Source organism: Pieris rapae, chromosome 3, assembly GCF_905147795.1.
Source record: "Pieris rapae chromosome 3, ilPieRapa1.1, whole genome shotgun sequence".
NCBI classification, from domain to species: Eukaryota; Metazoa; Arthropoda; class Insecta; order Lepidoptera; family Pieridae; genus Pieris; species Pieris rapae.
This window is the reverse complement of record NC_059511.1, coordinates 11,304,739-11,376,827: the sequence shown is the minus strand read 5'-3', so window position 1 is coordinate 11,376,827 and position 72,089 is coordinate 11,304,739. Positions and strand designations below refer to the sequence as shown.

General features: G+C 32.0%; 1 protein-coding gene and 1 non-coding gene across 2 annotated transcripts; one reads left to right on the top strand and one right to left on the bottom strand.

The window, feature by feature from the left end:
* Window positions 1-12,594: 12,594 nt before the first annotated feature.
* On the bottom strand, window positions 12,595-41,009 carry LOC111002107. The gene is made up of 8 exons (XM_022272216.2): window positions 40,903-41,009; window positions 17,313-18,197; window positions 16,794-16,897; window positions 16,526-16,712; window positions 16,334-16,393; window positions 14,308-14,497; window positions 13,584-13,764; window positions 12,595-13,292 (listed from the first exon to the last, which is right to left on the bottom strand). The coding sequence occupies exons 2-8, from the start codon at window positions 18,136-18,138 to the stop codon at window positions 13,251-13,253; spliced, it is 1,590 nt and encodes a 529-aa protein (XP_022127908.1). The 5' UTR covers window positions 18,139-18,197; window positions 40,903-41,009; the 3' UTR covers window positions 12,595-13,250.
* Window positions 41,010-67,925: 26,916 nt separating this feature from the next.
* Trnat-ugu lies at window positions 67,926-67,998 on the top strand. The gene has a single exon. It is a non-coding gene; the product is annotated as a tRNA-Thr (tRNA).
* The last annotated feature ends 4,091 nt before the right edge of the window (window positions 67,999-72,089 follow it).

The window sequence follows — 72,089 nt, the reverse complement described above, 5'->3', positions numbered from 1 at the left end:
TCTTAACAATTCACATATTTCACAAAAACATTGTAGACTTGCACTAGAAGATTTGACAGGTTATTTTGTTATTTTCAGCAGAGGTTAGTAATTAAAACTTAGTAATATTTTTCTGAAACAAGATTAATTTGTGTTATTTTCATTCATGAGACACGGAAAGCTTTCGTTTTTCATGTAATTACATCAAATCGACTGTGGAGCGTTTTTGTCCTATATAGTAAATGGGTTTTTCACGTCATTCGAGTGTCTGAATTTAATTTACTGACCTTTGAGTGAGGTAAGGTTAAGATTTATTCCATTGGATTTATTTTTAAGTTCATTGTTATTTCATGAATTTAATTCAATATAGGAAGTTTGCTCACAATGTTTTTCTTCACCGTACGAGTGCACAACAAACACCTATATTCATATATAATTTGAATTTTCTTACGAAAAGTATGACTGCATACATTGATATTTTACCAAACCAAGATCAAAAATCAAAATATATTTATTCATATAGGTAAACAAGTACACTTATGAACGTTAAAAAGATTAAATTAAGTGTAAATTTACATTTACATTACATAAATCAAGGGCGTAGAACGGAAGAGAAGAACTGGCAATAAACTCTCCGCCACTCTTTTTAATCGCCAAGTTTTTATTTGAGTAAGATCCGTGATCTAACCTAACTATAAATTGATTTGGAAAAAGTATACATCGTTACGGGCTGTATATAACAAAGGCTATGTTGCCATGACAACGGCTCTGAAAACTTCCATTTGCGATGAAACTTCGTTCCACTCATTTAAGAGACTTATCGTTGCGTTCAAATACATTTTCTAGACGTTATAATATTTTTTTTTAAAGATATATTTTAAAGATATGACTGTAACTACTGTATTATGACTAGGACGTTATTTCTTAATTTTTGTTATTTTCCTTATACGTTGTTCAATTAAACAAGATTTATATATTAATTATTAATATAATTGTAATATATTTAGGCTCATATGTACAATAACGATATCATCAATTCAATAATTGTATATGAAAAGGATTCTTGAAATAAATATTTTTAATTCAATTACAATATTGTTCAAAACTTACATGCAACAGGTATGAACGTATTTTCTAATAGAAATAAGATTGCAGAGAAACATCGCATATTACTGGTCAATAGACAAGACGTTTAGAATAATAATGACATAAATTTAATAAGTACCTATACTGAGTGGAATAGTATAACATAATGGGACTGGTGGAGTTAAATCTTATTTAAAGGATTTCATTTGAATTAGATTTGCCTTTTAATTAAAAAAAATTACAAAACTACAATTAACTATACTATTGATATCGTTAACTTTTAATTATAATCGTGGTTAGTACCATTATTGGTGGGAATGCTTATTTTTTTAATTTTAGTGGCTTCGAATTTTAAATATCTTACAACAAGTTAACGTATATACGTTTCTTTTAAAATTAAATTAAAAGATAAACAAGAAAGATGATAATTAGAAGATAGTCTAAACGTGAGGTATAAAACTAACGTTAAAAAAATATGTAGGCTATAAATAAACAAAGGAAAATAACTATTCTTGATCCCGTATGTTTTCATAATAAGGCTCTAAGGCGGCCTCTGCGCCCTTACTTAAGTATGGAGGATGACACGCGGCCCAATCAACATTTAAAATTAACTTCCAAATCTCATTCCCAACATTTGGGTAATTGTGTAACTTGGCTTTCATGTGACTCCCTGGCAATTTACACTGATTTACATAAAGGTGCGGACATATAGGACAGATTGAGAATTATTTAAAATAAATTGAAGAATACATGAATACTGTATAGAAGAACAGCTTTATATTACACGGGATTATAATTGTATTGTGATATATTATAAACATTTTTGAACTAATTTGATTCAGAGAGAGTGAGAATGGGCGCACGAAGTTTGAATCAAATTTATTTAATCAAACATTTTTGCGGTGTAGAGATGCACATTAAAATCATATCGCAAGCAAAGGTAAAGTCGACTCACCCGAATTTACAGTTTTCAAAATTTCTCTCGTTTAGTAGCAATTGTATTTTAGGGAAAGGTAAAAGTAAGGAACCAAATTCGATCCGATACAGGCTCTTTTCTAAATTTAGTAGTACTGTAATTAGGTTTTTATGTATATGTATATAGAAATTCGTTTGAAGATGACGTTGTACACGACGTGTGACAAGTAGTGTCTTTTCCGGTGCGAATTTAGAAATTCACAATTAAAAAAATAAAATAATAAACCTAAATTGAGTGTCCATGGGCAGACATTTTGTATCCGCTTCATGAACTATATTTTAAACAATATGCTAATCTGATCAACTAGCATTCCAATTCCAATTAATTCATGAGACATCTGACCTGAAAATCTCTAGGTTATACATGAAACGGGTAAACCACTAAACCAGCGAAGATAACAATTCATACTTTCGTAATGTTGAATCTAGAAATAAAGTACATACTAAAATTTAATAATTGGCATAATTATGAAGATTTGAATTATATAATCAATAGGTTGTAAAACTACTGAACTAAGTCAACCTATTTCTGAGTTGAATGTACGAAGGCATGAACGCAATCAGTTCATGCTAACTTCCGCCACACTCACTTCCCTTCTACCTATTTCCCTCGACGATAACGTAAATCGTATTGTTAGTGTGAAATTGACAAAGTTTCATATTTTATACTTCTCAAATACTTATACTTAAAATGATATACATTTATTTATTATGAAGCTACTCTAACATAAGCTTACGTGAAAAAATAAATGAATTAAACACGATATAAATTAAAACAGTGTGGTTCTGTGTTAGAATTGCCTAAATGCTGGCAGAATGTCGAGGAAAGCACCAACCCTGTGATCAGCTCTATGATAATTAGTATTGTCTTTTATTTACATAACTTTTACACATTTAAAGAAAAACACTTTTTTAACGGATTATAGATATGTATTATTATATTTAAACTTATAATTATTTGTACATAATTTTAAATTTGCACGCGAAACGTCGGTTTAAATTTAAAATTATGTACAAATAATTATAAGTTTAAATATAATAATACATATCTATAATCCGTTAAAAAAGTGTTTTTCTATGATAATTTTTTTTTGTGTCCCATAGTCCTTTTATCGATCTACAAAGTGAACCTAATCATAGTTGACGGAAAGTCTGATAAGATGTTTTAATAATATTATTGCATATTTATGAAAAACATAATAAAAAACATTAAAGTACCGGTCTCGATATGGCTATCTCAATAACTCTGAGATATCGAGGTACAAATCCCAGAAGTCTACGTCATATTCGGAGTTACAGAGTACTGACTAAATGTAGATGTCTGATATTTAAAGTACGACATCATAGACTCGTTTCAGGTAATTTAAATTTTTAGTAATCGGCTTAAACAAAGGCTAAAAGTATTTTCTCACTTTAAATATAAACACACACACTACTTCGTAAACGTTGTCAGAGGCTATATATAGCATAGGCTAAGTTGTCATGACAACGGCTCTGAAAACTTCCATTTGCGTTGCAATGCAAATTCACCTGTGAAACCAAAAAAAATTGGACATATTATTATATTTAAAAAAAAAATAAGTTGTTATATTATACTCATACCATACCTAATCCTTGAACTTTGCGATAGGGTAATTCCAAATCCACCTTCACTTAGTATACAAATAACATTTAATTAAGCATTACCTTCCTCTGCTTAATATGGTTGGCTAAAAAGAGTGCTCTGATTTCGTTATAACGTGTAATAAAATTAACATCAAAAAGCCGTTATACAGAGAAATGGTGAAAAACAAATACTGACCTGTTACCCACGGCCTCACTTTTTTGTATATTTGCTGAATTTTTATATTCTACTTAATATAAGCTGTGGCATTATGTTTCTAAAAATCATAATTTATAACTTTAACGTGTATTATATTGTTACAGTATTTATAACTTTTAAAGCGAAAATTTCACTTAAGGTAAGAAGTAATTTTAAAACATTTACGCACCACAATTTTCTGTTCTCTATATATCTTTACATTCATATTAGGGAGACCAAAAATATAGCATATTGTTACGAGCTAGGGGATCTGATTGAAAACGCCATCGATTTCTTCAAGGGTTTATTTACAATTAAATTAAATCTACGAGGAATTTATTTATACTAAAAACCGGAAATTACACACAAAAACGCACTAAATCAACTAAAACACACAATAAAACACTGTCACTAATCACTTCAATTACACAGTACTTTATCACTGGTCTTCACTTAATCGCACTTTTTCTCTTCGGTTTTTTACTTAATATCGCATTCGATACTGCACTGATCGGTCGCGTTTTGGGTCGCTTATATTATATCCCTGGGAATAGTCTCGAACGATGTTTCTACGAGAACTTTCTAGGTGCGAGCGCTACTGAGTAGCGATCGCACAATTCTAGAATGCGCGTACTCGCTATCTCTTTCGCACACTGCTACGAGCTTGTCGTACGGCGTTCTAGAGTTCTCGGTCTAGCTTCGAGAAGGTTCTTATCTTCCCTCTCTCTTGCGTATCATACAGAAAGTTCTCTAATAGTGGAAAAACATTACAGTCGACCCGTCTTCGTAACAATATTCTTAAATAAATACATATAACACACTGTATCTTTTTGTTTTTGTTCCACTTAATAACTAAAGGGTGTATACAGTGTCAAAAGAAGAATAGATGGAAAATATATTAGACCTTAGTGTCATAAGGAGTTATAGAGGAGTTGTTCGGATTAATACCTGCAGCTGAGTTTCATCATCGGGCGTCGAGGCAGAATACGAAATTCCACCCGTATCACCTCGACGTCCGCCGTTCCACAACTGCGCGTTTTTCTAGGCAGTTTTTGCCGCGCACCACCACTCTGTGGAACCAGCTGCCAACTGAAGTATTTCCGAACCAATTCGACTTAGGGTCCTTCAAGAAAAGAGCGTACCAATTCTTAAAAGGCCGGCAACGCACTCGCGAGCCCTCTGGCATTGAGGGTGTCCATGGGCGGCGGTATCACTTAACATCAGGTGAGCCTCCTGCCCGTTTGCCCCCTGTTCTATAAAAAATAAAAAAATAAAATTATTTAAACAAAATATATCAAACTAATAAAGAGCAAAGTCTTTATCATCTTTGTTCTTTCCTGCTTCAGCTATGCGAAACATGGACACTCTCTAACCAGCATAGGGATATGCACACACTGCCAAAGAGCTCTGAAGCATGCTAAGAATACCAAAAAGACAATTATTAACTTTTGGCGTTCTTAATTTACGTTCTATCGAAAAATTCTACTTTGTAACCAAATCGTAGCTTTAAAATTAAACTGTAAAATACATTTATGCCACAGCCCGTTTTATTTATCTACTGTAAAAAGAAAATGTTTCAATCGAATTTGATTGATGCGTGATATATGAAATGATTTTCGTTACATATTATAAAATATACGTTTAAATCCACCAGTATGAGGACAAAATGGATAGATGCCTCCACAAACATCCATAAATCTTAAGGTGTCGTCCTAATATACTGTGCCTATTCATCATTATAGGGAACTAATCTCTCAAAGGGTTGGCAGATCATCAATCAGAGGTTAAGGAATATTGCTCGTTTCAAGCCATTTTAAGTTTACTTAATCGGAGTGTCTTTAAAATGATAAAAGTCAAAAACACATGCTCTGTGTCTGAGTCGGTTTTTAATATTATATAAATGTATATATGAAACAAACATTGATTATTTCAATTGTTAAATGCATTTCTTAGATAAAGGATAATTTATTTGATACTAATACATAAATGGCGCTACACTTTTTAGGCCTGGGCCTCAGATATCTGTAACTCTTTCGTGATCATTTGTTTTTCAGTCTGCTTTGTCTGACATAACGTCCACTTTTTAGGACTAAAGGTTTTCCACGAGGTTTTCCTTCGTAATACGAATGAGTGTTAAATGCGCATATAAAAAGTGTTGATGAACAGCCGGGGATCGAGCCCACGACCCAGGGTTGAAAGTCGCACGTTAAAACCACTAGGCTAACATTGCTCTTATTTTATATCAGTATTCATTTTATAAACATTTGGTTGTATAAATCTTTTTGGCAATATTTATATTATTTGAAGATGTAGGCTCATAAAATGCACACATATTTACTTCTCACAGAAGGATACAAGCCTCAATATCTTAATTCTCACAAGTAAGAAGAATTAAGGGCCATTTGCGGAAAGCTGACGGTGCTTTATTGACGTTTCAATGCGGTCCCTCACAAGAACTCTTGTAATTCGGATCCCTACTTCCCCAACACTCGATCCCTACTCCATCAGTGCTTTGCCTTTAAAAATATATAACTTTTACTTTATATACTGCAATGTACAAGAAATGGGTAGTTACATTTCTTACTTCAACATACCTTTAATGAAATAGATAGTCTATTTCATTAAAGGTACCCACCACCGCATCGTTAAGAAAAAGTTTTATCAACATCAATGTAATAAATTATTAACTCGAAATTACTATTTAAATAAAATAAATTGCTTTTAAAGTTCGGCTTACTATTTATAAAGTCTGTGCGGAAAGAGAAATTTCGTAGCATTTCCGGACGTAAATTACCTATTTGCTATTGACAACGCTGTTGGGTAATTAAAATTCGAAAAATCATTGAAAAACCATTTGGATTGTTAACTTGTTAATTAAGAATAAGTTCGTATAACCGGTACGCCGCTTTTCTTTCCGCACAGATTAGTATTAGGTAATTAATTCAATTATTATGTCTAATAACGTCAAACGTGTTAAACGTGTTGAATGTTTAATTTTGGCGAATAATTTATTGTGTACAAACTTTTAAATTAAGACCACAGAGTGTACAGTGTGTACACTGTTCTCTGGTGAAAAAATGTAGAGAAAAAATTGTTTATTAAAACAAAGTTATAATTTGATTCTCGACTGAGCTTTATAAAGCTATGTCTCGTGGATATTACATAAAAGTAATGTGTTTCTATTAAGAAAATTCTAATCTTTTAAAAATGAAAAAAGGGACTTTAGTCTGAGGTTTGACGTAACTTGGTACGTTTTTTTCTGTAAAAGACATTTTACCCTTAATGTTTTCGCATACAAACACTTTCTTACTATACCCTTTTATATATTGTAATGTAATCCCTTTATAATGGAGATTTGTTGTACAATATCGAGTTTTATCTAGACCACCCTTTCATTGAAGAGTAATTTTGGATAGCCGTATTTGATGATGGGTTTTTCGCGGTAAAAAGTTTCGTGCTTAAAAAAACATTAGGGCATTACTGCTTGTAATTAAGACGATGTTTTTTTATGTATTTAGATTACTTAGCAGACAAGCATCATTGATAAGTCAAAAATTGTCGCCTATATTAATGATACAAGGTTATGGAAATGAATCAGAACCATACTAATTTAAAAATAAAAAACAAAAGTGCCATCAGAAGCACCGGAAATGAGATTACGCTAAGTAAGTTTCTACGGATATAAGCTGCTTCTATAGTCTTTAGAATGAACATATACTTATTAAAAGCAGAGTTATAATCAATTATATTGTCTTCAATATGTAACAGTCGTTACAATTTAATATAAAGAGCAATTAATTTAACTTGTTTCATTGATTATATATACAAAAGTATTTCCGTATTATCTTAAGGAGATTAACTAATTTTAACTTATAGAAGAACTTAACAATTAGAAGAAGTTATAGATTACTGCCGTGTATTGTTTTTAAGGGGAAGGTGATGGAGGGTATTAAACCATAAGTTTTGACAACAATTATAATTAACTGTTCTCATCATGATAATTCATATGATATTTGCGTGCCTTTTTTATATGGCTGAATGTGCGGTGTTTTTTTACAATTAATTAATAAATCTAAAGTTTAAAAAAACTTCAATATAAAACGTGAATTTACATTTCTTTTCAATTACAACTCCTGTTAAATACTGTTAAATACAGATCAAGCAAAAATATAATCATTTATTTTAGCACGTAGGAAGGTCCGTAGAAGGTTTAATTTTTTATAGTAAAACAAATGTCAAACTATAATTATAATGTATAGACTATTTGCATACTACCTAGAACTCACAAATTATATGAGGTAAACGAAGCCTGTTATAAAAATGGCAATGTATTTTATATATCACCTTATTTCCGTGAAGCACGACTTAGCCCGGGACAAGTCCACAAGTTAGGCCACAGGAAGCCTTGATGGATGGCGGCCATTTTACAACAGCCTTTAGGGCAAGATAAAAAGGTTTCTCAGAAAAGAAAAATTACTTTAATATCATTGCGAGTGGACAGATTTACATTGAATGCATCTAAAATGAAAATAAAATATACTATATTAATTGAATACATTCAATTGTCATTTGTTTTTGTGAATTGGCGGCAAATCTAAACCTCACACGTTAAAATTAACCTAACCTAGAAAGGAAAAAGTCAAGAAAAAATTCTTTCATCATTCTTTGGCGGGAAGGGTTCCGACAATTTCCGACAGTTGTGCTTACTACAATAAAAGTATTGAAACTTCTAGATTAAGCCGTTTTTCATTTTCTAAATATTTGTCAGTGTTAAGGTATTTCTTATTTATAAACAAATAAGTGATCAGTGTTTGAATCTATATAATCTGAATAAAATAAAAACTAATCAGACTGACCGACTGTCTAAAAAACTGATCGGGTAATGTGATTTAAAACGTTTAGATATATAATAAATGAATGAAATATCGTTGATCATTAATTAACTACTCTAAATAAAATTTAAAGTGTATTGTGACCTTAATGACCAGTAATCTTATTTTATTATTCATACAGAGTTATAGCACTCGTCCTAATTATGCACATGTTATGACACATATTGTAAGTTCTAGTTTGTCAACCGTTATCGATTATTTGACACCAAAAACATCAATAAACGTCCATACTTCGGTTTTCTAATTGTCACATCACGAAGGTCATATGAAACGTAGGTGTATCAAATGCTATATATAATAAATTATTCAACTCTTAATTATTCTGTATAATGTGCGTTCGTTGACTGTGAATTATTGTTGTGTAATGTATCAAGTAATACTACTGGGTGCGTTGAGTATGTCCCCGGCTGCGAGCAAAATGCCTCCATCCGCAAACAATACTTGCCAAATAAAAGTGATGAAACTTGAAAAATATAGTCTGAGGCTGATCCTTATAATGTTCTACTATATTATTACTATTTAATTATATATTATTATCTGATTACCCGAGATATTGTTACAATTTTATTTTTAACATAAAATGAACCTTTATGTTCAAAGCAGTATTACTACTTGTACATATTTTATTTTCTTAAATAACATATGAAACCTTTTCTTCTCAATGCGATAAAGATACTGAAACACGTACATATGCCCCGAAGGCATCGTTTGCAGATAAAACTTTGATATCCGACACAGCGTGAACCTCAATATCTGACGAGGAAAAATACTACTTATTGACTAGATTTTGACATTCACGAGATATAAGTTGAGATGATCGAAAAAAAGACAAAGTGTATTGATCTTGATCTTTTTACTTCAAAGTCGAGCGCACAAAGAACTCGTTACTTATCTGAAATACATTTACATTACATACATGTATGAACTTTGATAGTATGGATCTGAGAATTTGTAAAGTTTATAAGTTTTATATTTTGACTGTTTTATATTCTGATCGGACTGATCATTCTAGAACAATGCAAGATAAGGACGGAGCTATGTGCGATAGAGATAAAACATTTTTTTTCTTATTTACTATTATTAGAGTAACTTAATACTAATAACTAATTATTGAAAACTATCAACGTCAAAATTAAACTAACCACGCTATAAACAAAACTAGTAAAAACTAATTTTACGAGTTTTGACTTTTACCTCATATAAATGTACCTATCTCGTAAATTTATTCCTAATAGAGAAATCATTAGAGAATATTTTTTTTTTCTTGAAATGCTAAAATCGTAGAGTTTTAAGAGGCTCCTAACAAGAAGCTCCTTATATTTTAAAAAACCATAGGCCATACGCAAAATGAACCCTAAATTCCTATAGGCAAGCTTTTCTACAAATTTATTTAAGATAATTCGCGAATAGCAAACTTTTTGCCGCTTCTACTACTCCTACATTTGCTGTGTCATGCCAGACCAGCTAAACATCAGCTACTCAGTACCACTTCGGCCAGATAGTTCTCGAACATCGTTCAAGATTATTCGATATATAAGCGAGACGAAACGCGTCCAGTTAATTTAGTTTCTTGTGCGATCCTAAGAGATTAACATGATAGAGATAAAGTTTATTTTTACATTACAGGAGGCAGACTGATCTTATATTGTTAATTACTTGACTGATATAAAAATACAAAATCTCAGTTGGTTCTATAAATCGTTGCAGTACAAAAAGCGCATGGACCTAGGAATACCAAGTAAATAAAACAAATCGAAGATGCATTATTATTTTAATTAAATCCGTCTAATTGACAGACGATTTACATATATGTTGCATAAATATTATATTCTACGACATAGTACAATATTGACCTATAAAAATACTACCAAGTGCTACGTTTTTTATGTTCCCGAATCAAGTTCGTTTATTTTATACCAATACAATTCTACGAATCTATAGATTTTATACAAAATATATAAATTGGTAATACTTTTTGTAAAAGATATTTGACACTACAAATCGATTCTACTAATTTTATAATTATTTGATATGACTACCGTCGTATGTCTACGCCTCGTAGATGTCTAATATATATGTCTACTTGTACGTGGGTTACGAAGGATACAATGTATTTAATTATACATACATGTGCTTCAATTTTATTCTCATCATTTCAAGCATCATCGCTTCGAATGATCATAGTTTGTAATAAATCATTTTATCAATGACTTATAGTATATTTCTAAGAAAATCTAAGATATATCAAGTATAGAACCTTTGATATTAAATTATATTTAATAAATATTTAAGATTACGCATGCATGTTATGCACATTATGTTTTTTCTATTTTACACGAACTCACAAAGGAATCTATTAGTCGCATGTAGAAAAAAGCATTCATATTACATTACACTTATCCTAACTAATAGTTAATACAATAATGAGGGTTTATTATATTTCATAGGCTCCTCTCATACGCAGAATATAAGGAAGAAAAATTACAAAAGCACTAATGCGCATAAGATTTTATCACATGTAATATTCATGTAACCAATTTTATATTATATAAACTATTTATTAATAGACTTATTATATCTATGCTTCAATTCTAACCGCATTGCATTACTATACAAATGTTATATTAAAAAAATAAAGCACCGTACAAAATAAATTCATTGATTAATTTGGTACTGGGTTTCTTAAGCAATAAGCATTTTCGGTAAATTGGTCTGTGTAGGACGATTTGAAGGACGTATAAAGCTTTTGAACTAAAGTGGTTTAAGGTAATTATTTTTTGCAAAGAAATTCGATATCTATACACATAAGTAGCGTTGGTCGGTGATTGGCTTAGACAGTCAATACCTGTATTTTGCTGCCTCAATAAAGTCAGACGGAACAAAATTTAAGATTCGTATCTGAGTATTTAATGTGGCTCTATAGTTGTGATATAGTGTAAGAATTTAAAAAGGAATTATATATTATTGGAATATATAAATGTGCAATTAGGAACGTCTTAAAATTTTGTAAAATATATCAGGATAAATTAGCAATAACTGTTAGTCATGTCTAAATAGGTAAATGATCAGAAAGTTATCTTTAATTGTAAGTGCTTATACGTATATAGCAAAATGTTATAACAAATAGTTCGGACACTTGAACAAACATCGCTCCAGTTAACCGATATTGTTTTTTACAATGTCGCTTTTCGATCGATTTTCTATCAGGAAAATTGCTACACAGGTAATCATTTCACGGTACACGAACATAAAAAATATTGTGTTACATTGTATACAGATATGTTTTACTTATAAACTAAATTATAAATTTACATGCTTTATTCATTTCGGTGTTAATAAACGAATGTAGAAATACAATAGAAATTTGATATTTTTTCGTCATATAAAATGATATAAATAAATCATATATGTTTGATTCATCAATAGTAAATAGTTTTTGCATCTATAAGCGTAAATATATTTTCTAACATTAACCACATATAAAAAATACAAAGGTCCATGCATTTTAGTTGATAAAACAGGTTCAAGATTGTCATTAAGGTTTCTAAAACTGTGTCTTTTAACTTTGTTGTAGATGTAATAATATATATTATTAATAATTCTCATTGTTATATATTATGTTTAGAACCTTGAACCCGAGTTTTATAAATAAAAATAACACCCATTTTAAAATACACACCATAAATATTTATAATAGTGCAACGATACTACATTAATCTAAATTAATACGTATAATCATGATATCGTTTAAATAATCTTTCATATTTACAATTGCTTTAAGCTATATTAAAACTAATTTATTATATAATATACTAAAGTTTCGTTGTTTTTTTAAAGAAAATATTTTTTAAATGGCGGGAAACTCAAGGTTTTTAAGAATAACAATAATTTAAAATCTTCATTATTTTCACCAATTTATTATTCATTGCCATTTTATCGAAGTTTTGCGTGAATCACTAAAGTCAAGTTGATTTATGTTATGACAAGTTATTTCGTTTAAAACACTTTTCGCTATCAATCGAATTTAGTTTTAATTTGTGATGCTTAATAAAACGATGATACAATATATAAATTCATTACAAAATTACTGTTGGGAACGCGTATCGAATTTTCATAATTTTTGTATTATATTTTCTTGCGAATTTCTGATACTTATCGAACGAAAAGTAGTTCTCGCTTGGTTGCCAAACCATAAAACCTATACCCTAAAGGAAAGTTCTAGTTTTCAAAATTGTTACTAGTCAGAAGTAGTAAATAATGTCCGAACTCTCAAAATGTACGTGCTTCTTGGGAAGCTCAGCGAATAACCATCAAGCTGCACCCTTTGGACTCCTATCGTCCTCGGGTTCATTGATCTCTATTTTCGGTTTATCTCCGTCTGCTTGAGTAAGCACTTCCTGGACATGGATGGTGAGCTCCGGGCGGACGACTTGAGTGAAGGGCAGCAGCGCTCCAGCCACGTCCATGGTGTTGTTGATGTTTCGGTGCCATAACTCGAGCACGACGCTGCGCCGTTGCTACTTGTAGCGAGGAGGGCCCAGCCAGCCACAACCGAAGACCTGATTACAAATAGTGAGATCGGAAAATTACATGTTATGTGTTCTAAGATTTAAGATTAAAAACTTTACCGTAAAATGACGGAAAATACATTTATTTTGGACAGAAAATCAAATAAATCAGTGAAAGAAATGTTTATTTCTTTTTAAGCTTAAAATTTACTAACAAACATAAGTTGTGCTTAAATTAAACGATTATAGTTATACCTTTGACTGTAATATTACATAAATAAAAGAGAAAACCTAAGACTTGGTTAGTTTTCAATTTAATTTAATCTCTATATTCTTACTTACCTGGCAGACAACAAGGGATAATAGCAATAGTGACATCAAAGCCAGAACACCCCACAGGACCCCAAGTTGAGTTAAAGCAAAGACATAAAGAGTACGGTGGCACCACTTGTTTGGGTCGAAGAGGCTCGGTGCGTAGTCTGGCCACATGATACCCAGAGTCCAGTAATTTCCAAAAGCAAACCTAGAATATATATACTATATGTTAGTAACGAAAATATATGTTTGTATGTTACAGTTATATAAATAACGTTTATACAATCTTATCTTAAGTTTTCAAGTCCGGTTTAAACTCATAGTCTCAATAGAATCTTATACAGAATATACAAATTAACAATGTCTATGTAAATCGCTGACAATAGAATGTCCAATAGCACACCCCCACTCGTGAAGCCCTCTCGGGAAATGTCCCAATTAGCGACACAAGAACGTTTGACGAAAAAACGAGGACAAGTGCGGGTGTACGGTGTAGATAAAAACATTTAAAGTTTGTAAAGCTTTATGTTAAAGTAAAATTATATTTTACTGCATAATGTTTCACAGTTAAATCTATAACTGCGTATTAATGTAAACAAAATATTATTTGCGAGTGTAATTGAAACGCTATATAGCTTTTGCTAGTATTTAAGTTTTGAAAAGTAGAAACAAACTTAATTGCTGTAGAATACTAATCACAAACAACTACTACATTTAATTTTATGTACAAGCTTAATGAACATTATTTTACCATCCCATAAGAAATGCAGTGAGTGAATAGGCCAGTATTTTCTCCGGCACCGATGCTGAAGAATTAGAGTTGCGGCTAGCTAGCTGTGCCCACAATAGCCAACAAATACCAGCACCCCCTGCTGCACCTCCCACCACCATATAGACAGGTAGACGAGGCTCCGCCGGACAGTCCCGGATGTATTGAACGCCTATTATATATTCAGACAGCCATGAAAATAAAAATATAAATTTCAACAATACGACGAACGGCGCTACGATACCGAATGCCTACTAGCTACTCCTACATATTGTCATGCAGAATTCGTAGACTTGACAGTTATTAATAAATAAGGTTTTTATGGGGGTAGACTAATTTGTTTGTTCTCTGGCTGAGTTCACCATAGCGTATTTTTATCCTAAGTTATAAGATGTAGGTAGATATATGATGATTTCATTATTTGTATGTTTTAAATGTCTAATTATTCGATGGTGTATTATGAATGGTTTATTGTGTAATACAAATAAAGTTTATAAAAGCTTTTAAATTGGAATTCTAATACTAATTATAAGATTGATGTACAATTAAAATGCTAGAATCACACAAACTGGCAAGGTATCTAGAAAATTAGAAAATGCAAAATCGATACGTTAAATTACACTATTTTACAAAATAATGCATGAATAGACAATTTGGACATTATCGTAGATATATATTCACTCTTTTCCCGTATTCCCTGAAAAATATATAATTTTGAAATGTGATTTACGCTTCAGTGAGTAGTAATGATATTATTTTTAAACGAATTGTGTATCTTGTTTGAGTTTCGTTAGACTGAGAGCTTGTGAATTATTAATAATCTTACATTTTATGGATTAAATTATCGTTGACATTTCTGACTTCAAGTTAATTTTCTATGCTCTTTGATAATATTTCATTATTATAGAAATACATAGCTTTTTGGAAAATTTTAATCAAAATTAAAAAAAAAAGGTTTAAACACATTTCTGTTTCCATTTATCTAATCGATTAGGTATATAGGATTTCTCTTTATCTCGATTAAACTCCGTCAAATGCGATTTTTTTCTCGTACACACAATATTTACAATCAATTTTTCATACTAAATAATGTTAAATTATTTATTCGCAAGAATATGGCAAAAAAATGTTATGGTCTAATCTTCTCATATTCCGCCACACACAATGGCATGAAAATTTTTCTTACATAATCAAAAGTTAGAATTGGACATAGTAGTTATATTTTACATCACATTATTAATAAATTCTGATATTATTTATTATTAGTATTATGATAACAATATATGTTTAGTGAATGCTTATTTATACTGTTCTAATGTATGTACCAGTATATTAATATTTCTCTTTTCTCATAATAATAGTTTGATTCTTCTTGTATGCATATCTTGATAGTATTTAGGTTTTCTAACATATATACAATTAGAGTATATAGATGTTATAATGACAAGTAAATTTCAACATATTCTACTAATAAAATATGAATTGAATGTTTATTGTCAGGTAGATATTAATTGGAATGCGTGCTGAATATTCATGAAAATACCCGACACCGCGTCTGGTTCGGAATTTATATTGTATGAGTTCGTTTCAATCAATGTCCTGTTTTGTGTGTCATACATACACATACACAGGCTTTAATATTTACATGTGAATTAATTGAAAATAACGTAGTTTGTTCTATAAATATAAATGTGTAGTAGCTATAAATAGTTTTTATATTGATTTTACAGAATAGCTTATGAACGTCACTCAAAAGTGATCTATGTACTTTTAAAACTTCTTGTATAAATAATACTCGTTCAATCGCATTCCAAATCTGATTTTAAAATTATTGTTATTTTAACAGTTCACAATTTCTGTTCCAGGTCCACTTTGTAATGTAAAGAAAAAGCGTTTATGTTCGACCACCGCCTTGTGAAATTTTTATTTTGTTATTAAATTGTATTAATACGCAACCATTTCAAGTACAAATGTTTGGCCTAAAATAGGTACCGGTATAATAACTTACCCATAATCATCATTATCACTGGGAGAGTTGACAGGACAGCTAAAAATACTGTCATAACAACTGAAAGAAACATCACATTTAAACTTGATTAAATTAAATGTGTGAATAATTTAAACGGGAGTTTGTATCTACATTGTTTATGTTTATTTAGAAAAATATCTAAACAGATTTTGTCGCTCTTAAAATACTTACTAGTTCTGTTCATGATTTTAGCAGCTCGGCAAACAAAATCTATGGTGCCTGTTGCTTCCATATTTGCATCTTTTAGCTGATACGCTACTGAACCATAAGTAGTCAAACCCACGCCCAAACCCAGACCCGTGCGGTCATTATATTTGGTCTGTTCCCCGCAGAGTCGTCGTTGCTCATCACCTGACACCTGCATCAATTGAGATAAAATATATAATATATGCTATTATTAAATGTACCGTCTTAATATAATATAACAAATAAGCCTTACTTGGCTGACAGAACTTGACGCTCTCCGCGATCCTGTATCTGATAGGCCGGTACCTTGACGACCTCCCAAAGACGACCGATACGGGGAGACACGGCCTCTGCCACCTTAGAGTTAAATAACATTGTTGATAGTCTTTCCCGCTTAGGGCCTGTTTCACAATGTCCGGATAAGTTCTAAATAAGCTATTTATTACTTATTGGTAGGAAAACATTATTTTTGCGTTTCACGACTGTCAGATAGCGCTATTCGACATGAAATACGAAGTTTCTTATTCGGAACTTTTAAATTTGGAATAATTTATGTGTTGCATAGCTATTTGGTACTTTATCCATACATTGTGAAACAGACCCTTAGTCTAAAGAATATCAGATGTTTTCAATTGTATTATAAATCAGTTAATGTTCGTTCGTTATTCTGCAAAGGTACAGAGGTCAATTTGCTCTTTTTTTGATGTTATAATATTAATCTCTTAGTATTGAGTATATAAAAGAATGTTAAAATTAGGACCTAAATACTTACCAGCTGTTTGGCTTTCATCACTTGCTCTCCTTTCCCTCGAAACTAATGGTTCTTGAAAAGTTAACGTCAAACTTCCCCTGGGGCTTAATCTTGACGCGTCTATATCTCCAGTGACTAAACTGCCTCGGCCACTTCTTTCAGACGGAGCAATACTCCCCCTTGGGCTCCTTTGGCAATCGGGTACCAAAGAACCTCTAGGGGCCCTATTCAATTCCGCAAAGTCTTTTTTTAACGCATCTGGTGCTATACTTCCTCGAGGACTTGTTCGAGGACTTGGACCCAGGTTCTTTTGATTTCTTGCAGGGTCAATTTGTATGCTTGCAACCGAATGTCTAGGGCTTCTACCGACATCTGGCACTAAAGAGTTTCTAGGTTGGTTCCATGATGTCCCTTCAGGGATTAAACTTCGCCGTGGTGTTCTAGCAGATGCATCTGGAATAATACTGTTGCGTGGAGAGCGATTAAAGTCTTGTGGGTTTAAGCTCAACCGAGATCCGTAGGCCTGTTCGACGCCTAGATTGTTCCGTGAGGGTGTGAGTGTGTTTCTTACAAGTGTTGTTTCAGGGGTGATAGAGTTTCTAGCTGACCGCGTCTCTGGTACGAGGGAATGACGAGGACTCCTTTGATAGTCCAGTGCTGCATCAGGAGCAAGACTCGCCCTTGGGCTTCGTTGTGGTGGAGGTTCTAGTTCATCGTCTGTTTCTGTAGTTGCTAACGACGCGCGTCTCGATGTTTGTGCGGAGGGTCTCGGCGATCTGGTCTGAGGCGACGTTGCCGCACTTCTTGATGCCCTCCGGCGCCGAGACGACGATGTTCTGTGTAGCATTATTATTACCTACGTTTAACGATACATCATTTATTTAATCCTTTCAGCTTTACAAACATCTGTAACAAGAAAAAAAAAGGAATTTTGAAAATAATCCAAAGATTAGCGCTAAGAGTGCATATTATTATTATTTAACGTTAAATCGCACATCATACATCGGACATACAATGTACAACAATAATGTGTCGTTAATTCTGAAAATGACCACATGTAAAGAACCTACTTCTTAAATAATTTTTTTCATAAAACTTTCTTTCCTCCATAAATATGGACGGTACAAGCTTTAAAACTGAAAAACGAGCTGAAATATATTTCATATTCAATTCATGAGTTGGAAACATAGTAAAGCTGTCTGAGACCTCAATTTAAACTTTGAGCGAAGCGTCCAATATCTAAATTATGTTTGAATGGCTCCGAAGTAATCACTTAATTTGCGTCCAAGATGTTCCTAAATGCGGGAATTATGTTTTAGACTTTAATCACAACTTCTTTTTAGTATAATGCAAAACGTGACCGGAATTATAATGGACTTTGATCTTTAATTTAAAACGAGGAAACAATATTGATAGATAATCATTTATCAATGTCACTCAATCTAATGAAATGTACTTTTGTGGTGGCTATTTACAAAGCTTTAACGTAGAAAATAATGTATACACGCAGCTGCAATTAATCGTTGGAGTGCACCCAGTTGTTCGCAGTGGTTTATTTATGATTTTAACGATTAGCTTATGTTGATCATAAAATATATTAATATGTAACAGTAAAGTCTAAACAATATTATTTAGTTGTGATTTGTAAAAATAATTATTTCGTAAAACGTAATATTATTTTCAAGACACCCCATTAGCAACCATAAATAGCATGTCTAACAAAAGGTTTTATCCTGGCCTCATTTATCCCGTAGTTGCGTTTGATCCACATGCCTTTTTGGCCACCCTGGAGGCAGCAGTAGCAAATTATTGTATAACAATAATTTGCTACTGCTCTCACAAGCCTAAATAAAAAGCTTCGACTTCAACTTTTAAACTTTTAACGATTAGTCAATAATTAGTTAGCCTCCTAAAGTAATTAGTGGCTTCAGCGAGCGACTCTCACCGCTGAGGCCTAGTGTTGCCCAAATGCAAGACCAAGACGAGACTTAGACCAGTCTTGGTATTGGTCTTGCGTCAATACACCTGGTCTTGATCTTGGTATTGGTATTGCGCTCTCAGTCTTGGTCTTGGTCTTGATCTTGCAGCAAGAGTCTCGCAAGTCTCGCAAGACTTGCAAATACCTATTAGCCTATTGCTATTTATTCGTCACTCATGTCAAATTGTAAACATTCACTCCGAAAGCAATAAAAATTTAGAGTACCTAGCTAGGTAAATGGGCGAGAATAATAAATAAGATAGACTCGAAGCGGATCTCAATTAGAAATGACTGAAATTGAAATAAAAACTCATATTTATAAGCACACAAGCCGAAGACCGACAAAGAAAAATGCGGCATTCTTTGATAGATAGAATAAATCTTTGAAAGATTAAAAAACAGAAGTATCAGAATCAAAATCAAATAGGTTTTGTGCCTACGCAAAAATAAAGTGTAGATAATTATGCAAATAATATTGTTTATTATGTTCCTTTTTTATTGGAACTATACGTTGCCTGCTGTTTTTATGGAGGTTACTAGCTACTAGAGTAGATACGATAGAAGTTGATAAACCGACACTGCAAATCTCGATTTTTGGAAATGTGTGATTTTAAAACCAAATGCGTAAAGCAATATGACGTCGCTCATATTTGGAGTTTTTCCACGTTTCAAATTGGTTTAAATCACCCACTATCGAGACAGCGTGTCAAATGCTGTGATACACTTGTTGCAAACCGCGGCGTCTTTGTCGGTAAATTATCAAATATGTAGGTATATAATACACCGACCGACCAACAGTTTATTCGCAGAACGTCACATTTTCCCAATCAACCTTGAACCTTATTTCTCTAGTGATAAAGTTGAAAATTTGATAACGCCCAAATCTCAGTTTGTCCTAACTGCAAGACGCAAGAGTATTGCAGGCTTAAGTATTGTCTTGCTCAAGTATTGCAGGCTTCAGTCTTGGTATTGGTCTTGCTACGATAAGGCGGTCTTGGTATTGGTATTGGTCTTGCAAAAATGCAAGAACAAGACCAAGACTGCAAGACCAAGACCGATTTTGGGCAACACTACTGAGGCCGTAGATTCGTTTCCTGGCTGTGCATCAATGGCCTTTCTGTCAATGTGCGCATTTAACATTCGCTCGGTAAAGAAAAACATCGTGAAGAAACCGACTTGCCTAAAACCCAAGTAGTCGACGGCGTTTGTCAGGCACAGGAGACTGATCCCAGTTAATTAATTGACATTCATCATTAAAATGACACTGTTGTATACTAAACATATCTACCTATGTATGTGCGCAAATGGTACAAAAAGCTTGTCTTCAGATGTTTATAAAATAAACTTATCATTGAAATAGATGGAAGTTAAATTTGCCAATACCTTTATTTTTCAACAATTTGCTTCTAATCATTATAATTGCTAGAATTTACAGCGACGTCTTTAATCGCAATTAAGTTTATAAAATTACATTAATATTATATCATTTTGAAATGTGGTTATTGCTTATTTACGAAGGCACTGACGATATTAAATTCAATTCAGATTTGATCAGATTATACTTGTAATTGAGATGTCTAGACTTGGCATACTTTATATTTACTTAATGATATATAAAGATATTTCTACAAATTGTGAATAACGTGGCATGTCAGACGTTGATGACGTTTACGATATTGTAGACGATTTCAACATAAGATGCCTAACAAAGTTAAAAGACGACACATGTTGACGTATATTCTGTAGGAGTTCATTCCCAATGTGCAAATCGAATCTTATATTCATAGAAGTGAGTAAAAAGCATCGTTTGAATATTTCGTACACCTTATTATGAGATACTGAGAGAAGTGATTCATACATGAATGTATCAATTGAGTTTGATTTGTAGAGTATAAAATATTGAAGCTCCGTGTATTTCTAGAACTTAATACTTTTCAATACTTATTTATAATATTTTAAATACAATGTGATAATACAATTAATCCAGTTCTGCAATTCTATCCCTTAGAATGATTAAGATTATCTATGCTATGTTTTTGTAATTGCAATATATAATTGTTAAAACAACACAACCCCAATGGTGAATGTATACATAACATATTTAGTTTACAGTATATAATAATTACAGGTAAAATACACATTTCCTTTCTACGTCATTAGTTTTATCCTAGGTTCGTAGATAGCAATGAAAACGTTAGATCGAGATATCAACCTCTTTGTTGAATTAATTGGCCAGCTGCTTTCCAAGTAAATCGAAAATAAATAAAGAACTGCGTCGTAGCAAAGGGTTGAATTGCTAATTTCCTATAACTTTATTGGTAACGTTATTCCGCGTATTTCGTGTTATATTATGTTATTTCATTCGCATAATAACGTAATGTTAAACCTGTTTATTGTTATAATATTCGCATTTCAGATGGCTTATCAGGATTACATTTCTTTATTTGATGAATAACGCTTGATATTACCCAGATATTTTGACTCTACTTAAACACAGATGCGTCCAAGTCAAGTCCGGCCAAGAAGTCTATCGCTTGTTCCCCGCTTTCGCATGCACGTCCAGCTCAGGCGGAACGTGACATTGAGTCATACTATGCTCGGCTCAGGCGGAACGTGACAATGAGACATGATTTTTTCGTGCAGCTGGCGTTCATCGATTTATAAGACGTCACGTCAACAAATTAATAAATATGAACGTTCTTAGCGGTTATTCCGCTCAAACTGCCAGTGATCGTTAGAAGTTACTTACTAGCTTACTCTTACCTGCACTATACAGCAATAAGTATAGACTACAATACGTTTTTCTAGTATGCATTTATATCTGTAAGTATTACAAATCAAAACATATAATAATATCCTCCAACACAAGAGGTTATTTGCACATTTAGTGAAAAAGCCTTTCACAGCGAAATTTTGAACGTAACTCGATATTGTGAATCGAAACCATAACTACAAGTCTAACGTCGAGTTAATCAGAGTATATTTTGGAAAATTGGTAAATATCGAGACAATATTACTTTGTTATAGGAAACCACTTGGGGGTGATAATAATTCTTATTAAAAGTGTTTTAGTAAATTGGGTCGTCAGTCCCCTGCTACCGTTAATTTAGAAAATGAGTGAGATTGAGGTCGGTTTCATTATCTTACTATCGTTCAACGATAGATAAGCTTTGTAATTAAGTTTAAGGTCTTGTATTTCAAGAGTAATTGTTTGCCTTCGGAGCTGGTTAAATAGACACTATATGTTTTTGTCAACAATTATAATATTATACGATTCACTTCGATGTTTAAGCCTGTGCTTTCGCCATTCACCATTTACGTCTAGCTAAAATAATTTAATTCATTTTTATTATGTAAATTAAAAACGACATTTGTTTTTATTACAATTTGTTCAGTATACTTATAATGATAGATCAAGCTGACATTTTTATCCTTATCAATTTAGAGTGAAATTTATAAATATGTTTATATTAATTCATAACTATTATTAAGATTTAATAAAACCTCTATCCTATACAGCACCACCACCTAGCAATACCTAATCAATGTAAGAACAATTATTAACAGCTCGAGTACCGTATTATTTTAATATTGATTTCACTTATATTAATCTAAAATATTCTCGTAATGTAATAAGAATTAAAAAGCGCAAGAATTTGAATGTTATGCAGCGTACACAAGAGGAAATAAAAGGAATTGTATACTCTATCTATGAATATAGATTTAACGAGACACGTATAAAGGTTTTATTTCTCGGTGTTGATTCCGTTATAACAAGATAACGATCGCACTAAAATGTTATAGAGATTACAGATTGTTGCTAGCGTTTTATACAAGACGATAGTATTACTACTTAGCGAGTAGCAACATAGATTTAAAAAAAAAATACGTTTATTTTGGAACATAAGATCATCATGGTATCACTTATTCCACGTCATAATATATATTGCTATTCGCTAATGCATAAACAAATATTTCAATGATTAGAATGAAAATACTATTTTCTTAATTTAAAAGGATGGCAAACCAACCCTGCGGAATTTCATAAGCTTTCCATCTTGATTTTTTTTATAGATATACAAATTGCTGATTTGCAGCTTAGAGTTTTTTGTTGTTGACCCAACCTCTTTATTGAAATCTGTCAACATACGATGCTTACACGAGATACTTTATTCGCTGGAATACTTAGAAACGGTATATCTGATTATTGCTCTTGTTTATGTTCTACTTTAATTGTTTTATTAGTTTTAGTTGCCTTATAACATTAAAATACAATTTTTAATTGCGTTTAAGGGCCTGTTTCACAATGTCCGGATAAGTTCAAAATAAGCTATTTATTACTTATTGGTAGGATAAATAGTATTTTTGCGTTTCACGACAGTCAGATAGCGCTATACATCATAAAATTCGAAGTATCTTATTTGGAACGTTTATCTTTCGAATAATTTATCTGTTGCATAGCTATTTGGCACTTTATCCATACATTGTGAAACAGGCCCTAAATGTAGCAAAATAGTAAATTGTTTCAAATCATAGTCGTCATACACTTTCCAATTTCAATTTTCATTTGTGTCGTACAACGCCTGTCTTCCCAATTTGCCTCTGAGTGTCCCTTTATCAAATTAACTCGCCTCTATTTCGTAAAACGATGGAATTGTTGATTTCTAACGGGATGGATTCAATTATTCTTATTGTTTTGTATATTTTAAAATGTTTGTATTTATAAAAATTATAGGATTCATCGTTACAGTGATTGATTGATTTATTTAATAATACTTCGACAGGTTTAAATATGAAACAGGATAAATATGAAAATGATATACTATTGGGCTCTAAATCCATAAAAACCTTTAATAGAAAAGCAAAAACCTTAGAAAGAAAAGCGAGAAGCGATGATGAGTCCAGACAGCCAGGTCTTGTTCTTGGTAATAATTGGTAGTTTTAAATACCGAAGCCACATCTTCGTGAAAAGCGAGAAGCGTGATAATTGATATAAATACTGAAACTGATAACTGTTATCTAAAATACAACGCGTAGATAAAAACTTTGTTTGAATCAAATACAGATAACAATATAAAATAATAAATAATAATAAAAATACCATGAATATGATTAATAAAATTATTCAAAAGGAAGATCAGTACAGCTTTTCGACGCTATAGGCATCAATTTGTCTTTGAGTGGTGGTAATCCGAAAATATTATAGAGTATTAGGTGTATTTCACTTAGTTGTTACTAATTCCACAGGAATTGATTATAATATTAAGTAGCTTCTTTTCAATGTTTAAAAACCAAAATTGTTTTTGGGTTAATAGCGTCCAATGGGGGTGAAGATTTATTGGCCGAGTGTAAATAACGATTAGTAGTTGGGAACACGCGACCACCATCTAATTTTAGATTATTGATTTTTAGTACAAATTATAGATATTTGTACAATAACGCTAACAAATTATGTGTCGAATGAGGGTAAAATCGTAGACTGATTGCTATGAGGTAGCTAATTAGTATATTTTGAATTCGATCGGCATTTATTTATTACAAAATAGGTCAAACCAAGTAAATTTCACACCAAACTCCACTTTTCAAGTTCTATTAGTTGCTATTTACAGCGTAATCTTGTAAAATGTCCAGTGAAAACCGTTGAATGTAATCTGTTTATCGGAGAAGTAAAAACGAATATAACCAAATACTAACTATCAAACCAGCAGTTTGATCTGATTAATTTCATTATCAAATAATTATATGCTACATTATAATTATCGTATCAAACAAAGAATTGTTCATACAAAAAAAAAATTCATTACTGTTTCCTAAAGCAGCAATCAGGAATAGCGTATTCCCACTTGATACATCTCTCTTGCTGAGACATAACAATCACAATAAGTACTCATCGTCTATCAATTCTTAAAATTATAACTTTTGTATCTGGTCTGGAAAAGTACGAGTTATTGCGAAACTCTTATTAAAACTTCGTCAGCACTACCTGACCACCCGCGATAAAACAGAGCCAAGTGTAATATAGTAAAGGAAACGTTAAAAAGTGTATACATCTGTACACTATAACTACACACATACATAAAGGTTTAGGTATAAGGAAAATAGGTAAATCTAGAGAGGTTCTGATTTCTATTTCTGATAGAAAAACACTCCATATTGATACATGTACAAAGCTAACTGTCAAAAGTTTACATGTATATCTAAAAGTATAGTATAGAACTATATATCATATAGAAATTTCAGTCCTGGCGTTATTAAAGCGAGTTATTAATAGATGTCATAAGAGGCTTTATAATTTTAAAGGTTTACCGTGGTGACGACGGTCTCAGGGGTTGTTTGACTTAAATAACTTGTGGGTAAACAAACTTGAATTGTTAAAAGTATTAGATAATAAAAAACGTAGAAAATAGATTCCTTTCTCAGTTAAGCAATTAGCTTGATCGACTACAGTTTCCGGGTTTAAAATTTTGGTTGGAAATTTTAAGTATTGTTACAGCTTCTATTACTGTATTATAGACAACGTAACTTCTTGGTCTTGTATCAGTTCAGGGCTACTTTCCTATATAATATGAACAAGTATTCCTGGAGTTTAAATAACATTTAAAAAATAATAATTACATAATAGATCTTTTCTGCGAAACCCATACATTTCTGGAGTAATTTAATATTATTAAATTTATACCTATATATTTACAACACTATCATTTTGCTTATTGTAGTATTTTTTTATTCAAGATTTTTTTTTCATTGGTAATGAGGATATGTCTGTGCTGTTCACCTGCGTATCGCGCCAGAAGGCGTTTTGATTTCGGGCATGTCATGTATATCATCGATAAGGATCGAGCTTCAGGTGTTGTTATATAATACGTGACATAGTCCTAGCGTGAATCTTCCTTTGTCGTGATAAGATTTTTTGCGGCTCCATACACACTTTGTGCAAGGCCATCCCTGTAATCCTACTTTTTTATCACCCCATTCCATCTTGTATTTTGATAATGAACTAAAATCTGTAAAATGGCGCAAAATCGAAACAACTTTTTAAAATAAAAAATTCGTACGAGTTCCGAATTCAAAATAACTCAAAAGTCGAAAAAACTACAGTTACTAAGTTTTATCTATGGCCAAACTAGTTGTATACAATTAGGAGGAATACATCAATTTCAACTACATATTTACAAATCGTGATTTCATAGTTGATTGATATTTAAGTAACGATAAGTGTTTAAATTTCTTGTTAATCTTGTTTACATTTGCATAATGTCAATAGATTTTTTTGCATAATTATTGGTTTTTTCGGTGCCCATTAATTAAAAATGAAAATTTATTCTCTAAAGTCATTTAGTAGAAAATTGGCAATAAAATGGAAGACTAGGACTGATTTCATTCGAACGATAATATTGAATTACGCTTCTAACTCATATTTCAAAGTGTAATTATTTGGTAAACAATTGCCTGTGAACTTCTTCATTTTAATATCAGGGATGACCCAAAACCCCTGTTGCTTGAAAAAGGCTTAATTCCCGGGCGACGCAGATATCTGAACTTATTACAGTTTAATTACATGAACACACGTTTATTCAAAGTTCATTTTTGTGTACGTTTTAACGAGTTTGCTTTCATTTATACAGGCGCCGCGCTGAGTTAAACTAAATACCTAAATCAAATAGTAGGTAAACCTCATTTAATCCCTAACGGCAATTTTTTTTTGGCACATGATTTCCGACATCACCTCCAAAATAAAATAATTCATATAACAGACGTAGAAATACCTAAGCCCCATGCCCATCTATGGGCTTCTAGGACACACAACCTTCTCGTACATACAAACTAAACATGACAAAGCTTCTGGCAAGCCTTTGGATTATGATAAACGTTGTTTCTTCTGATAAATTAACGTTTCCTATTATTTCATTAGTCAGAACTTAGCATTAGGTACATAATAATTCAATTAATAAACGATATTCATGATTTAAAAGGTAGTATAATAATTGCGGTATTAACATCTCCAATTGAATTGATTAAAAAATGTGGCGAAAGTTTCTTGCCAGTTCTTCTTGCCTGTCTACACTCTTGACTTGCTAACTAGTAATAAATGTAAATTTAGACACAATTTAATATATTTTCTGTTCGTAACGACAACTCGGTACATACCACAGGTATATACGTTTTTAACAGTATAGAAAAGTGCATCTAAATAAATAACTGTCAGAACATAAACGAAGTTAGAGGCAAATTGAATGAGAGCACTCAGCTTGCATTATCTATATAGCACACGCGTCGCAAAAGCTTCCTTTTTGACAGCAGTGCTGCATTTTTAGAGCGTCAATTACTTTCCTTTTAAGCTTTATTTTCTAGAATATTTTAGATGCGGTTAAGCCAGGTTATATAACCTATAGGGTTTTTCATTTATGAAAGTCTTCTTTAGGTGCATGAGGGTATATTTTTAATGGCTGAAACATCACGAAGATGTGCAGCGTTTTTGGCGAAGAAAAGGGAGTGAGCGTTTGAGGCCCATTGATGGAGTGAGAAAGGGATATCAAGAAAAATATACGCTATTGGTGTATGTATTGGTTTAGAAGTTACATATTTGAACTTTAGATGGCAATTTTGTCGTATAACGTTTTGTACTTTATACGCTCGCACATTTTTTATGTAATAGAACGCACGGGCAGGAGGCTAATGTGAAGTGAAACCGCGGTTCAAGGATACTCACATTTCCAAAAGACTCGTAAGTGCGTTGCCGGCAATAAAAAGCAGGTTCGTGGCATTCATTTAAGAGCGATGCTGTATATGTTGCCTTTCGTTACTTACATAATAATTATATAACAATATTAATCTATTGGAGCATACTTAAAAGGTTCGTTCACTTTAGTCCGCATTTTCAGTATAAAGAATATTTAAATAAAACATCTCGACTTTACCTTTCACACAACATTGTTATCACTTGCAAGTTTGAAATAAGACATTGGATACTGCACATAATAAAGTTATTTCAAAACTCCGAGCAAGTCGTCGAAACTAATAACACCTTATGGAACAGACATTCTAGAAACAATGCCGAGTCATGTATTATTTACTTTGGTAGAACCCTTGAATTTTTCAGTTTATTGAAGAATATTAACTATTGAAATGCAATGTATGATATATTTCATTAGTATAAGAGATTAATATGCTATATTTCATATACTGGCAGTATTGGCAGTTGGCATATAAGGCGGATTGAAAATATTGATCAAATATTTACTAAAGATTATTTAACTACACGAAATAATACACAAAAAGACAACAATTTTATTATATTTTTGGGTTACGTATTTATAAGTTATGCAATAAAACCACCTATTACCTCGCGGCACGAACAAATCAAGATTCGGAAAACGTTGCAAAAAAATTGGTCTGGTAAAACTATCAAACTGCGAAACGACGAAATACGAATTATTGAATTTTAATACGAAACATCATCAAACAGTATTATTATATAGCTAATTATAAGTCACAAACAAATATGGTGGACAAAGCTAATAACAATAATAGTAAAATATCATACGTAAATTAATATAATATTTTACTTCCATGGTATGTGGTACTATGAAAGTAAATGTAATCGAAGCAGTTGAAAGTCAGAATTCTCTGAAGAACCCAAGCTTAACGTGTTCATAAAAACAATAGCGAAGTCAAATTGGATAAAATATTCATGGAAACAATCACCTCTGGCTCTTATTGATCTCGTATTCCAACTCGGAAATATATTCATTCATTTTACGGAGTGATGATTTTTAGCTGTGCCCGATAGATGTGACCCTATAGAGAAAAGTATAGAAAAACTTATGGCTTATGAATATATCGGGAATTTCTGTTAAATAAAAATTAAAGGTACAATCAACCTTCTAGCTTTTACTAACGTCTAACAAATCAATAAGTATTGGTAGGCATTGAAGGATCACCACGTACTTACGTACATATATATGTATGTATATATATTTCCTATAATACAGGCTTTGTTGCATCGTGTATTTGGATTTCTTTAAACAGATTTCAGAAAATTATGAAGAATTATTATTTAATACTAACCGCTAGAAAGAATATAACCAACAAAGTAAAGTCAAAAACATAATCCTAAGTAGCCTCTTATCTTTATTATTAATCTCCAAATAAAGTGGTTTCATCCCAAAGCAATAAATCTGTTGAATTAATCAGATGACTTGTGCCTAAGTACAGTGAAGGTAATAAAATGTCCAAACAAATAACTGGAATCCTTACTGATTTATTTGATAACGAAAACGTTTAAATCTCTGTCTGGCGCTTGATGAATTTATTGCTGAATATATATGAGAATTTACTTCTACTGAAAATGGAGATGAATATCTATAGTCACTAGTTTTCATTTTCTTTTTAGTTTTCATAATGTTAGTTTTTGAAAGTAATAAAAGGAAAACTGATAGCATGTTCTTGTCTTACTGTACTGTAAATATCAATGTCTATGCTTCGTATACTCTTCTATATTTCTCTCGTACTCGTCTATATTTTGACTTTGGCAAGTCAGTACATTTATGAGAATATTTTGTAGGTGCGAAACAATATAGATCTTTAAAAAGGATAGTAGCTTCCATAATTATAGTACTCTTAATAAAGACAAAATTAGCGCAGCAACCACAAGGCTGCATAAACGAGTAATTCTTTCCAAGGCAATTGTATACGTTTTTTCAACAAAATCTCTAGTGAGATACAATTAATGTTGTCAATAAATAAATTTATTTTGTACATTAAAGTTAAACTGCAATGTATATTTAATTTTTGACGTTCATAGTATGATATATATATATACACTAGGTTCATGATGTTACCGACATTAATAAATTATTTAATATTTGATTTGTACTTTACGGGTCTTAAACATAATATAGTATTGTTGGATGTGAGCATAGAGTTTTGATAAATAATATACCTATATAAGACACAAACATACAGGCACAGTGATTATAAAAATAGTTTGTGGGCAATAAGGGCTGCTAAGAACTGGTATTTATGAGACTTAAATGGTATTCTTAATATATCCCATAGATGTATTCTGTTCTGACCTTTTTTAAAAACGCGGTATTAGAAAACTTTTTTTTGTATTTCAAGTCTTTATGTTTATTTAGTAATATAAATAGTTTAAAATTGCATGTGAACGTCAAAAAAGAAATATACATTGAATGCTTCTATTTTTACATTTACTGCCTAAAATAATTATTAAGTAAAACATTAAAACAGAATGATATGTTTCCAATAAAGATATTTATAGGTAAGAAAATCAATGCTGAAAGCTTGAAGTAAATCTATGCACTGAATTAAATTGAGATTGACGTTATCCAGGCATTTTGTAACATTTTCCGTGAAAATGTAGGAAAATATTCCGTTCGTTTACTCGCGCAAACAGTGATGTCAGGTGATTGTGACACGACACAGCACGGTCTTCTGAACTATTGGATTTTGACAGGTTGAACGAAGGCTTCATTTGTTATTTAAATATTTCACTTTATCTGTTTATTATTTTTAAAATAATAAATAGTACGTCATCCATATATACACTTAAAATGCTACATAATATATTTCTGTTCCTGAAGAAACCTTATACATTTTCGACAATTTTTCTTTGTACGAACAACACATGATTCACGCATGTGTTCTATTTGTAGGTGAAATTTTTGTTGCTAATCATACAATCTGATAATTAAACCTGGTAATTTATTGGATTCAAATCACATTTTCATCTAGTACATTACGGTACACACATCTAAACAGACGTTGTTTAAAGAATATTAATTATTTTTTTAATGATTAAAATAACTCTACGAGGGCTTTTCTCCACACCAGCAGCAGCCTTACTTATCACGATTTATAGAAACTGTGCTAAATTCCCATTTACAATCGTTAGTCTAAATTACTCTGTAAATATTTGATTGCATCTACTTTTATCTATTTGTTAAATCGTGATTTTAGCTATAAAAATATATGTCTTCTGGAAGTACAATTAATATTAGATGAAGTCCAATTATAATAATTATCGTTGTCGTGCGACATTTGGATTATATTTTAAAAGAAGTCAACAAACTAATTTTGGATGTCAGCATTCGTCATTATCTGCAGGTTTTGTTTTTGTTAAGATTCAGGTCGTGCTCTCTCGTTATTGTGCCTAGATCTCCTTCCCCGTCCACTTTGTCTGTCTTACCCTCTTTTCCCGTTAATTTATATTTATCTTTTCCTATCTCTCCCGTAATATATAATGTCGTACGTTGTACATTGAGATACGGATTTGAAAGAATCGATCGGAGTCTTGTATTCAAATTCAAGTATGGATGGAATTTAATATAATATGTGTATTATTATAGTGATTAACACTTTCTAAATGTTAATACATATTGAAGAATAATGAACTGCCTCTATGAGCAGTGTAGTACATTCATTCAAATAAAAATACTGCCCGCTGTCACTGTACGTATTATCGAATTCCGTAGGATTCTGACAGGTATCATTGTTTGACATGTCAGAGATGACAAAACTTTTTGGCCGGGCGTATTTTTCAATTTCAATACAAGTCTGAACATCTGAGACTATACATACATTTTATTTATTAGTCAATGTATCAATTTTATTAAGTGCGGTGCTCCACATTAAAAGTAGTTTAAGCGAAGCGAGTGATAATTAGGTCCCTTTTCATGACAAAATTTTCGTAAAAAACGCACAAGTAAAGATAACATTTTATTTTTTTAAATAGTATACTAAATCTGAAATTAGAAGCAGTGTTGCCAGCTAAATAAATAAAATAAAATATATTATGCGTGATATTGAAATATTTGCTATTTTTGTATTAAGTAAATATTAAGATTTACCTTTTTGTAGGTAAAACAAAAAATACTTAGCATTTCATTTTTAATTACTCTGAAATGGGTCGATTTTTTCCCTAATTCCGTGGAGAACTTGTTTAGTAGCAACACTTATGAAATGTCAGAATTTCACGGAATCAAAAATCAGAGCATAGATCTTTAAAACTACACTCTTCAGATTCCACACGGACCAAGTGGCGCGGAGAATATCTATTTATAAAATAGCAATCGTAGGTATAATCCTATCAATAGTTGGTCCCAACCCACAAAAGTCATTTTACTTGTAAATTGGGAGATTACAAGTCCTTTCCCCTAAACCTTTCAACTAATCTCACGAATGGTCCACAGTTTCGAGATACGGCTCAAAACTATAGAACTAACGATTGGCTTTACCAATGTATAAATAGGATTGGTTTCATCTCAGTTGCTATATAAATGCATACTGTACGGTTCAGCACATATGTTTTGTTCTAATAAGAAAATTGTATATCAAAATCGTTCTTGTATCATAATTTACATTTAGAATAAGCCTTCACCTTATCATCAGTTATTTTTATTTACACGAGAGCTAAAAAACAGGCTGGAACCTTTAACCTGATTTGAGGGATACGATTGCCCATTTGGACATTTACATGCCAAATGTAATATGAGTAAGTTATTATCATCCAACTTAAAAGTTTGAGGGTGGAGCTTAATTCGTGGTTATCTTGAGGCCGACACAGCAAGCAGTTTTCAAAAGCTGAATTAATCAGATTTATCACATTGATTATTAAGTGTAATAAAAGGTCAGAGTTGATAATTTGCCGAAGTGACACTTGACAGAAACGTCTGTTATCGACATTTTGACATTTTAATCTGGGACTCTTTTAATTACTCGGGCCCTTCGCTTTCGTTCTGTCCTCCTATTGAAATTTAGTTTGTCATTCGTGTTAATTTCCCCCAACACTACCCGCTAAATTAAAAATTCATTGTTTTATGTATACAGTGGCCTGAACTTTCTGTATCTGTTTCATGATCATTTGGTATCTAATGGACAAGTCCTCACGATGTTTACCTTCACTTTACTTTAGAGCGAATGTTATCATATCAGTTTGAAAATCGTCGGGATGGTAAAAATGGCAGGTTACGCCAAATTTACAAAGTAAAAATATACAGTTGGCATTAGCTCATTATTTAGTTACTTTGAAGCACACTAAACAATTTCTATAAATTTTTAAATTAAATAATAGATTTTCTCGTAACATTGTTAGTGTTAGAAAAGCTTACCCTGATTAATCACAAGTACATTAGCTGGTAATTGGTAATTTAGCGGCGCCCTGTTGGCTTCCTTCAATAATTTAGTAATTAAGCCAGCGGTTGCACGGACTCCAATTAAATTCAGCGGCACGCTGTCGATCACATTATTATTATATCACGGTCAGAAAAAAATTACCGCATTTTCTTAAATAAAATATTCTAATACTGTTTCATTAAATTAATATGCCAAGTATTTGTAGAATAGAAAATAATATTTGTGGTAACATACATATTTAAACTTGATTCGTAAAGTTATGGCGTAAACGAATAATAATATTAAATATTTATCGAAGGCTTTGATCAACCAATTTACTTTAAAAATAACTCAGAATATTTATGTTTTTTTCTTAAAATTAGACTAATTTTTACTTAATAGCTGAAAGAAAATAGAAAAAAGGAATATAACTTTACAGATTAAACACTTTTGTATTTTATTCAAAACATACCAATTATTTTAGAATAAATCAGAATAATTATGAACTTCAACAATGGCCTTATGTTAATTTTTAATCAATGAAAATGTTATTTTTGTAACACATTGGTAAGCTAATGCATGACAAATAGGAAAAATGCCGCTTAAACAAGTAATGGCTTTACTGTGTCGCGGACCTTAGAGTCCCAGAAAATATATGTTAATTATAAGGAGGTAAAGGAAATAAGTACAAATTTCTTTTTCTTTCCTTTGTGTTTTTTAAATATCTCGCTATTACGTAGATAGAACTTTAGTTTTGACATAACATTTTGACTTAAATGCACTATTCGAAACACAACATTTTAGTTTAGTTAATTTTGATTTGGATGGTCCAAAATATTGGCACTCGACCGATCGACACATTTTTTGAGTCACTCATGTTTTGGAGTTCCGACTCGGGATAGGCCAACATACAATCGCCCATGGATAAAACATATTTTTGATCTTTCATCAATTGTTTCCACAGCGTAGCTTTTGTGTGAAAAAATTACAAACATACATACAAAAACATAAATGTTTACTCTTTATAATATTAGTATAGATAAGTTATAGAATCATGGTTGATCACCAATAGACGTGGAGTTTTAAATCTACGTACTAACATTCCATTCATACAGTGAACGAAACTTTGTGAAGAAACCGGTAAGCCATCCCGAAAATTTAGGTTTTTTATTATGATGTAAAGCACGTGTACACCAACTTTTTAATTGGATTTGTAAAACTGAACCTTCTTAAAATATATTAAGCCTTATTGAAGTACGTTGTAATTAATAAGATCTTCCATCAAATCCGAACATTGAAGAGGTTTTCATTAAACTTTGCTTAAAGTTGATTGGAAATTTTCTTTAAAAAGTAGTACGGTCAGTTCTGAAATGTTTCTACAGATACATATCAATGAGCTTAGCTTCTTACTCGAACTTATTTAAACAAGGTTGTAGTTAATAGAAAAACGTTTCGTTTCTGGATTTATGCAAATAGCAATACTACGCTAAAGTGCATAAAAATGTTTCGATAAATAGATAACGCAGAAAAATAATATGTACGGATGTACCTAAAGGACTAGTAAAGTACAAATCGCTTTTACAATTTAATACAAATATACCCGTAAATGAAATAAAAAAAAAATTTAAAGCCCAAAAGTTTGGCCCCTAGACGTTCTCGCTTTGTCCATTCTTCCATAGACTATCAAAATAAATAAATAAAGCGACACTTCTTTTTTTACGTCTCGGATTTTAGGTATTTTATGATCCTTTGTCAATTTAAAAGGCAAATGAGTGATCAGTCTCCTGTACCTGACACCGTCGACTTTTTAGGAATAAGGGGCCAAGCCACACGATGTTTTTCTGCACTGTATGACTCGAACGCTAAACCCAATAAACTTTAATTCAACACTGCTCATTACTCGTTGTAGAAAATATAACTTTTTAAAATGACAAATTGCTACCGTTTTAACTTTTCCCGCATAATGTAAACTAATATTCTCTCAAAAGCAAAACTTATTTAATCCAAGTAAAACGACAAAGCGCTAGAAAGCGCCAGAGAAATTTTGCGGAAATGTCCTCCTAACTCTGGTGTCACGAAGCTTAAACCATTTAAACATACTTCATTTACTTTGAGAGTGCCAGATTAACTTTACTTAAGAATGAAGCGATTTTAAAGGAAAATATAAGGTGAAATTCTTGCTCTTGCGATTTTTCTACTGAATTTATACAATAATGAGATAGTATTTATTTGTTAAAGTGTACCACGTCATTCATAATGTATATGTTACAAGCTTTATAATCTTATTTTAAATATAAGACAATTTTGTTAAATATGAATTTTATACAAGATTTAAATACAGTGAAATTACTAGCCAAACAGTGGAATAGATAGGCGCTTTTTAAATTTGATCAGCCCGCTACCGATTATATCCAGCTTCGGATAAATAAAATATTTAATCCGTTATATTCGAGTATTGCAGCATCTTACAACTTTGTAAAGGTAGATAATATACTGCTCAAAAAGAGATTTTTCTCCTGTCTATAATTAGATTTAAATTAACTTGTACGCTATTTTTTACCTTGTTAATTTGTTAATTACTACAATTAATAAAAAAATTCAATTTGTATTTTTTTTATTAAAAAAAAATATAAAATGTGCATTGTAGACGAAAAACTAATTGGTGATAAAAAAGGTCCATCAAAGAAATATTCTTATATAGTTTGAATATTCGTCTTTAGTGACTTTCAGTAACGTGTGTGGCCTCCATGAGCCCTAATCACGGCTTGACAACAACGCGGCATGCTTCGTATGATCCTCCGAATATCTTCTTGTGGAATTCGCTACCATTCTTCAATCAACGCTTCAGTGAGCTGCTGCAGTGTTTGAGGTACAATCGCTTCCGGATGCGCCTGTCAAGGAAGTCCCAAATGTGTTCAATTGGATTTAGTTCAGGGCTCATGGAAGGTCACTCCATTACACGGATTTCCTGCTGTCGTAAGTAATCTGACGTGATGGCTGCAGTATGCGGCCTGGCATTATCTTGCATTTAAAGAAAATCTGGGCCCATACCATATTCTGCGGGCCAAACATGATCTTCGAGCACATTTTCAATGTAAGGTTGAGCACACAAGCGCCCGGGAACAACGACGAGATCTGTGCGCTCGTCCAAACTAACTCCGCCCCAAACCCTCACAGAGCCACATCCAAATTTGTCATATTCCTGGACTGCTGCTGCACTGTATCGCTCGCCTGGGCGTCTGTAAACACGGAGACGACCATCGCAACGTGTTAGACGAAATCGTGATTCGTCAGTAAAAAGCACTGGCCTCCATGTCGAAGTTGCCAATTAGCGTGATTTTGCGCGAACTGTCGGCGAGCTTGTCTATGCTGAATTGTTAGACGCACAGCCCGAACTGGTCGACGTGATCTCAAATTGGCTTCCAACAATCTATTTCTTACCGTCTGGTCGGAAATTTCTACACCTGTAGCCGTCCTTAGTGTATTTTGTAGATCTCTTGCAGTTGTGGTGCGGTTACGTAAAGCACAGTTGACGATGTAGCGATCTTGCAAACGTGTAGTTTTTCTCTTTCGACGTTGACCACGCCTTCGTGAGTATTCTCCCGTCTCACGGTATCGCTTCCAAAGTCTGCAGATAACAGAAGGGGCTACTCCTAGATCATTTTCTACATAACGCATAGTTCGACCCTCTTCAAGCAAAGCGATAGCTCGGGAGACATGCAATTCAGTCAGATCTGGCATTATAACCTAAACTCACTCGCTTCAATGAATAACAATACTCAAAAGGCTCACTTCAATTTATATTAATATTCAAAAGATTCAATCTTTAAAAAACTTTCAAAAACTACTTAAAATGTGTTTTCTGTGATTAGAAAGTAATGAAAATTCAAAGACGTCACTTTGTTTTTAGGTATTTCTAGACACAATGCCACTTTATTATAGGACTACTAACCAAAACGCCGATGCTCTTTTGTTTTTTATTTGCTTCGACAATGCCTTAACATTATCTAGTGGACAGTAATAATTAAAACCTTAAGTAAAAAGTTTAGTTCTACTTTAAAATCTTGTTCCGCTAATTGTTTTGAGCAGTATATATTAAATGGAATTATACTTTATTTGAGCAATGGCAAACATTTTAAACTCACTCCGCTAGGAGATTATATTAATGGAACTAAGAAAATATCGTTGTAGGTGATTAAAGTGCATCTATATCTAGACTTAATAAACTAAAATACATTTCTTATATATTTTTAAAAAGTCTTACTAGAGTGAAGAAATTACACAAAGCTCAAGCTTTACTTGAGCTGATTCTGATCCCGCAAATGTTGTCAGGTGGGAAATTCACCTTCACGAACAAGGCAGGCCAAAGAAATAACGTCTGAAAAGTGTTTGAGGTACACAAATGAAAACTGAAATAGGCATTCAATGTCTTTTTTTTAAGTACTGTAATACATGGTGGTTTTAGAGCAACTGACCTGATCTACGTGCCAAATAGAATTACGAAATAATGATAAGTAGGCATAATTACAAATCGAATTACGAAATTCCAGATTTCTACAAATGAATACAATCATTAAAAAGTTCTTGGATATATTTTTATATGTAAATGTAAATCCAGGTCATGATTTATTTGAAAATAATCGGTCGAAGCTTGCCAGGATTATGCCTGTTCAGACTGACATATTAATAGCTCTTTGTAGAAATACTGAAGATTATATTGAAATAATAGGTATTGGGATAATGTGCGAAATTTATTTGAAAAGAAATACAATATCAAAATCGGTCCACCAATATTTTAATTTATTCGTAAGAAGCTTAAAAATCTGTATTCTTTTTAATATTGTACTTTAGTAAATGAATTAAATAATGCGAATTAAGAACGATTGCGACTGCTACATTAGTTAACTAGATCATCAGCTGGGTCCTAATTAATTCCGGAATAGCACGTAAAGTCAACTAATTTGATAGTAAAAGGCTTACATGTGGTATTGACAAAGTAGTGTTTAAACTACATTCAATGGAAGCACCCCCGAGACAGCTCAAAGCGAGAATCCATTGTGCATCAACTTAGCAATCCCGCAAACGCCATCCGCACTAATTTAATGAGACTCGCTTGTGTTGAACAATTTATTTAAAGGGTGCTTAAATACTTGTGGCTAATTATCAATGAAAATCAAACTTTTCTGATGAATTTAATTACGAATATTTACAGTTTATGTAAAACTCTAGTGCTCTACAATCACAGGTTTAGTTAGCAATTCAGCATTAAGGCGCAGAAAAATCCATTGATGCACAGCCGCGATTTGAACGATCGCCTTCACTGTTGTCACAAATCACAGGCTTACCTGTTTTAATAATTCACACAGCATATTGACACAAAATTCCAATAGTCAATTTCCGATTGAAGCAGACATCTTGTTTCGTTTGCTCGGGATAAAATAGTAGCAGTAATAATTAACAAAATAACAATAGAGGCTCAATCAATAAATCCAAATGCCTTTAGCTTTTTCTAAAAGACTTGTTAAGGTTCTATTCTATTCTAGTAAACGGGTTTCGTATAGATTTTCAAGGCGTATTGTATGTTATGTTCCGTGTCGGGCTGGCTATATCGTGACCTCTTTAATATTAGATAAAGTGCTTCCCTAAGGAAATTATAGGCGTAATGTGATTCTCCTCCTGGCCCTAGGTAGGTTTACTATATATGTTACGACCATACTCGTGGAATTCTATTAAATCTTTTATAATTAAAAACATTTCAGTTGTGCGAAGCTAGATAGAATTGTATTGAGTATATATTTAATTCCAATGCAAACAATGTATAGGATGTAATTTATAAGCCATTTACTTAATATTTTAATAAAATGGAGTCTCTGAATAAAAGATTGGCACTTGAAATAAGAAAAAGGACTGGACTTACTGGATAGAGATCTATAGGACGACAAAAGAAAATTGATCAGATGACGTTATAAAAAGCGGGGGAAAACTGGATGAATGTTGCTGACGACAAAGAGAAATGGAAAAAAAACTAGACCAGTAAAAAATTTAACTGAAATTTTTAAATCTTATACTAACACAATTAAGAAATGTAAACTAATTATTATTTGTTGTATGTACTCCTTAACAACTCTTTCTTAATAATAATAATAATAGAGCAAATACTTGTCATAAGGCACAAAGAATCCATTTCTTCTGTAGATGTTAAATAATTTAATTCATAATGTTGCTATTATGCACCGGTTCTGTTAAACTATTGTACCATATTATTAGACTTAGAAATTATGATAAGAAAACAGCAGAACAACAATATACAACTTCCGAGTGTAGGAAAAACAGAGAATATTTGCTTGAATGTGTTTGTTATCCACCCACACGGTAACATGAACCAGGGTGTGGGTGTGATTGTGTAACCGCTAAAGCTATATACTTTATAAACTACCTTTTATGGGAAATGAGGAACCACAGTTGCTGATAAATAATTAACTTTTGAACATGTCAGCTTCGTAGTACAGCTATTAGTTGCACTGTTACTAATAATTGTATATATAACTAGCGGCCAGTCCCGGCATCGCACGGGTAGACATTTATTTAAAATAATTGAAGATTGATATGTTCTCTAATATAATAGAACATTTTTTTGCTCTATCATCAATAGTTGTCGCAGCGCATGCGATGAAAGATATTTTGTAGGCATTTTCTTACACCTTTGGTAACATTATTGTTGTAGGGATCCTTATCATCTTGGAATGAAAGTAGCCTATATTATTCAGTGTTATGTATCATTCAAATTGGGAAATAATGCATTAAATCAATACAGTATTTTTTGAGCTAATTCGTTACAAACATACATACATACAAATCCTCTTTATAATATTAGATAGATAGATTAAAAAGTTAAATTGCTCGCTAGTCAAGGTCTGTAAAACAAAAAAAGCTCCACTCCTGTGATTTTTCTCAGATTTATTTTACAAAAAAGGCGAACAGAAGAAGAAGAAGCGGTAGCAGCGAATAGAAAAAGAAAGAGACAGAGTCAGTTGGAAAAAGCTGCAGAAGGCCTTTACGCGTGAAGGGGTTCCGATCGACGGTACCGAAGGCTAGGATATAGGACAACAAGACAAAAATAATCTATTGAATATGAAAAATCTAAGCTGTGTACTAATTTTTTTTTTGTCCTGATTGAAAATTAAACGGAAACTTTATTATTATTGTTTATATTACATCCTTTTCATTTATTTATTTATTAAGTAATGAAAACGTATGAAACTATCATTTATACCTAAACAAGGAAAACATATACCTTTCTTACATAGCAACATAAACATAGGGACAAATTGTATGGCCTTTTCACGGACTTCTTGGTTTGATTATGTATCTTCATACAATATATTCATAGAATTAAGATAAACTTACGTCAAATACATCATTAATAGTACTTTTATACAACATTCTCATTCATTCCCCACACAAAAGAAAAAAATGCATAAATATTAAAAAAAAACTTACCTTGAAATATAACTTAACACAGTAACAAAACTGCCAAAGTCACTCACACATATAGAAACGAAACAAATCGGCGTATAGTCTACGAGATCTCGTAGACGTTAGCTACGAGCGCGCGCCCTAAAGGTACTGAGCTACATCACGCTTACGGCATACTATACATACTGTATTGTACATGCAGCGATTCAAGCACACATTCGAAATATACTCGATTTAAAGCATAAGGACGCCCGTCCATGTATTAATTATAATGAAAATATGAACCAATTTTAAATATTTGTTAATAAATCTTTTTGCCGGACCCCTAATCAAAGTTAATACAACACTGTAACACTGCTTTCAAATTCTGCTATTTTTTTTAACACCGTGTCTTTTAAGCATTCAATATTAATATGAATTTCATATTTAATATAAATACACTATAATCAATCTAAGATAATAGAAAATACTAAACCCATAATGGACTTAATTTAGAGTGAATTGAAGTGAATTGAGTGCCTTCTCTTAATTTGTTCCTGATGATTGGAGAATGTTATCGCTAATGAGCTGTGAAGCTTTGATAAAATACTGAATGGACGATACAAAACATTAGTTGCCTAACGATTTAACTCAACAGACCGAATGTATTAAATCAAAACTTTTGTCCGTAGATTGTTGAAACGTATTTATATAGTAGGTAGTTTATTAAAAAAATAACGATATGAAATTTGGGCGAGTTTTAACAATGCCGTTATATTTTCTACAAGCTGACGCTCGCAAAAAATTTAATTTAAAATAATTCAATTTCCTTTTCCAGTTGCATTTATTAATATAACAATTATATAATGGTTCTGTATTTTACAGAATTAAATAATCTGAAAAATTGTTCGAGGTTGATTTCAAAACATCAATTTTTATATTAAACCGGTTTCTTTGTTTAAATTTATAACTTTATATTTAATATGCTTCAAATTAAGTTAAAATTTTGTTTTAGTTTAGAATAGAATTGAGAACTGTTCACTCCACGTGCCTCGATATTATTGCTATCATACTTATGCCTCTATTTCTCAGGCCAACCTTTGATTTAAGCTATTTGTGTCTACTAAATTGGCATAGTTCCTTGGGTGAAACTAGCCAAGACTTCAACTATAATGAAATTGATGAACTCTTCGCGTTATGAAATGCCGAGTCAGCGAGGTAAATATGCGATATTTAATATACTATTCCACAAAATAATTAAATGATAAAGTGGTGAACATTATTTTTTACACTGCATAGTATGTCTTCTATCGTTAGCAATAATCTGTTTCCAAACACTCTTTATTTAAAATATGCTACATATTTTAGGATAAAATTCCATTGTCGCGTATTAACCTCCTCTTGACCTGTATCTGGGTCAATTAATTCGTTTCGACAGAAATGTCAACGCTCTGAAACTCAACCAAACAAAAGATGGACCGAAATTATTCCATTCTTATGTCAGACAGTATTGAAATTATTTTTTATTGTTAGACAAAGTTACTTCTACTACTTCAAAGGACCCATTGTTTTTACTACAGTTAAATGCTTGGATTTATTATTTATTGATTTGATGATAGTCTAGAGAGCGCATCGTTCATATGAGACATAGCTAGAGTAAATCCTAAAAAGAGGAGAACGTAGAAACAGGAAATCGTCGTTCACTAGGTTACAAACAGTTTGAAGCAACTTTTTATTTCGCCTGGGCACAGTATGGAATTATCAAAATATTAACGGAACATGTATTAAATCGGTTGTTCAGTACGGATGCTGATGAAGATATTTTTAAGAGGATACATTGGAATGTTGTTTGAATTAAAAACATTAAATATACATTGGTCACGATTGAATATAATGATCTTTTTAGTCTTCGTTTTAATTCAAATGTGGTGTTAATACACGCCAGTGGTATTAACAGAGCTGAAGCCAAAAATTTATTAAATAACATATTAAAGGTATTACTAATTATTTTATGGATCGAAACGATTTATTTTAACTTAAATAAATGTGTTTAAGAATTAAAGGTTTAAAGTAATGATACATTTTATTATCGATCTTTTACAAATCTAGCAACATTGACAAATTAAATGACCCTAAGTAAATTAGTATGAAACTGAACTATTTGGAATTTATGTTATTGAATACACCATTGCTACGACATTAATAATAATGACTATGTAATTAATATTACTATATCTATCGACTATCAAATAGTCGTTAATTTCCAGATTTCCATGTATTGCGTGTGTGCTGTGGCTGTAAATGGCTCTGGCGGAGACCACATCAGCTAGTTTGCGCCTCAGTCGCAAAAAAAGAATATATTAACACTTAGTAGGAAATGATAATAATAATATTAGTGAAAGTTAGCAATATCGGTAATAAAGTCTTGTGTGATAAGGTGTGAAGTAAATAGAATAAAATAAAGGTTAAAGTAAGAATAATTGTTCAGCATTAAATTTTTTTGTGGGCGGATTAAAATTAGATTTCGTGAGATTTTTGTTGAGTTAATAGATTAATTTTATAGCTACGACTAAAATTAGACTTTAATTTAAGACTCTTCAGCGGATAAATTCATTAATAAATTAATTTCTTATTATATCTAATTGCTTATTTGTTAAACTTCACCTTACTCTTCTATAACTCCCTTTATTAGTGACGTTATCTAAAATGGCGAAGTTAAAAAGAAAAGACTGCGGAAACGAGTTCAATTTGGCGGGTTAATAGAATTTCATCGTTCCAGTTGTTACCGGTTCGAGCCGGATCTATCAATCACCTGAACATCGATCACTGTGGTATTTCACTTCCACCTTGACATTTTGAAGTGGAGGACACAATTATCTTAAGCTATTTTTAGACTAAAAAAAAGTTGCGTTGGTATTTTCTTCACTACAGAAAGTACTGTGTATAGAGCGGTGTTGGCCTAGTGGCTTCAGCGTGCGACTCTCTTACCTGAGGTCGTAGGTTCGATCCCCGGCTGTGCACGTGAAGGAAAACATCGACGTGTATCAGGCGCTGCAGGCTGATCACCTAACTGCCCATCAGATTTAAAAATGATCATGTAACACATTCAGAAATCTGAGGCCAAGACCTAAAGAGGTTGTAGCGCCACTGATTTATTATTTATTATCGAAAGTACTATTATTACTAACCAGTAGGTACTATTGAAAACTGTTTTTGTAAATTTAAAATGTATTTTAATTTAATTGTCAAAAGCTTGGAATACACGTTCGTCTATAATTTAATTCATGATTAGCGATTTAATTAAGTTAATTTATTCGAATATTTGTATTATATTTTAGTACTCTTTATACAGTTCTTATTTTTATTACATATATACCCACCCACTATTCCAACTAAGAGGTGTGACGTGTATTTATAACCTAACCCATTTTGTTAAGTGTTTAAAGTTTAAACATTACTCCATCTCATGGACGACACATTTATCACAAGTGCTATTTTTCACCATTTGTTATAATCACATTTCGTAGAACAAATATATTTCTAACTAAAGAAATAAATTTTTTTAATTTACAAACAATTACGACATTCTCAAAACGTGTTATACAAAATTGTCATACATGTTTTTGAGTTCTTTTATCTTTGAGTCTGCGATCATTAACCAAGGAATTACGCATTATTATTATTATTATTATTATTATAGAACAGGGGGCAAACGGTCATGAGGCTCACCTGATGTTCAGTGATTTGTATTTACGAATATATAAAATTCTTTAGTTAAAAAGCATCTACAAAAATATATTAGATTCATATAAACAGACGATTTTTAGTCGAATACCAAAAAAGCCGTAATTTGAATTACGTTATAAGAGAGACTGTAAATAAATAACCATATAACAGGCCTTTTTGAGGTTTAAATCATCATTAACAAGATATTATGCCTAAGCCTGGTTTATTAATGGTATCTGCTTCTTTTAAGATATTTATAAAATAAACATCATTATCCCCCAGCAGTGTTTCGTAGGGCCACTAAATTTAATTAAGCAACAAAACATCGCAGTATTAAAAATTAAAATTAAGTATTATAGTTCTCACCGTCTGTCACATACTAGGCATGTCGCATACTACGTTTCCAGGCAGGAACGAGAATGTAAATCTTGCTGAAAATTAAATTCCGGCAACGTGCTATATGCAAAGCTGTTTTTGGTAGTCAAACATAAGTTGAGCGGTCCTTAATGTATTTCCCCCATTTGCACTCCAAAAGCTCGGAGCAAAGCCCCTGATCGGAATAAAGAAAAGCCACGCGCACGATTCCCCTCCACATGTTCCCGGATGTTTCATAAATAAACCCGGATGGCAATCCTCTGTAAAAACTCTTAGTCTTTGAGATACATCCAAAGAATGTATACCTACTAGAACAATATACATATCTGTACAAGCGACGCAATTCTATTTTATATTTGAAGTTCTCTGAGGTAGGAATTGTTGGTCCGAAATAGCGTCGGCTTTTAGAAGTCATGTCGAATACCATATGTCCTCCTAATTATAGAGAATTTAAGAAAACAGAATAGACAAGACTGTGCCGTGTTGTCTTTTACGTTATTTGGTCGTTTTTCCAAACTTTACCCCAGCGCTAAACTGCGGATCTTGCTATCGCACATCGTCTCCGTATTTAATCCTCACACCATTCTGTGTTCGAGTTAGTTGCTCCAATATATATGTACCTAGTGCCTATTACCTACATTAGCCTGCATTTACCTTCTATTAAATACTAATGTTAGGAGTGTCTGTAACATGTTCAATTCTTGGGTCTCAATAATTGTAACAATTACAACTACATATATAGCCAGAAATGTTACTCGGTTCGTTTATTCATAACAATTTTGGCTTAAGACAATTTCTATTTTTTCATGTAATCAAAGTCTTATTAGAATTGTTGTTGAATTAAGTTGGAATATTTCGCAAAGTTATTCGTTATTAAAATAAGAATTATTTTTGTAATATGCTGATAGAAATTGTCTTGTACATGTAAAAAACTATCTAGAATAAAACTTGCAGCCAAGGCACTGCAATGCACTCGAATTTTTTTAATACACTTTTATAGACTTTAAATGATAAAGTTTTCAGTTTCGTGGCTCTGCAAGTAGCCCTAGGTTAGAACAAACGATGTTTACGCCTCGGAGAAAACAAACAAAGTATTTTTCGCCGTCTTTGATAAATATATTATTCACTAGTCTTTTTCTTGGGCGCTATTAATTTTTCTGTTTACTATAATTGAGCGAAAAAATATAATTAATGCGATCTTTTACTATGACTTATAATAATGATGACTATCAGATCTTGACTTTGAGACAACGATATTTTAGCGATGACGATTTATTGTTTTAAAATACATTCAAAACGTTTACGACTACATCGTTAAGAACAACACACCGGTTTAACCAAAATCAAAGGTCCCGGCTGAATTCTATTGTATTAGGTGCTAAAAACGTCATCGGCTTTTGCGACAATCGCATTCAACCACCAAATACGAGTAGCCCCTTGATGTCCCTCGTTATAAAAGATTTTGACTGTATATTTAAAATCTAACAAGAATCTAGTGACTACTTACCCACGCTCTCTTATAGAATACAGGTCCAAGCTCGTGAGAATTCGACGTTTTGTTAAAGATATTGAGGGTTTGATCCTCTTTTATCTTTCCCTTTTATCTTTACATAACAATAAGATGTTTCTTGAAAATTATTACCAAGGTTAGAAGGAGGTTCCTTGTAACCTTGGTAATAATTTTCAAGAAACATTATATTTTTGAAAATAAACTACAGAGCTCAAACAAATGAAAAAATAGAGAGAAATTTATTTAGCGGCAATTTTTTTCCTCGCACTTATAGTGACAAAATCGTCATATTACTTGTATGCTTTTTAACTAATATTGTTCTTCCCTAGATTCCACTCCCGCAAGTCGCAACAATTAAAAATAGTAACATGTGTGTAGTTAGACAATTTTAATTATACATACTTTAATTTTACTAAATGAATCATTTTTAAATGCATAATTAAAGTTATTTTTAATACTATAATCAAACTTCTTGAAAAATATAGAAAATACCTTACTAAAAGACTTAGTAGACTAGACTTCAATACCTTATTATGTACTTGCTAAAAGACATTTAGCAAGTACATAATAAGGTATTGAAATATGCTTCAATTTATTTAATATCAGTGACAAATTTGAACAATTTCATTTTGTATTAAATTAATTTAAACCCAAGCCAAAATATGAAATTAACTAAGATATATTTTTAATAAAACTTTGTGAACAGAAGAGTAGAACTGGATATAAAATATTCCCAAATTTAAAAGTTGAATGTTTGCTCGTAAGAGGAGAGAAGAGCTCAGGCCGGTCAAAGTCCTCTTGAGAGGCGGCTGACAACACCATTATATTCACGACCTAGTTACATATTCAACACTTGGCGACATTATTTTATATGAAATTCTAATAGCGCTTCTTACAAGATAATTTTATAAAATAAACTTATAAGAAATAAAATTATCAAAAATCTTTTAAAAATTGAATATAATAGAGGTATATTTGTTAATACAGTAAATATATCTTGTTAGCAACGTTGGCTTTTCCTCGTTAGAAGTGCAGAAGCAAAAGCTTGAGAACATATTACGATGGTTACTAGCGACATCCTTTGGCCGCATGAGAGACTTTCAGTTTTATAAGCTCTTACGATCTTGACATTTTTTCATATATAAATTTCAAGTTTATTTATTGAAACCTGAATATTGAAGAAAAAACTCTATACTGTAGTATCATTAGAAAGTCAACGTTTTGCTGATAGGTATATTTTGTAACGAAAACATATAAATCTGTCCCATACACATTAATTATTTTCCGATGATAATAACGTTACGGGAATCACTAATCCATCTATTTTATCCACATTATGTCATCAGTATTACGTAATGATTGACATTCATCAGCTGTCATCGTTATAGGATAATTGTCACTTTGACACGTGTCACAGCCATTTTGGGGAGATTTGGCGCGTTTTGGGGAAACGAATAATAGGGATTATTTTGATCTTTTAGTTACTTTTGTTTAGAGATTATAGGATAATTTAAACATTTTGTTTTTTTCTTTTCTTTATAATCTAATGTGTAATTATGAGATTTTGACTAATAACATGAAATGGGTAAAAAGGGATTTATTGTGAAACTCTTTTTTTACTTAAATGAATATACTGTTAGCGGTAAAACTAATCACTTTTCATTTTCAAATTTGCCAAAGTAAAAAAGAGTTCGACGTCCACTTCACACATGATAGTATTGTTGTTGATTTACGTCCTTTAATTATTTTACTGGACTATTATTATATGGACTGTGGGTTCGATAACTCCTGAGGAAACTCCTCAGGTATAGGCCATTTAATCAATAGTAAACACCCACTCAATCATTGCGAATTGTCCTTAAACAAATGACGCCATTGTTAGCGTACAATTCAAAAGATCGGGCTTTTTTACGTGATATCAATCTCGCAAAAAAATTGAGGGTCAAAAAGGTACGTTTAAAAACAACATTGAAGGGTTAACAGATTGTGTCGGTACGTTTTCTCGCTTTGCGAACAAGGGCTATTCTTCGTTAAAAAGATTTTGTTTTCCCTTTGTGCTTTCAGCGAGAGTAATTGTATTGAACTTTTTTTGTTTTTTTTTTTGATAAAATTTAAAACAGTATCGAGTATTATTTTTGCAATCATTTCGGATTCTGAAGCGTGGAATATTATATAATTTAAATATGGGAGTGAAATTAAATGGTTCCACCATTGCAGTATTGGGTGTATTTCAAACGACTTAGGCAAATTGTGTTTAAGATTCTCTGTATCAATTTCTTGAGATTTTCAACACAATTAATTTTTAATATTGATTTAGGGTATACGACGACAGAGAATACTAGTCTCGTTAGAGTTAGACTCGTCATATTGCAGGTGGTATTATCGTTCGCATAAATACAAGAACGCACTCTATTCTATGGTTCCCATACTTTGACGGGTCGTATACCCGATACGGCCGTAACAGGCTACTCATACGAGGCAGAATGGTAATGGCGAAAAGGCTTAACAATAATACTACATAGGGCATGCATTTTGATAATTTGATATTAAACTAAAAAATGTAATAATTTTATTGTTAAGTATATCTTAACAAAAAAATTATATTAATAGTAACATAATAAATCAAACGTAATATGTTTTGTTTGAAACATACTTATAAGAGACAACGCCGTTAGCTAATACCAAAAAACGGCAGCTTAGAATAAAGAAGCAATAACAATTTCATTACTTTACTTTTATTTCTTTACAAGTAATTGGAATAAATACAATTTGAATTTTTCATACTTTTCCCGTTTGTATGTAATAATTTGCGAGTGTTGGCGTCGTGCGAGGAAAATACATTTTTGAGGCATTACGTAACGGAATATGTTAAGAAAATGTAAGGAATTTTTGGAGATAATATAAAGGCAGGGTTGACTCTTTACAAATTTTGTACCTTTGGATAAACTATGGGTTGGTTACAAAACAGGTTTGTATGAAAACTTGAAAAGCACTTTATGGTACTAACGATTAAATAAAACTTTTAAAACCAGGAAATACTTTTTTAGGTTAACCGTAAAACCTAGTGGCCTAATGAAGTATGAAAACTAGGTTACTGCTGTTAGTATATATATGAGCCGTAATATATATAATGAGAAATGCAATATTACACACGTTAAGAAATAGTTAAAAAAACATTATTAACGAAATAACGCTAAAATATATCGAGAACATAGTATTAAAAAAACGATCAAAATGATATAAATTTTATCTACAGTGGGCCTTTTTCATACCTTGGCACGTAGCCTTTTAAAAAGTATTTAACCAACAATTTCCTCGTGATCTATAAAAATAAAATATCTTTTATTAATTTAAAATAAAATTCACTACATTATTTACATAACTGTAAAAGTACTTTTATTAAATCTAAAAGTATTAAAAGGTTGTTATTATTATTGTTATTGTATTTAATAAACCTAGCACCTAAGGCTTCGAAGAATAGGTCTTACAAAAGACATGAGAATAAAATCTCCGTATCTTCTATACATTTAACTCGATAGTGCTAGATTTAATACAGGTTAGTTTAGTTCTTCAGAAGACTGCTGATTGAATGCAAAAGTAGACAAAACAAATGCAGGTATCACTTAACATCAGGTGAGCCTCCTGCCCGTTTGCCCCCTGTTCTATAAAAAAATGTCCTCATACTTATAATACGAGACTTCATAAACTGTTTAGTTTATGCGTTTAGCACATGCGTTTTCATGTGGTCGTAGATTAGTTTGAAATTATGAGAACGTGATCCCTATTAATTAAAGTAAACAAAGAAATTACTTTTCGCAGAAGTTGAAATATTAAAAATGACTTGCAATAATTAATTTATATATTTATTATCAAAATGTCTGCATCCATATAAGTACTCGTCTGCGGAGTTCGTCGTCCCCCTGATTGTCCCTTAATGGGGACACAGACGCGACGACAGATCACTTCGTATAAACACAGTGTTTACCAGACAATTTATTCAATTAAAAATATTCTTTTGACGTTGTTATTTGTTTTCTATGTCTGACTAACCACTAGGGTTAGGCAACACGATAATGATTTCTCGTATTACATCTATGGATCTTTTATGCGTGCTATTAATGTGAAGAAACTGTATCAAACCAAAGAACCAACTTAGCAGTCAAGAGGCATAGAATTGATGACTTTCTTGTCTATATTGAACAGGGGGCAAATGGCTCACATAATGTTAAGTGATACCTCCGCGTATGGAAAATCTCAATGCCACTCGCAAGTGCGTAGCCGGCCTTTTAAGTAATGGTACAATCTTTTCTTGAAGGATCCTTAGTCAAATTGGTTCGATAATATTTCAGTGGGCTGATTCTTCATAGTGGTGGTGCGTGGCAAAACGCTCTGTTGTTGAACATCGGATTTTACAAATTATTTCCTTCATTTCAATAAATTGTAAATTACTAATTAGAAAGCATTTATAAACTTAATATAAATTTTGCAACGCCCTATCTTTTTAAAACTAATACAAACATCAAAGGACGATTCAACCCTGATCTATAAAATATGGACTGTTTACACAACAATATTTCTGAATTAACATCATATAAAAAGCTTGTAATAATTCAAACGTTATCACTAAACTAAACTGAGTACAATTGAAATGTTGGGATTAAAATTTAACGCAATAAAACACATGGAGCCACGCAACGGGAGATTAAACCTGCATGAATTGGACAAATTTTGTCCTAACATATATTCATGAATATATCCAATATATGATTAATAAAATAAATTGTAAATTGTGTTCCATAGTAATTTGCACTAAAAAATTGCTTAATTGTATTAAAAACAAGTCTTTTATTTAGTATTCTACCTAAAGTACTAGTTTGTTTCTATCTTTAAAATTGTTATTCTGTAATGAAGAGTATATCAATGTTTATCAAGGCTAAAGTACCTACACTTTTTCAATTGAGTTTGTATTCAATATTTAACCAATAAATTTCTTGAGCTAAGTCAACAAAATTATTCGAATTGGTGATAGTGCACGTTCTAAGTGCTAAGTGGAAACAAATAGTATACAAAAACACATATAGTTTTGGACACTTTCCTTTGTTAAATATTACTTAGTAAACTAGGCTAGTTTTAAATTACTTATTAGTATTATGCTAGACTGTGATGTTAAACGATGTCTTTTTGCAGAGATAATTAATAAATAACAAAATTTGACGGAATAATACTAATTTGCTCTTGTAATTTATTTAACAAAATGTATTAGAGAGTTCTGAATGATATTTCTTATATATATGTCATATAAACAATAAATTGTCTATGAATCGCTTCCGCTACAGAACCGCTCGTAAAACCGCCCATCTCTCGACCGCATATTTAGTAAAGCTAATAAAATTTAGAGCGCTTTGCCCTGTGAGAACGTTAAACAAAGTTATGAATTCGATAATACAATGTTACAAAGTCGGATGTTGGTTTAATGCGAATTTTTAAGCCCTTTGGCGAGGAACGTTTTGTGAATATTACTTGTAAACATATTTTTTGCGATAATATTAATGGGCTGTACATTGTATGAGACTTAATTCTGCAGGTTAACATTTGTAAAAATAAAAAAGATTTGAGTGAAATGTTTAAACCCAAACGCATACATAGAATATTTATTACGTAGATTCCAAACATTTATTCTATTTATTTTAAATCAAAGTAAACATAATGCTATTATTATTTTTCCAAGAAAATAAATAATGACTAATTTTATCTGTACTATCTATTTCTTAATTAGCTTGCCTCTGCAAGTGAAGGCCACATCAGGTATCTGTCATTGGCAAGCTGTAAACAGCTTGACCAGCCGTTTTGATAATGTCATCTGCCCATCTCGTGAGCTCTCCTCTTCTGTTTCGGTACCCAATTACCCCACCGGTCGGTTGTATTGTGTTTGGTGTTGTAATAACCACGGGGCTGATGATCTTGGTATTGCGTAACCAAGAAATTGTTGGTCGTCTTCATAAAAAAAGAAGTTTTAGAGAACATGTGAAAAATAAGTATACATACTTTTTATTTTCATGAGCATCATAACTAAATTAAAACAGGTCACAGGTCGATCATGTCTTGCTAGTGTTACGTGAGTAGACCACAGACTAATTAAATAACAAAGTGCTGTGCATCGAGTAATGATTTGGTTTCCCCTGCGGTTTGAAGCTATTAACAGCGTTAGACACTTGAGTCACGTATTAACGGATTCGCAAAAAGGGGATTAACCCTCATCACAGACACATTTCTAAGTTTGTTTTACTATTTTATCATACGAAGAAATATGCCATATATATATATATATATATATATATGTTGAGAATGATAATGTTACCTATAATCAGTAGTTTTATTATTTTCAATATGAAAGTATTTATTAATTACAGGTTCCTTTGTTTCCTTTGTTTATCATAGTTACTTATATTATGTTTTTTCAGTTGTAGTCCCGTTGTGAAGGTTGTGTTTTTGTCTTAATCGTAATCCAGATGGATGTCCCATCGATATCTAATAATCATTTTCACGTAAAGGAAAATATTATGAGAATACTCGTTTCACACCATCGGCTTGTCTATGAAGTTTTATTTATGTAACAAATGTGGAAACCTGAATCCGGGATGAGGGTTGTAAACGTAACAGTTCTGTTTATATATATATAATGTAAACTATATGTACTATGAAGACTGTAGTTCCTTTTCTTCAAAAATTTCTTTAGTTAAGAGCGCGTCCTTGCTTTAAAGCATTATGATTGTTTACAAATTACTTTAAACGTCAAATGCAAACAGGATGTTAATTAAAATGAAAATGCGTCGTTGTAAACCTGAAACAGTATACTACCTACAGTATATTCCGGAAATTAGTACCGATCAAAGCTACTTTGAAGAATAAAGTTAACGAGCTAGCTTATTATGTTTTACTATATTGATATAGATTCGCTACAAAATACAAGTGCGTTCTCGAATTATATTACTTCAATTAAAATCTTTGTCTAAAAATATTCGTCCTACTTAACAATTGTAAATAAAATAAAATATTTAATAAGTTTTGTTAAATATTAAAATAGATAAACGTAGTATAGAATACTATACATATACATATATATATATATATATATTTATTAAGAAGTTTTTTAAATACTTTATATATCGCATTCACAGCAAAGGACATATCTCAAAGGCCTGTAATTTATTTTAAATTCACAAAACTTGCCCACTATAAAAAAATCTATTTAACGCCACGCGAACAACGTATCGATACAGGTAGAATAAAACGTCGATTGTTACAATTATACCCGAAATATTTTAAGTAGTTTTAAAAATCTACTTTCATTCATATATTTTTACCTGAGGTTATAAATTACTTGTACCATTGACCACAGACAAGTATGAATGGACGAAATTTTGAATGAAACTTTAAGAATGAACGTAAATTCGCAGACACGCTGGCGTCGCTTTAAAAGCTTTGTTAAACTTTTTGATAAATGTGTGGGCTTTGAAATTTGTCGCAAATAAACTGCGTTTTGATCTAGTACAAAGTTAAATTAGGTTTTCATAGGCAAGTGGCTTGTTGTGTTATTGTTAGATGCTGAAGCAGGTACCTGCTTTATACATGTATTTCTTGTTCCATGATTTTCTAATAATATTGTGTGAATTTATGTTTAAAGTCAATTTTGTACCATTATATTTTGAGGGCATTTATCAAACGATTACATTTATGTTTCTGCATGGGATTAATTATTCTAATAAATTAATCACGTTCATCAAGTGATTGGTATTTTTCCTCTGACACGCGAATCTCTTTTGTCCGTTATATGCCGTAACAATTATTAGCCAGGATTCGAAACTAACCATAAGAACTTATTATATAGTTATCGTCGTCAGAATCCTTGCTTAGTAAAATACTTTGCAGCTTTAAAATTTTGTATATCAAAATAAGAAAAAGCCTTAATTGATATTTTCATCCCAATTCGTCGGAGTCGGAAATAGAGGATTTCGACGGAATAAAGGTGAAATAATAATCCAATCCCCCGAGGGAGTGCACAACGCGGCTGAGCGGTTATCGGCAAACATCACCGGAAATACACTTTGACAAACATTTCTTTTGTTTTTGATTTTTCATTGTTTTATATCGACTATAAACAAACAGTTTTAATTAAAAACTCAGCATAGGTTGGTCTATCAGGCAATGATTATTTTGTGGCATACGAAGTAGACATATTAATTAAAAATTCTGTATTTTTGTTTGTGACAACTTTTTAAAACATTTGCAATAAAATGTGAAAACAATTTTATAATTACGTAACAAAGACAAAGCTTAATTCTACAAAGGTTTTGTAACAAACGACTGGAAAATAATGATAATAAACCAGTGGTACACAACTCCATAAGGGATAACAAATAACCACCGATTGTATCTCTTCACCGATCGTATTCTTTTTACAAACAAGTAGATGATTAGCCTTCTCCTGAGACACGTCGGCGAGTTTTCTAAGTCTAAGGTCTAAGATATACCTCCTGGTTTCCTTTCCGTTCACTAAAGGCTTCATTACACTATGTAAAAACAAAAACCAATTGGTTTGCAGCCAACAGTTGAATAAACGATATCAGCATTAGGAGCCGCACGCTCAAGGCACCAAAATAATCATATTAAACTCAGTAGTGTCAGTAGTGTCAGAGGAATTTTGGAAAATACAAAGCCATAATTCAGGAATATTCGGTCTTTACATAACTTTACATAGGTTTTTGTTATGACCAAAAAAAACCTATTCTAATTTCAAATTCAAACCCTTTGGCGGAGTTTAAATTCAGATGTCGCCGAATGATAACGTATTTACTTTATCAAAGAGAATCTGCCGAATATCTTAAACTGCACGTAATTCTGAAGTACAGTCCTTGGATAATCGGCGAATCGCAAAGATAATCGAGCATTGTTATAATCGAATGATCGATTGGATTCCGATGTCGGCGTAGTTGCGCGTTTTTATGTTCTGCGGTGATTTGTAAAGGGCTAAACTATTATAGTTAGTATTTGCTAACCTTGATTAGCAAAAAAATGTTTGATATTTTTTTGCATAAATATATTTTCTACGACGATTCTTTTATTTCTAACGATGAGCGTAAATACATTCAAAATGAGTCAAACAAACATTTCTACGAATTGATGTTTTAGAGATTTAATGCTGCTATTTTATATCAAATGCTATTTTCCATTTATAAATTATCTATAATTTTCTTGAAATTTCTTCAAAAAAGTTTTATTACACATAATTTATTACGATATGTAAAAGAAATGTTATGTGTATTATATTTCTACATGTTACAGATTTTAGATACTTAACAACTATATTTTGATTAATATATAATACTTCTGACTAAACTATAACATTTTATTACTGTAGTTAAGGACATTAAATCTACCTGTTTTTCTAATATTTTAGTCATTTCCAGATTTAAAAATATAACATTATCAGATTAACTTTCGTCTATTGGATTAGAGTGAATAAATAGATTGTAAAAAATTATAAGCTCTCCTGTATGTAAAAATCGCATAAGTTGTTTATCATAACGAAGTCATATTTGAATTTGAATCATACCCTAAGTAGAAAATTTTCTTGTGCCATTTGTTAAAGCGAGTATAAGCTAAAGGTTATCTTGTGTTCCTGTCGGTGTGAGTCACGTACTGTAAATATTCCCGAGAGGTCAGAAACGTGGGATGACTTCCATAAATCAGGAAAATTCTTAGAACGCATTTTTCAAAAAGGTCATCACAATATTTTTCCCTTGGATACATTGTCGATGATCACACATCATAAAATAAAATCACATCGTTCTTTAAATATTTATATATATTTACAACATATAAAAAATATGAGACGGGTACCACCATAGGTACCCATGCAATACTAGAAAAATATATGTATATGCAAAATATATTACTTAAAATGTTATTCTATTAAAAAAGCTGCATATTTTTTTTTATTCATTCCTAGATTTATCTTCTGGAATGTAAACTTAAATCTCGAATGTACTTATGTATAAATAGCTAAGTAAAATAAAGATATTCGGTTCGGAGATAAAAATATTCTTTTATTTTATACTAAACAAAAACAGCACGACGTTTCAGGAAATTATGATAATGTCCTGTGTGTGACAGGTCAATCCATAATAGAAATTAGCCGTGGACACATTAAAGAGAATATTTAAATTACTAAATTTTGATTTAAATTTTAAAGTGAGTTACAAGAGTCCAACTTTATAAGTTATTCAAATAAATCACACGACTGACTCTTTTGAGTTAGTTGAAAAAGTTTCAAGGATGGAAGTATTTGTCGGATCACGGGTCCACCTTAAAACAGCTCTATTTTTTTCTACCGTTTTTTACAACTTGTATATAATAATATAATTTTTATAAATTTTAAGGAGGCTATAAGGAACAGCTTTGGACCAATTAAATTAAAAAAAAATGTTAATATTACATGCATGATGTGTGATATTCCAAGTTCCCAGTGCAGTTAGGTTAATAATAATAATAATAATAGCCTTTATTCAGATACATTTTACATTATATATTTTATATACATTTAAACAAATTTTCATTTTAATCTAATTCTGGTGCATCTGTGTGCCCTTTTTTTGGCAAAGGCCTCCTCCAAATCCCGCCATTCCTCTCTGCCATGTACCACCTGCCGTTTCTTTAATGTGGTTAGTTAGGTTTATAGGTTTTTTTTAATTCTAAGTGGCATTTGTGATCAGAAGTGGTGCGCAAAACTAACCTAGATTGGGTTACAGCCAAAAATTTGTAGCGTCTATAATTCCTTTCACAAATCATGATGATTTAATTAATTTATATGAGAGTGCGCCAAACTGCCGAGCAAAAAATAAAAATATAGTATTAAAAATAATTAAAATGTTTTGCGGCGATAAATCCTGCATCACATGGTCTTAGCTGTAACAACTGTAACATAGCTGTGATTAACAACTATGTTACAACGAGACGCGAAGTATAAATACCTCGGTCACGTCATTATATGCTGGCTCGTAGGGTTGCACGTTTTTGTCGTGACGTAAGCATGCTTTCTACCCGTGCAGCCTACTAAACTAGTTAGGCTTAACTAGTTTTACTCGACAATCATTCAATGACCTTCGATACCAACGCGTTACGCAGAGCTCTGCAGGACATGTTTGCAGAAACACGGGTTCATTAATATTTTGCAAAGATGCGAAAGCGGTAGACATCCATGGTGCGACGGGTGCGTGGCAACTCCAACAAGATTTTACTAATAATACCTTTTCTGAAAGATACCGTTGGGTTGCAGGATAATGTTCTTTTTCTTTTTTCATTTTTATTATAACGTACCAATTAAGAAATTATTCTTACTAACATATTAATTATTTTATGTTCTGTCAAATTAAGATATGTTCAAATTTATCACACAACAGGTAATTTTATATAAGAATGGCTATGATAATAATTTATGTTCCTTTTCACATTATTGTCGCCAAATTAATAGACTTCTCTGTGAAATACCGGCTGTAAATAACAATTACGACAATTATTATGCAAATCGTAGACATGTTTGTAATTAGAAACACAAGCGAATAAAATATGTTCATTGTGTTTTATACGGGGTTGATTTGCATTGTAATGCTATAAATTATAATTAGCAGGTACGGAGGGTGAGTTTCTGTTGAGTTTATTAGGAATCTTTAAACGCTCACTTTGGCTGTGGCTTCCCAACGAACAGAAATCCTCGGAGCGGTGAGATCGCTCCTGAAGGAGCTGGTTTATAATCCGGGACTTAATCGGCGTCTAAGTGTGGAAACGGAGTCTACAAGGAGTAGGTTTAAAAATATTTTTGAGCATTGCTAGTTTAAGGTCGCGTTAATCATAAGTAAGTTTTGGCAACGCATTCGTGATTCCTTTGAAAATGAGAGAGTCAATGGGCGGCGCTATAACTTATCATCAGAAGAACCTCATGCCCCTTTTTCTCCTGTAATATAAAAAGTAACAGAAGTTGCGAAGATTTTCTTACCAGTTCTTTATAGTTGTAACTTTAGTTCATAGTCTTTAAAGTTCAACTTCGAGATTGTTTGGTGTGCTATATAATAAGTTTACAAAACTGGCCTTAATAATAAATGTGATTTGACTTTTACACAGATTATTCATTCTATATGGAATTTTAACTTTTTCGTTCAGTATAGAAAAAGTACGGAGGAGAAAATGGCATATCACATACACAATAAATCGATAACGTGTTTTATATTAGAATAGGTGTTGAGCAATTGGACGGCAAGTAGGTCACTATCCAAGTAGCAAATCGAATTAGCTATGGAAATTCAGGGTATATCGTTAAAGGGTGGGATCAGTAGAAGCCACACCCCCTCGAAGGGGTAACAGATGCGCATGAGTTGACAAAACGATCTTTTGTTATTTAGATCCAACTTCAGATACGAATTTGAGTGCCCGTTAGAAGCTATATTTAATTTGTTATTGTTTTTATAATTTGTTCCTGGTAACTTGTGCCAAATTACGTTTATATTTTTTACAATAGATTTATTCAATCCAATAGAAATTATAAAATACATTCAAGTTGTGTTGACCTAATATTTATACTTAATGGCTAAATTTTGAAAACTGGACAATCATTTGGTCATAGTTTGTTCCTATTAATGTGTTTACACAATATAAAAAAATTCAGTGTCTCCGTGTTAAGTCTGGAACTCACATCTGTATCTGTTTCATGATCATATGTCAATTAGGCAAGTAAGTGATCAGCTTCCTCTGCCTGACAAGCAAGCCAGTTTCCTCACGATGACCTTTTACCGTTCGAGGAATTAAATACGCACGTAGAAAGCACAGCATAGCCGTCGATCGAACCTACGACCTCAAGGATAAGAGTCGGTTGCTGAAGCTGTTAGGCCAACACAGCTCCTATATGTTTATGAGTTTATACAATATATCGACATTAATTTTATACAAATGATGACTAGAAAATATCAGACTATAATTTCAGTGATTAAAGTCAATAACTAAATTACAAGCTACTGCAATTCAAATCACTTTGTAATACAAAACCCGACAATTTCAAAACGTTTAACACTATATAATTTGTGCGATAAAATCTTCATATCTGCAATCGCTTAATCGGCAATAAAGCGACAATTACCGATAGCACAAAAGAGTGTGTAATGTAATATGAATCCTTTTCATTTTATTCGGTTAGTAATTTGAGACTATTATGCGAGGTGTAAAAGCGGTTCCTTTAGAGTTATGTATTTTATTATTCCGTTAAAAAATTACTTCAAGTGCTGCATAAGCTAGAGATCGAACCCGCTATGAACACGACATCGTGTTTCGGAGATTTGCGTCTGTTTCATTAATATATTTCTACAACTCGTAGCAATTACGACTCGTCTCAGACTCAGACTCAGAAACTAAAGCGTAAAACGATTGGCTTCTGTTGGTATTGTGTGTGTTGAAAGTACACAATTTTGGCTGTGGCTTTCTGGCTTTTCTAAATAGCCCATAGAGCTCGATACATAATTCAATGCGACCAAATAGTTACTTATTTATTATACATACATTATCCTTACAGACTCTGCTAATTAATATCGAGAAACATAAAAAAAAATATTATAACGTACATATATAATATTAAACACATTATATATTATGTCTGTAGATAGATAGCATTCAGTAGGCGCATCGTCTTTGTTAACGGGGATCTGTGCAACTAACTTACCCTAGGTATCGCAAATAACCTAGGCCGTCGCCGTCGCACATATCCCATCGGTACTAAGAAACCCAGTTCTTGGGTTGGGTTGCACACTACACCCCTCAAGACTTTCAGTATGTTTGACTTACAATTAATGTATTGGCTATTTTCAAAGCTTTCCTCGAATCCCTGTAATAATGTAATAGAAAAAGATTTATATTTGAAAGTTTAGTACATTACTAACGACTGCTAACTGCTACTAATTGGTTGGCACCTCAAACATCAAACAATACAGTCGGAGAATATACCTTGGGTTTTTGGAAGTCGGTTAAAATTCACGTGTATTGGGTAACTTGATTCCGTATGTGTGAAGTTGTAATCACCAAGGGGAATCTGTTTGTAGTTCTCACTCGGGAGGGTGGTTAACTTTGGTTAACTTTGGGATTTTGTTGTCTAAGTAAATACGACAAAACAATACCAGAAGGCTACTGAACATTCGATTATTTCAGCCAATACGGGATTCAATACATAATCAAAGGAATCTTAGACTAGGAATCCAACGAGCTTAGTACCTAGCTCAAGCTTCCATTCCAATAATCTCGTATTTAGAAATGTTTCCACAAATACAAAATGTTTGTATGATTCAATTTTTTTTACAATAGTCCGCTTAACAAAAATAAAAAAAAATGTCTATAATGAGGAAGGAGAGAGATGAAACATAGTTACGTAAAATACCAATTTTAGATCTATCAGAGAATTCCGATATGAAATATGTACTACTGGAATTTATTTTTAAAATAATAGTGTATACAACATAATCCCACTTCACCGCCGCAATCTCATCGAGATAAATAACTTTTACTTTGTACAGTCATCAAATATTTTTTTATTTATTTAAATCATTTTATTTCTGATGAGATTAGCAAAGATTATATGAGTATAATATATTATACTGGGTGTCAGCAATAAAGGCTTAGTAATAATAATATCTAATTATATATGTGTGTTATGGGCTAGGATATGTTTGGTGGTTGATGGTGGTGGTGGAGATGGTTAATTTTTACATTCTGCATGAATATTTCAGTGTAATTCAATTGTATGTATAATACTACATATTTAATTTTTACGGATTCCTACACATTTCTACCGGTATAAATGCTTTCCTTGAATTTTATTTTAATTTTTAAGAAATTAGAAATCGCTTTAACTAAATAATGAAATCGCATTAAAAAACCTTTTGGTGTTTTGTTGACTGTACATTTGTAGATAGGCTCGTCCGGCGGCTAGCGTCACAAGGGGATTCCTTTGAAAATTTCTAATGCCACGTCGAACATAACCGCAGACTATATTTTCTAAACTATATAAAATTATGATTGCAGAAATTGTGGGTTTATTTTTCATCGAATTGATTAAGACCTTGAAACTCCGACCTTGAGTTGGACTTATTATTTGGCTGACTCAGAACACTTGGAATACCGAAATCTAAATCCGACATGAACTACGAAACAATCTTTTCAGTGCAATGTGTTGGCAATGATGTAATTGAACTAATTTTTTACTATGAATACATTTTATCAGGATTTATTTAATTGTGTCGTGTCTGCCCTAGTACTTTCAGCGTGCGACTCCCACAGGTCGTAGGTTCGATACTCGGCAGTGCACGAATGGGCTTTATATGTGCGTATTTAACATTAGCTCGAACATTGATGGAGGACATCGTGAGGAAACAGGCTTGTTTTGGACCCTCGACAGCGTGCGTCAGGCACAGGAGGCTGATCACCTACTTGCCTATAAGATAAACAAACTCAAACTCAAGAATATCTTTTTCATATTGGTAAAAAAAACAAATTAAATTAATTGTAAATTTACAACCAGTTCGCAAGTCAAGAGCGTAGAGCGGGTACGACTGATGATGCCGAACTCTGAGGTCCACACCTAAAAGGGTTGTAGCACTACTGATGATTTTTTACTTTATTTAATTAATTAACTAGACATCAGCTATAACAACAATCTAGACTTAGATGTAAGTATTTTTATTATGAATCTAAACACGATATTATGAAGCCAAATTGTATATGTAACCTGGTGTTTGCCTTTTAATATAAAAATCATTGATGTGTGAAATTTGTCGATATCAATCAAGCGTCGTTAAACGTTTTTTTCTTGTCTCGTGACACACAGCTGCTGGTACAAAAAAGACGATATTAGTGTTAATATGCCAAGAAACGCCGCCCCCATTTCTCTTATAAAACTCATGCTTGAGAGGTTGGCATATGGATCTACAATGATTTGTAGCAAATGAAATTCAAAGAAATATAAACTTGAATGTCAATTGGATTTTTACATCCATTGTATATAGTATGTATGCAATCTTGCTTTTTTATATAACAGGCTCATCTGATATAAAATAATACCGTCGCAATTACAGAAGGCACGCAAGTACGTTGCCGGCCTTTTAAGAAATGACCGTAAACATATTGTAGTTGTTTTTTAAGGTCTTCAAATAGATTCCTCCACCGTTTTTTTAAATTCTAATTTTAATATTAAAGACAATACGAACTTCTTGCTGGTCGTGTTAAATATTCTTTAAATTATGATTAACTTTATTAATTATGTAACTATACACATTTTTCCTACGATGGTGATGGTTGCGATGGAAATAGTAATAATATAAACCTTAGCCCAGTCTTACCTCCCTCGCACCAGCACAAAAGCTATCGCGGCTGCAGAAGGTGGACTATGATAAACGGCCCAGTCTTTCGTTCAACTTGTTTTTTATTCCCTTTGGAGTAGATACCTGTGGGTTCAAGCGCACGGGCGCTGTTAAAGGTTTAAGTTGGTGCGTGGTACCGGTGATACCGCAGCTGGTGCGTTCCTTGCCCCACGAATAAATATCGTAATACTGCGTTAAAGGTACACAGGCCAAAGGGACAAAACTATTTGAATTGTTTTAATGTTCTATTAATAGATTTTTAAAATTCTGCAAACGTGAGTATCTATTGCTGTTGTATTAACTATTATTAAAACTATGTATTAGTATTTAAGTAAATTTATATTTTAATATTATATAATAGAAATCATTATGTAGAGCGTACAGTCAACCCCACAGCGACTAAAACGTAAGTCTTTGCATATCAAGTAGTTAGAAGATCAAGAGATGCTGCAACTTTCCCACAAAGCCAATATAAGCGATACTTACTGTAACATATTAAATAAATATGTTACAGTAAGTATCGCTTATAATAAAGATATTTATAAACGATCTATCTATATATTTTAAATGTGTTACTTAAATATGATTTCGCTTACATCTACACTTTTGATATAAATATATCGACAAAAATTTTCAACAGGTTATAGTTTAAACACCGAATTGTCATAAACAGCACCATAATGTCCAGGTACTTAACTCAAGCCCATATTAACTAACCTTTCACCTGTGTTATCTATTATTCTGGAAATGTTATATAATAATGACGTTTGATATCTTACGCTATTCAAGAATTCTTCACATCAGTATGTAAGTCGCCTCACCTGTGACAAATTGTCAGCGATCTCTTCGCTAATTTCCTATTCATTTCTTGATGAGTCCCTGTTATTAGGGGTAATTTTATATTAATTATAAATGTTATAATTGGGGTTAATTACATAGGTAATAATCTTACATTTATTCGTAGTTGGATGTATGAACTATTTTTTTTTAAATCTGTTCGGAAACATATCAGTAAACGGATTTATTGAAATTGTAATAAAAAGTTCTTAACTAGTTTGAATAAGTTTAGCTATCGGAAATCATTTTTCGAATTTCGAGTTCAAGTTTTATAGTATGCTTTCAGTTAGTATTTAGGAACCTTTGCGAACCTAAATCCTCCAGTCCTGTTCGATAAGATTCATAATACAACAATTCCTTGTAGACATAATATGGTTGAGTATTGATGCCTATTTGAAAATAACACAGAAATGAGTTTATCACCAAGGTACAGCCTTATCAAAAAGACATGCAATACAACCATTATTAATCGATTTTACATATTTTATTTTGTTTATAACAAAAGTGTGTTCATGATTTTGGGACGATGGAGAGGTCAAGTCGAGATGGAGAGCATCCAGCGTAGAAAAACTAGCCTGAACTAGTCTGGTTAGCACTTAAATTACACTCCTTTCTGTTCCTGTATTTAAAACAAATGATATGAGAGGATCGTCCAATTTGTTTGTTGATCTAAGCATATTTAATAAACTATTAATTTATTATTATATACCCAGAGAGAATCCTCCAATTATTGCGTGCTCCACTCATATAACTGTCACGTAGGCGTGACGATGCGAATAAATCTTTATTACTTAACATCATCTATCACTGCACGCTACGAGATAATTATTGTTTTTGCTGGCACTAATATAATGTTATAAATGAAACTGAATAAAAATTATATTTATATTTATATAAAAACCGTATCAGAAAAAGTCTTAAGAACCAAAGTTTTGATAAAAATAACACGAGTTTTTAAATTAAAATATAATCTTTATTAAATACTAGTTAACAATTTTTAACCTAAACTTCTTTAGGCGCATCAGGGTATTTTTTCGGAACGTTTAGTTGGACTTTAGACGGAAATTCTGTCGCATTACGTCTTGTGCAGATTTTGTATTTATTTATATTATCATTAGCACGTAAACAGTGTGAATATAGATATACATACACATACTGGTACACGATCATTTATCGGGGCTTTTACTCAGTTATAATTAATTTACAAAGAGGTTTCAATTCTGACATGTGTACTTTGTACGCACGCATTTTTTAAATTTTACCTCTCACACATGTTAAAAGATAAACAATCAGATACTCACGAATATACACTCTAATAATAAAGGATAATATGTTATAATAAAGGCAAATAAAACAGCAAGGTCAACTATATCCCTCGATATATAGCACATAATATTAATGAAACTTGTTAACAAACTACTAGAGATTTCGTCATCTTCCCCATAATAAGAGAGAGGTGAAATTAAGAATAATAGGGAACACTTCATTTGCAGGGAACTACTAAACTCATGAGCCTGGATATAAAAATAAAACGAATAGCTATTTATACAGCAATAACTAAAAATGGATGAGGTATTAGATAAAGGCCGCGAAATCCTAAAACATTGCCAAACTATCTATAATAATTAAAATGACAAAGTACAAATTGAAAATTTCACTAATGCTTAATTTTATATAGGCCATAATTTCTCAAAACAGTAAATAACTTAATTCAATTAATAATCTTTAGACTGAAATATTCAATAACAATTAAATTTTGCTGGTACTAAAAATAAATGAGATATTCTCGCACATCCATTGTCTATGCGTTGTAAGGGCACAATCCTGGTTGTAATAAAGCCAGCCAAGCACCTGATTACTGGGACTCGACTTACAACGTTACCGACAAATTAATACTTAAGTTACACAGATTTTACGCAAGAAAAAATATATTAAATACTTATAACATAGCGAGTTTGATACATACGCATAATTCTTATTTAAAAATCTACTTTTTGATAATGTATCTTCTAAATCATCAAGTTAAGCTATTGATATATATTATTTGTGAATCATTAACTATTGGATTAGGTTTAAGATTTTCGTTTATATTCTGTTCTTATAACATTATGTATATGTTTATAGCTAGTTTTATTATTTATAAACTTCTTGTACTTTACCCTCTGTAGGTGTTTCTTGTTTATTGTTCCATATTAGGGTTGCCTGGAAGAAATCGCATGTTTGCGATATGTCCGCTCGGTGCCTAATAATTGATGTAACCTGCTTTTTATATGTATGATTTTGTATTAGTTAACGAAGTGTGAATAAATAAATGTTAAATATTTTCGGAATTGTTTAGATTTTAAATTTAATAACAGTAAATAGGTAAATATTATCAAATATATTTGCTTTTAAATAGATCTGATATGATATAATAGATAATGTAATCATAATCAAATAGCATATCTGCACGACATTATGTGTGGCAGAATATGCGAAGTTTGGGTTGAACTACCGTAACATTTTTGTACCAAATTCATCCAAATAAATAATATATTGAATATCCGGATTAAGACTTCATGTTTGATGCAATGTTTTTAAACTAACAAATCACCTTTTTATAGATAGATATAGTTTTAACTAAAAGTCTCACACGAACATCTGTTATATTTATTAATAATGAATAGGTCTTTAAGAATATACAGATCAACAGACTTTGGTTATTCCAACATCTTGTGACAAATTATCCAATAGCTCGTAGGCCAATTATCCCTCAGGAAACGCAGAATATTGATTCTAGCACTCAGCACAACGACCCGTAAGTAGCACATATGTTCCATTAAATAATCCCAACCGACATCACAATAATTTATAACCCCTAATTAATCAGATGACGTCAGCAAATCGAATCACATTCGCAAACGAATAAAAGATACAAATTAAAAATATTCAAAACGCACCAACTGTGTGAATTCGTTACGGTATTAAATTTATTATAGTCTTTAATGCCTTAGTAATAAGATCGAGAATCGATCCCTTTAAGTGTATGTAAATATTTTAGTTGAATGTTTAATTAGCTGAAATTAGACAGCTTTGTGTTGCTTACGCGCTATTTGCAAAACATATTTCATTAAAATTACTTTAATGCCTATTCATGAAATAATTTTTAAGTTTAATTCCATTCCGTGACGTCAGCGACTTGATCCTATTCTATTATGTGCTGCCCACTGAAAGAAAGAGCGAACCAATTCTTAAAAGGCCGGCAACGCACTTGCGAGCCTTCTGGTAAGTTGAGTGTACATGATATCGGTTAACATCAGGTTTGCCTTCTGTTACATAAAAAAAAAAGATTTATTTAATTGTGATTTACGGGAGTCATACTTCTAGCTTATTCTTGACTCTGTCTTAATCTTCAACAGAGCTCTAACAAACAAAATAACTACAACACAAATGTATTAGGTCAATCATTGCTTTCTCCCTTATAACGTCCCTACTCTAGGAACTTTACGCAGTTGCCCGGGAGACTTAAATCTTTGACTTGTTCTCGCGTTGTAGGGCTAACATACTTAGACCTGCTCGGAAGCGTAAATACTCAAATTCTAATAATATCATATAAATACCAAGGGGTCAAACAGATAAGCTTTATTGAAAGTAGGTTAACAACCCTACATATATAAAGTACAGTTCAAATCTCTGTGGTGCTACCAGAGGGGCTTTAGCTCAGTTTGTTTTTCGAATAAAGTCCAAACAAACACCAATTAGACACTAATCTGTTTATCAGAGGCCACGCGCCTGGCGTACTCAGCACCGGAAGGCAATGCGAGGCAATCGAAATAATAAGATCGTATAATGTGTATATACGAGGCTAAATAATATAATTAGTAGGTATATAATACATATAAATCATTAGCGAAATATGTATATGATTTAATATAGGTGGATACGATGAATTGAAAATCTCTAGTCGATTTTTTAGGCATTATCACATTATAATTGTCAAAATTACCTATACATACAAGAAATGTTATTAAATACGAGTTAGAATCAGCAGAAAACCCAACAACGATCCATCAGTTGTCATCAAATTTTGTATGTAATCAGTAATTTAAAATATTAAACAGAAAAATATTTTTTTACTATATTATTATTACTTATTTTAGATTAATTACCACTATTTCGCTATTTCTCATATCGCCTCCATAGCTCAGGGGTTAGAGCACTGGTCTTGTAAACCAGGGGTCGAGAGTTCAAATCTCTCTGGAGGCATTAATAAACTGAATTTTTATTTTTATTTTTTAATGTTGAAGTTTTTGGGCATTTTACAAAATTTCATATTTTTCAACACCGAATTAAAAGTTTTCCTTAAAAATAATGTTTTATTCTTATTCAACGAGGTTTATTCTCTTACTTAATGTTTCCCCAATTCCATAAAACCGCAAAAAATCAACCGTTTATTTGAAGGGTTCTTTGAAAACCAATAGTTATTTATTGGTATGGGCGTGGCGAGGAATTTTATTTAGCGTTAAATTTATTGTAGAAGATATAAAAATGTATAATATGAGGAAAGCGTGGCAAATGGGGACAGATGCGACACGCGAGACTTTTATATGAATGCGAATTGATATTTTATTGATGCATTTTGTGTTAAATTATGGTTTTTGTGTCTATTCTGTGAGATTGGAATTTGTCCATGTTTTTATAGCGAATAATATATTAATAAATATTATATAATAAATATAAGACACATATTTTATGAAATGATTAAGTGAGGATATATGTATCTATTTATCGTAGAAATTTTTGATTTCAATATAGTATACTAAACTAAATCTGTTTATGAATAATGAAAAATATTTCTAACTTTTTTTTTTTTTTACGGTTATATTTATTTATTTATTTACTTTAAGACTAAGTATGTATTTTAGTTGGTTCAAGTTCTATCTACGCCTTTAGCACTGTTTATAAATTGTACAAACAATTATTTCAATATAATAAACGTACTTAAGTTTCATAAATAGCATACATTTAACGATCTACACATTCACAACCATTCACCGTTCCTAATTCGTTCGCTCCATTCAAGTAGCTCTTCACTCACAATGGCGACAATATGTCTGACAATTCAAAAAATACGGAGGCATGCATGAAATTCCATCACACAATACTTTATAACTATAATACGATAACACCGTGTCATTTTAAACCATTTTTCGTTAACAATACTTTAGTATATTCTTGAATTTCGCGAAGATTACCACATCTTATGACCAGGTAATAAGGTTCATTTGTGAAAGCGGCAGAGAATGGTATTTGCCGCCAAATGACTTAGTGAATGAATATGCGAATGAATGGAACGTGAAATGGTTATGCAATCGATTAGAGGGGGCGGTGCTCGGTTCATCTTTTGAAAATGTACTCGTGCAAAAAATTCGTAACAAAATATAGTAAACAATACAATTTTCAAGTCGATTTGTTCAGAAGAAATTTCATATTGATTTTCAGATTGAAAGTTTATTAAGGTATACATAAACTTAAAGAAAATAAAGTAAATATACCATCGAATTTTCTAGGTTGAAATGTTTTGTTTATCACTTATACTTTTATTACATATTAACAGACGAAGGGTTAGTATGGTTTGCTCCTATACTGTAAGAAATGGTATTTTTGTAAATATTTTAATCTCTAAATGTTGTGTGTGTTTTCTGTGTATGTATTGTTTTGTATGTGTCGTAAATGTGATGTGCCGTATTGGAGTAATCTGTAATAATAATAATAATAATAGCTTATTTTGTTAAATAAATTATGAATTATTTAGTGGCGGATTTACCAGCAGGCTGAGTAAACTGTAGCCAAAGGCGGCAGAATTTTTGGGTGGCTTTTGGGAATTTTCTGCATGACGGTTTTTTATATTTTATAGATAGAACTGTTTCCTGCAAAAAAATTTCACCTCTTACTTATCATTGTAAACTTCCATATTCTAGAGTACCAGTTCGCCTTCCAACCAATTATCAATGCCTGCGCCTTCAGCTCACACGTCTTTGTATGAGTGAAAAAAGCGTAATAGCAGATAAATATCCCTCTTCTCTCTTCCCTCTATCAACCCATACATGTCAGACGTACTGCAATGTTACGTGCAATTTCAACGAAATTGTTGGATTATTAAGGCTAATATAGCCTATACCTTGAAAATGTGTAAATCCGCCAGTGAAATTACAAGCATACAAAAAATAACCAAAGCACGAATCGTAACATGACTAAAAGACGCCGCTACTTAAATACGGTCATATTTTTACACTCCGACGCCTTTGTGTCACATACATTCATTCATAACATCTCCAATACAGCCTTTAATAAAGAAAATGAAGCTTTTAGCGATACTACGATATACTACTTGGGAATAAAGCATAAAATTGCATGCTTTAAACGCTTCTTGCAGAGAACATTATAGGATGAATTCTTTCATTTCGATGAAATGCTGCGATTTTCTTTAGTATTATGTTTTGTCGTTAAGAGTGAAAATCCTTTGTGCTCCATACATTTAAGCTCAAGTGTCATTGTTAAGATTATCAATGAATTCAAGTGAGCGTGACCAAGTTGCCATTAAGTATACTCAATAAGAACCGAAAGCTCATTTTTACCAGTGTATAAAGATTGTTATAGGCCCGAAGGAATTTTGTCTCACGGTAAATTTATTACGATATATACAGATACTAACTTGTAGGCTGCGATGTCTCGAAATCTTTTTCATATAACGATGTTAGTCCCCTGTGCCTAGAGGTTCGGTTTTTTATTGAATGTATATCACTTATTGTATATTACAAACAAGTTATTTTTTATAGAACCGGGGGCAAACAGGCAGTAGGCTCAAATATTCATCAGGTGAATAAGGTGATACCGCTCGCGGGTTCGTTGCCAGCCTTTTAATTAAATCCTCAAGTCGAATTGGTGGGCTGCTCCACATAGTGGTGCGGAAATACGATTTGACATAAAAAATTATGTCAAATCTCAAAATAATTCTTTATTCGTAACTTAATTATTACAAAGGGTTTTAATAAGTTAGGGTGACAGTTGACAGGAAAATTTTATATTTATGTATTTCTAATTTACACGTAAATGTGTTCATACAAACATTAGTATTCCAATGGGAAATTACGGAATATCAAATTTAAAAGCTATAAACGCTATCGTCATCGCTATAAAATTAATCCAACTTCCTATCATTTCCTCCCTCGCGACCGGAAATGACGTATGACGTCGATGCGTCCGCCACGCTACCGGAAGTATCGTCACACCAATTTATCAACCCATTCTATATTAACCGTCAACGAAAAACTACTATATTCGTTTTATTCCATTAAAACTGCAATTTGTGTTTTCATTTACTCTTATTAAGTTTCAAATTTTCCGCTCAATGGAGCAGGGAAGTGTTTATATTATGTTACTTAATTAATCTGACCACGATCGATTTAGACGCCATTCTATTCTCCGATAATGTTTAAACATATAGTCAAATCATTCATAGGTACTATGAGACGGTATTGCCACACTAAATATGTACATCCGTTGAGATTTATTACTTAACCAATACTATTTCTCTTGTGCGGAGCCGATTTGGTGCTTTCAACGTGCGATCCCCGTTCTGGGGTCGTAGGTTCGATCCCTGCACTAATGCACTTTTAACTGTGTGGGCTAAACACTTGCTCGTACGGTGAAGGAAATCATCGTGAGGAAACCGGCATGCCTTGGACCACGCCATTTGTATATACTTTATGGTTAAACACATACAAATATACCTCCCTATATATTTTCATAATAAATATCTAACTTCTAAATATGGTAGAAATTTCGAATTTTCTATGAAGCAAATCAATCAATGTCTTAAGTAACTCTTCGTCTCTCTGACTGCGGAAATCGATAACAAATCTTTTTTATATAACAAAAAAATAAACGGTCAGGGAACTCATCTAATGTTAAGTAATAATGCCGCCCATGGACACTCACATTGCCAGAAGGCAAATTAGGCCGTTGCTGGCCTTTTAAGAACTAGGACGCTCTTTTGTTGAAGAACCCTGAAACATTTGTTCTTATAGCCTGTACGGTTTGGAAATTATATATTTTAAATGTCAAATTTAAATGTTAGTCTTAATATAAAAACCGCACTTTTCTTGAACCGGCAGTAACAAAGGCACGGAAGGGTATTTGTGACCCTGCGAAATCACATTAACCCTTTGCAAGCTCCCGGATATTAGCCAGCCTGGGGATATTTTTGTAGGACTCAAAGCTCTTTATTTCACTCTTATTTGTTGCTTTTTGCATTACGTACTTTACCTTACAGTTTGGATACAATTGCTCAGGAA

Coding starts and splice junctions, on each gene's coding strand:
- LOC111002107 (XM_022272216.2), bottom strand. CDS start 18,138: ATGCTACACAGAACATCGTCGTCTCGGCGCCGGAGGGCATCAAGAAGT. Junction 16,898..17,312: donor TGATGAAAGCCAAACAGCTG/GTAAGTATTTAG, acceptor TTTAACTCTAAG/GTGGCAGAGGCCGTGTCTCC. Junction 16,394..16,525: donor TAAAATCATGAACAGAACTA/GTAAGTATTTTA, acceptor TGTTTCTTTCAG/TTGTTATGACAGTATTTTTA.